We start from the raw sequence: 72,089 nt of genomic DNA, 5'->3' as shown, positions 1-72,089 counted from the left end.
ACGCTAGCCTTTGGGCGCTGTAGCGCTAGGCCAAGTTTGCTGATGGGGTTTTGCTGCTGTTTGTAGCGCTGTAGCGCCCTCCCATGAGCGCTGTAGCGCTACCCTGTCTTCTGAAGGGGATTTTAGGGTTGTTTGCAAGGGTTTTTGACCTAGGGTTTGGGGTTTGATTCCACCACCTTGTTTAGTGGAATAGGACTTCCCGGGGGCTCGGGATTGGCCCCGAGGCTAAGTTTTGAACTTGAGGATTGATTATGACTTTGGCCCATGATTGTGTTTAGGTGAGCGCTAGGGCTCGAGGGGGATCGTGCTCAAGGAGTCGAGGGATTGAAGCTAGTGAATTGAAAGGTAAGAAAACTACACCCGGTTACATGTTTGTGATGGGACTAAGTGCTCCCGATACTTGTATCGTGTCAATGATGGTATTACGCCATGGGACATGTAAAAGCGGCCTAAGAGTGTCGTACATCATATTTGCGCACAGGGCGCGGCTTGGCCACTGGTAGCCAAGGACAGCTTAACATTCACTAAGCTCGGTTTAAGCGGGCCGGAGTCAGTGGGATAACGGAGGGAGCAGCCTGAGAGCGCTAGCCCTAGTTATCATTTGTGCAGTAGTGTATGACATGAGTTGATATGTTTAGCATGTTGAATACTTGATTATACTGAATGACTATATGGTTGAGATTATGTGATGCAATGTGAGACATTGATTTGTCAGTTGATTGCTTATGCTCTGTTGTTGTGTTTTCTTGCTGGGCCTTGGCTCACGGGTGCTACGTGGTGCAGGTAAAGGCAAAGGCAAGCTGGACCAACCCTGAGATGGAGGGCCACGGTGTGGAATGTACATAGCCATCTGTTCGATCGCCATGGTCGAGGAGTGGGTCAGGACAGTGATTGCCTAACTGTCTGTTTTGCCTTAGCATGGCTTGATATTATATATAAACCTTGTGTCTTTTGTAAACGGTCTTTAAACTTAATATTTTTGGGATCCCGTGTAATAGATGATGCTTCTTAATGAAAATGTGGCTTTTGAGACCAAACCATTTTAAACCCTAGTTCCTCTATAGTTTCAGTAACACGATTTTAATTAAATGACTTGATTAGCACTTTATAAACACACAGTGTAACGGTCTTGGCTATCCAGGGCGTTACATTAATGCTGGACCGACCCTAAGGTCGATGAAACTTATAAGCGCTTGGCTAGTCTAAGACTAGTTACTTAGAGTCAGGGCCAAAGGCCTAGGTGACAACTTGTCACATGGCTAGGCAGCGGAATCCCATGGTTACGACTCTATGGGCATGGGTTAGGTTATGTTGGTGACTAGTCATCATGCACCTATCATGTTTAAGCTAGTGAAAGTTCACTTATTTGTAAAGCCCCGATGACCCTAACGTCACATGGCTAAAGGGAACAGAACCCACCTTAGTGACTTTTGCGACTGTCACTCATCTGTTTGGAATGAAAGTCCTGAATGATTATTATAGTCATTGTTGATATTATATTCATGATATAATGTGTTTTCTTGATGGGCCTTGGCTCATGGGTGCTATGTGGTGCAGGTAAAGGGAAAGAAAAGCTCACCCAACCTTGAGTGGAGAGCTTAGGTAGTGCTGTGTACATATGTGGCCGCTTGACCACTACGGCCAAGGAGTTCTCAGAGGAACTAGGGGGTTTACCCTATTTTTGCCGCTTAGGTCGGCGGGTTTGTAAATTTGAAATAGTAATGACAATTTTGAGTTGTAAATAACTTGTAAATGTCTTTGATGGGCTCGTGAACAATTTTATATATTAAATAAAATATATCATTTCCTTTTGATTGGTTTTCCACCTTAGCCTATTAATAACACTAGAAGCACGTTTTTAACCAAAGGACTTGGGTAGCGAGTTAAATTTCTGGTTCACCGTTCACCGTAACTGTTCTGGGGTAACCAGGGCGTTACACGAGGTTTCAATCCTTAAGGCCCGGGATCGAATCTACTCACCGTGTGGGCACGTTTTGAGGTCTCGAGATTGGGGTTTAGGTCAAGACCCTTTCATTGTTGATTTTCATTAATGGAGGTTATAATTGGTTATGATTAGGTAACCGCTAAGAAATCAAAAGGTCGATTGTTCTCAGGAGTCGTTATTGTTTTATTTCTCACTCGAACCAGAGGTAAGAATTGCACCCTGTGTATATGACATGCATGATTGTTGTTGAGGCATGTTGGTTGTTAAATGTGGACATGGATTGCATATTTAATGCTAGCAGAGCTTGCATACTTGTGTATGGCACTGATTAGTCAGGGACGACACTGGTCACGTATTACTGACCTAAGAGTCAGAAACGGCATAAGCATCCTGAACACAGGGCCGATAAAAGATTAGATCTAATAGATATTAGCATTGAATGACTCTAGGAGCATTAATGCTGGATCGACCCTAAGGTCGATGAAACTTATAAGCGCTTGACTAGTCTAGAACTAGTTACTCGGAGCCAGGGGCAAAGGCCGAGGTGGCTGCTTGTCACATGGCTAGGGAGTGGAATCCCACGGTTATGACTCTCTGGTCATGCGATAGGTTATATTGGTGACCAGTTCATCAGACACCTATCTTGATAAGCTAGTGAAAGGATCACTTATTTGTAAAGCTCCGGTGACCCTATCGTCACATGGCTAAAGGGAACTGAACCCACTTTAGTGACTTTTCCAATTGTCCCTCCTCTATATTTTGAACTGAAAGTCCTGAATGATTATTATGATCATTGTTGATATTATATTCATGTGTTATTGTGTTTTCTTGTTGGGCTTTGGCTCATGGGTGCTATGTGGTGCAGGTAAAGGGAAAGAAAAGCTCACTCAGCCTTGAGTGGAGAGCTTAGGTAGTGCTGTGTACATATGCGGCCGCTTGACCACCACGGCCAAGGAGTTCTCAGAGGAACTAGGGGGTTTACCCTATTTTTGCCACTTAGGTCAGCAAGTTTGTAAATTTGAAACAATAATGACCATTTTGAGCTGTAAATATTTTTATGGGCCCATGAACAGTTTTATGTTTTAAATTAAATGTATCATTTCCTTTTGATTGGTTTTCCACCTTAGCCTGTTAATAACACTTAGAAGCACGTTTTGAACCAAAGGACTTGGGTAGCGAGTTAAATTTCTGGTTCACCGTAACTGTTCTGGGGTAACCAGGGCGTTACAAGAAACATTCGTACTTCTCTGGGGAACAGGAAGAACCCTAGCTGATTCTACGATTGGAGAAATCTATCAGCTAGTTCTAAAGGCATTAGAAAATATGTATTCTCAGCACAAATTTATCCAAGAATTCATGAAACAATTCAAGAAGCTCGGAAAGGTTTGCAGCCAAAAGGACCTACGAATCAAATGTCCATCAGAATCAACATGTTCTTGTCTTCTTAGAGAAAATAAACATAACAAAAGGTTTAAAATCTTTAAGACCTTTAAATCCTCAAAGGAAGCTCATTCAAATTCCTAAGCAGGAAGCGCTCTTTCAAGAAGAAGTACAACAACATGTTTTATCTATGGAAACAAAGGACATTATGCCAAACAATGCCCCAAAGGGAAAACTTCCAAACTGATCTCCCATATTCAACAAACAATTGGCGTATCTCTCGAAGAAAATGACCTAGAATCCATCTTCTTTACTGATGACGAAATGATTCTAGAGTCCCTCTGTGCATTCAAAATACTGAAGACTTCAGATGAATTCTACCACATGGAAGCTATCAATACAATACATTTATCACCAGTCATCTCCATGCAGATCCTCTCTACAAAATATGCTCGGCCAGTCAAAGTAGCAGCCTTCTTTGATACTAGAGCATCATACACCATGATGAACCCTGATGTCTCCCTCTAGAATATTTGAGAAAAGAAAAACAATTCTTCCACGCTGCAAACAGAAGCATTTTCCATACAGAGCTCATCAGTAAACTAATTAAATTATGGTTCTTCTCAGGGTGCTCTATCATTCATAGAGTAATTGGCTGGAAATTACCAGGGAAAGATCTAATTATTGGTTTTTATGTCTACACCAAGAAAAAAGATTTACGAATCCTTTCTGGTGGCCTTGGCTACAAAAAAAAATTTTCTCCATGGGAATCCATACCAAAATATTTTCTAATGCCTCCTGATCCACTCTCCAATGTCAAACAAAGGCTCATAGAAAATTCCTGTGCTACAAGTCATGCCGAGTTCCTAAAAAAATTGTATGTCCTATATGGAAAAATCAACAATTCTTCCTTAGTTTACCATTCAAGCTCAATGAAGACATTAACCCTACCAAGGCAAGTCACCCAAGCATGAACCCAGAGCATCAGCAAATGGCAACCGAGGAATGTAAAGAACTACAACAACAAAGATTGATTGAACCAACCACCTCTTCATGGGCATGCCATGCTTTCTACGTCAATAAGAGATCAAAACAGGCTCGGGGGAAACAAAGATTGGTCATCAATTACAAGCCCTAGAATGAATTTTTGACAGATAATAAATTCCCCCTACCAAACAAAAATTCCTTATTTGCAAGCCTGTCAAAGGCTCAAATATTTTCGAAATTCGATCTAAAGGCGGGATTTTGGCAATTGGGTATCAAACAAGAAGATAGGTCCAAAACGGCCTTCTGCATTCCAAATCACCACTATTAGTGGAGTGTCCTTCCTTTTGGGTCTCAAAACAGCCCCATCACTGTTCCAAAAGGCCATGACCAGAATCTATGGGCCCATTCTAGATAAAGCCCTGATCTACATTGATGATATATTGTTCTTCTCACAAGATGAACAAGCCCATCACAATCTACTAGTCCAATTCATCTCTCTCACAGTCATGTTATCCGAATAGAAGATGCTCATTAGACAAGCCTAAATTAACTTTCTGGGAATGAAGCTTTTTAAAGGCCAATATGAGGCCTAACCTTACATACCCCAAGAATTACTTAAGTTTTCCAAAAAGGACTTCACAAAGGTCCAAATCCAACAGTTCTTAAGAATTGTAAACTATTTACGAGATTTTTTCTCACGGCTTTCGAAAATGACAAGACCACTCAACGACATGCTTAAAAAGCAAACTCCACCATGGTCACAAGAGCAAACTGTAGCAGTCAAAAAACTAAAGGATATGATGTAAACACTACCACCTTTGCAGATTCCTTCTGGTGGAAAAAGAATCTTGCAGACAAACGCTAGTGATCGGTATTGGGGAGCTATCCTACTTGAACAGGACAAGACAGGGAAAAGAAAAATATGTGGATACAAGAGTGGCCACTTCAAAGATTCTCAGCTCCACTATCATTCTACCCTGAAATAATTATTGGCGATAAAGATGGGTATTACAAAATTCGAATTCCATCTAATAGGTCATCATTTCTTGGTAGATTCGGACTTTGCCACGTCAAAAGGAATGATTAGTCGAAAGAAAAGCAAGACGAAAAATGTCCAACTTTTGAGATTGGCAGTCTGGTTTGACAACTACTCTTTTGATATTAAGCACATCCAAGGCAAAGACAATACTGTGGCTGATTTCTTATCCAGATCACCCATTGCTATAAATATAGCCTCAGGATACGCACCAAGAACCATCCCCATTGTCTCCCAAAAATCATCACATACCATCCCATTCATACTCATAATGGATTCTTCCTCTTCTGTTAAACACAATCAATCTTTCCCTCGGGATGCAAAAAATATCCTTTCGAAGGCGTCCCACAAATCAGCCAAAGAAAGAGCAACTCACAGAGCAATCTTTCTTCAGAATTTTATGATTTCCAAATTTGAACCTTCTATACAAAATGACTTTAGAATCCATCCAAAGTATCCATTTTCTCACATCCTACCTCTTCGAGACATGATCTTCACACCAAAACCAGTAGCTCATTTTTTCTGGTATTTGACCAGTGTTTTTACCATAGCTGTCGAGGTACAAACTATGGCTTTGCACACATTCACAAAATTATTCTTGGACCAAGAAAGACTCAAACCGACTTACCAATTCCAAATGGAGATTCTGTCCTGGTTCGCTCCATTGGAAAAATGGAAAAAAATCCTATCAACTGAATGGAAAAAGGTCAAGAATGACAGGCCCACTTTTATCTACCCACCAGGCCCAAATGTTGCCAGTCTAATGAACTGTGATATTATTCTCTTTCTTAATCTTAATGCCAAACTTGATGCAGAACATAATATAGTTATCAATCCAACATTCGAAGTCTACGAGTCAAAAGAAGAGCCACTATGTGGTCTTGGGGGCCAAGAATACATGGACATCCAAAAAAGTCTGTTTGAGAAAAATTAGACTATACCTCCTGAGTTATGGCCCAAGCTAGAAGAAGACGCTCCTTGGGAAACGTTCCCTTCTGACTATACTTGCAAAATAATGAAGGCCCTTGAAGCCTTCCTTATTGCAGAAAATGAAACAAATCAGGCCGCCGAACTCAAAGAAACTTTAGAGCAAAAATATCAGTCACAGATTGACCGACATTGAAGGGGCAATTTTGCGAAAAAAGTAATTATTTTGAAGATTCTCAAGACCCACATGCCGGCACTCCAGATATCCAAGATCCTGATCTCTTCTAGTACACAAGAAAAGAATGGGCTATGACATAATACAGACTACGACGCTTGCCCTGCAACTGGCAGTGATCAGGATGAAGAAGAACCGATAGGATGGAACCCACTTCACGAGGACCCAACATATGATTCTGACTACAAGGCCAGCCATGAAATACTGAGTAGAATGTACCTTGGGTTAAGGTAAGGCTATCGAAATACTGAAGTCAGGAAATGACTTAAGAAAATTTATATCCAGTAAGTGGAACTTCGGTTCCGAGTTGTTAAGTAAATTTCGAGGACGAAATTTCTGTAAGGAGGGGATAGTTGTAATGCCCCAAATTTCCTAATATGGTTTAGGACCTTGATTAGGAGGCCGGGAGGGCCATAATTGATTTATTATAATATTTAATGATTATATGCATACTTACGTGAATTATATTATTATATGATGGTGAATGCATGCTTATGGGAGAATTTAATATTGTGAGGGTATTTTGGTAATTTGGCCACTGTGGGCGTAATTTTATATTTTGGGTGCATGATTGTGATTAATTAATATAGCCACATTATAAGGTGGATTGGTTCGAGCTATTCGACATGAGACGATCATGAGATGTAAGTGTTCGGTCTAGTCATAACGAGTTTAAGTTCGAGGCTCGGGGTGAGTCTCGGGGTGAATTTAATGATTAGAGCATTACCGGGAATTAAAGGGTAATGGGATATGATTTATTGGTATTTGGGAATATTGAGATTAGCGGGAATTGGGAAGCGTTAATTATGATTAATGGGATTAGTGGAATGTGTCAAAATTACCCTTGAAGTGGCTTTAGAAGCTTTAGAAGACCAAGGGGTATTTTAGTCTTTTGGCTTGGATATATGTTAAGCTTGGAAGGCTGTAGATTAAACAGAGTAAAACAGAGGCAATTCCCTTCTTCTTCCCGTACCTTCTCTTTCCCTCATCTTCCTTGTGAGATTTTGTGAACTTGTTGAGGATTTGAGCTTGGGAGCTAAGCCTTGATACTTTGGGAGAGTGTTCCACTGTTGAAGAGCACCATAACCTGAACTTACGGTAAGCTTTTAGCCACTGGTTTTTTATATATGCTCTGTTTTGGTTGTTAGTTTCAGCCTTAGAATTTTGATGTGGAAAGTGTGAATCAAAGGGAGTTTAGGTGTTGATTTGTTTGGGATTTGATGAGGGTGAGCTAAGGGTGTTATTTGGGGGTTTAATTGTATGTTAGAAAGAGGTTTTATGAAGCTTTGAAGGACTGGTTTGAGAGGAAATCGCACAGGGGAAAAACTGGTTCGTTAAGGGCGTTCTAGCTGGTTTGGGCTGGGCGCTGCGGCGCAGCAGGGGTGCGCCGCGGCCCTTGGTGTCTGTCAGGAGGGAGCCCTTCTGTCTGAAGGGTGCGCCGCGGCGCAGCAGGGGAGGGCCGCGGCCCTTAGGGCCATTTTGACCAAAAACAAGTTTTTAGCTTGGGGATTCAAGCCATAGGCCTCGGGGTTGAACCTAGTACCCGGTTAAGTGGGGATTGGTGTTCCGGAGGCTAGATATTGATTGGGGAACTTAAGTTGATCATTTTTATTGATTATACCTTATATTTGGTTATGACTAGGTGACCGCTAAAGGAATAAAAGTTGATCGTTCTCAAGGGTCGTTCTTTTAATCGTTCTAGCTCAACTTTGAGGTAAGAAAACTGCACCCTGTGTATATGGGACATGCATGGCTTTTCTTGATGCATGTTGGTTGATTATTATGTATGACATGCATGGCTATTATTGATGCATATTGGTTGGTTATTGAGTATGACATGCGTGGTGATTATTGATGCATGTCAGTTGATTATTATGTATGACATGCATGGCTATTCTTGATGCATGTTGGTTGACTATTAAATGTGACATGCATGGCTATTATTGGTGCATGTTGGATTGCTGGATATATTGCATATGATTCATGAGAAACATGTGATTGGGACATGCTTTATATACTGAGTATGATATTGTTCAGAGCTTGAGCCTCTGTGTTTATGCATGGCCCTAATAGCACTTATACATGTTTAGTAAGCATGCTAAATGCCTCGTTTATGGATATGGAACATGTGATATATGATTGGTGGCATGTCTTACTTGTGAATGACACTGACTAGTCAGGGACCGACTCTAAAGTCGAGAATCATGCATTGAATGGCTCTATGGCATTAATGCCAGACCGACCCTAAGGTCGAAGAACTTATAAGCGCTTGCCTGGTCTATGACCAGATGTTTATGGCCAAGGTATATGACCCCGGTGACTGTTTGTCACACGGCCAAGGGACGCTGTCCATGGCACGACTCTAGAGTCGGGAGGAAGGTTATGTTGGTGACCATTCACCATGCACCTGTCCTAATCAAACTTATGAAAGGATCACTTATCAGTTAAGCCCTGGTGACCCTATCGTCACATGGCTAGAAGGAGCGATGCTCATTATTGTGACTTTTGGCTATTGTCACCTATTTGCTTGGACCGATAGTCCTGAATGGTTATTATGATCGTTGTTGATATTATATCATGCTTTATTGTGTTTTCTTGCTGGGCTTTGGCTCACGGGTGCTACGTGGTCAGGTAAAGGCAAGAGGAAGCTGGACCATCCTTGAGTTGGAGAGCTTAGGTGATGACGTGTACATATGCAGCTGCTCGTTCGCCACGGCCGAGGTTTAAAGTGGAACTAGGGTTAAACCTTGTTTTGCCGCTTAGAACGGCCTGTTGTAAATATTTTCTGTAATAAAATCTGAAACTTTATTTTCGGGATCCCAATGTATATATTAAAAGTACTTGTGAAACGTTACATCTTAACCAAAATGTTTAAACCCTAAACCACTAATCATACTTAGTTACACGTTTTGGCCAAATGACTCGGTTAGCAAGTTTAGCACTGTTTACAAGGCACATCGTAACGGTCCCTGGAGTTTGGGGCGTTACAATTTGGCCCGTTGAGGGCATATTTGTATATTTTGGTGCATGTTAGTGATTTATGGATGAGATTCCATCATTATGTTGATATATTCGAGCTATTCGACATGAGACGATCTTAGGTTACAAGTTAGCGGTTTTGTGATAACGGGGTCAATTATTAGGATATTGGATAATGAGAATGATTATTTGATGATATATTGGGAGTTAGTGAGATCAGGAAGAAATTCTGGGAGTTTTGACTATTTTTTCCCCGGAGTTGTTTTTGGGACCCCGAGTATTATGATTTATTTGAGGTTACTTAAGCTTGAAGTAGTCTATCAAAAAGAAAACTATGTTCAAACACTTTGACTCTCTCTCCCGCTATTCCTTTTTACCGTTCGTTGCAATTTCGAAGAAAACTTGGGTTTCATGAGTCGGAATCAAGCGAGGATTGAGGCATAGTGATCCTAGGAAAGATTAGAAGCTTCTTAACTAAAGGATTGGAGATGTTTAGGTAGGTTTTTGGAAGGATTAAAAGGTGGAAAGTCGGGGTTATGGCTGATTTCCCAAGTGGGGCTGCAGCCCTATTCTTGGGTGTCACGGCCCGAGTAGGTTGCAGATGGGCAGTGGAGTTGTGAGGTCTGGGGGCCGCGACTTTGGGGAAGGTGGGTCGCGATGCTTGCTTCAGGTGCCCCTGTCTTGGCTGGGGGCCGCGGCTCAGAGTGATGGGGGTCGCGGCGCTTGAAGGTTTTGAGGCCAAAATAGTGTTTTGATCATGGGAACTCAAACCTTAGGCCTCGGAATCGTTCCTACTACCCGGTTTAGTAGGATTCGATGTCCCGGAGGCTAGGTCTTGGTTCGGGAACCTTTGTTATTCATTTTATTGATGAAATCCCGTAATTGGCTATGACCATGTAATTGCTAAGGAACTAAAAGACAGATCGTTCTCAAGGGTCGTTCTTTTACTAATTCTCGCTTGAATCAGAGGTAAGAAAACTGCACCCCAGATGTGACATGTATGGTTATTCATGAGGCATGTTGGAATTTTAAATGTGGACATTGACTGAATACCGAATGCTTAGAAAATCTTGCTCACTTGTGTATGGCACTGACTAAATAGTCAGAATTGGCAATAGTGTCAGTATCAACTGAGAAGCTGTGACTCATTAGTCAAGTTCGACAGTAGTACTGAGCACTGGTCACATGGTATTGACTCATAAGTAGAGAACGGTCTTAGCGTGTTAACACAAGCCGATAAAGATTAGATCTAATCGACATCTGCATTGAATGACTCAAATGAGCATTAATGCCAGACCGACCTCAAGTTCGATGAAAACTAAAAGTGATTGTCTAGCCAAAGGCTAGTCATTTAGAGCCATGGCCAGCGAACCCCAGTGACTGTTTAGTCACATGGCTATGGGTGCCGAGCCCTGTAGTGACTTACCCATGAGTCACTCATCTGTTCAAGCTAGTGACTTACCCATCAGTCACTCATATGTTTAAGCTATTGACTTATCAATCAGTCACTCATTTGTTTAAGTTAGTAACTTGCTTAACAGTCACTCATTATGGTTCACCAGAACCTCAAGTGTTAAATCACTCATCTGATTAGAGCTATAATCTCCTTCATGGTTAACGTAACCACAAAGTGATATTCACTCATCTTTTCAGGGCTATGGGCTCTATATGATTATCATGATCATCATTTGATATTATATACATGCGTTATTGAGTTTTCTTGCTGGGCTTTGGCTCATGGATGCTATGTGGTGCAGGTAAAGGGAAAGAAAAGCTCACCCAGCCTTGAGTGGAGAGCTTAGGTGGTGATGTGTACATATGCGGCCGCTTGACCACCATGGCCAAGGAGTTCTCAAGGGGACTAGGGGGTTTACCTTATTTTTGCCTCTTAGATCGGCGGGTTGTAAATTTTATACTGTAATGACCATTTTGTATCATAAATAACTTGTGAACGTTTTTATGGGCCTATGAACAGTTTTATGTTTTAAATAAAATGTATCATTTCATTTTGATTGGTTTTCCACCTTAACCTATTAATAACACCTAGAAGCACATTTTTAACCAAAGAACTCGGTTAGCAAGTTATATTCATTGTTCAAAGTTCACCGTAACTATCCTGGAGTAACCAGGGCGTTACAATTATACAAGGAAATAACATGAAATATTCTTAAATTACAACACCATTAATTGTTCTATAAATTCTAATCATTAAATTAATCCAATCACTACTTTTATGTTTTCACCGTCTCCTAAGGAGAATCTATTCTTCACTCTTTTTTCCACTTTTTCTTTAATTTTATGACAAGTATTATATTTTAACTAAAACTAATTTGTAGTTAATAATTAGCCATGATATTATAATTTTATTACACTTTTGCCACTTTAACTAGAGAATAAAAATTAGATTTTTTTTTATAAAACACAATACATATTGAAGTTTTTTTTTCTATTGAATGATATACTCAGGTGAGGTGTGGTATGACACTTTTTGCTTTGTTTTGTAATGAAAAAAAAACTTCTAAATATATATTTTTTAGAAAAACACAATACATATTTAAAAAAAAAATTTCTCAATTTTATACAACAAGCATTCAATATAAAAAAAGCTTCTAAATATATATGTATGTATTTTTTTTTTTAAATGACTACTTTTATTTCTAATTTTTATTATTTAGTAAGTGAAAAAAATTAGTGTAATAAGTTAGTTAAAGTGGGATAAGTGTAATAAAATTATAATATCATGCCTAATTATTAAGAACAAATTAGTATTACTTAAAATATGACACTTGTCATGAAATCAAAGAAAGAGTGCAAAAGAGATTGGAGAATAGAGTCTTCTTAGCAATTTGCAATTATCCTTTAATTCCACTCTTTTAATTAATTATAATATAGCCAGTACTTTGAGATACTTATTGTTTATCTTAGAATATTGATAAAATAATACTCTACTTTAGGAGGGGAAATTTTATGTTATATGCATGATAACTTAGTGAAACTTTTTAATATACCAACATAAGTTATTATCCCATATATATGACAATTTTAATTTTTTAGACAAAAATACCCCTAACATTCAAGCACCCATTTTCTTTCTCAATCCAAACTCTCTCTCTCTCTAACATATCTCATTATCTCACTTTCTCAAACTCTCTCTCATTCTTATCTTGTAGATCTTGAAAAAATACCAAAATTAAAAAAAAAAAATCATCTAAAACAGATATTTGAGTGAAAAAATATGAACTTCCAAAGTTTTCGTCAAATTTCAGTACAGAACATCAATTTTGCATCGAAATTGCATCAAAAAGACATAACTTTGGCCAAAAATCAAGTTTTCATGATTGCATCGCAACAGCATCGAAATACCATCAATTTTGCATCGAAATACCATCGATTTTGCATCGAAAAAACATCTTTATGGCAAAAAAAAAAACAAGTTTTTATTATTGCATCGAAAGAGCATCGAAACACCATTGATTTTGCATGGAAAATGCATCGTTTTGGCCAAAAATCAAGTTTTTATGATTGCATCGTAACAACATCAATGCACCATCGATTTTGCATCGAAACCCCATCGATTTTGCATCGAAAAAGCATCGTTTTGGCAAAAAACAAGTTTTCATGTTTGCATCGCAAGAACATCGAAACAACATCGATTTTGCATCGAAATTGCATCAAAAAACATTGTTTTTGCCAAAAATAAGTTGCATGATTGCATCGCAAGAGCATCGAAACTGCATCGATTTTGCATCGAAAAGACATTGTTTTGATGCAATTTAGATGCTTTTTTTGATGGTGTTTCGATGCAATTTTGATGCAAAATCGATGGTGTTTCGATGCAACATCGATGGTGTTTCGATACTCTTGTGATGCAATCATAAAAACTTGTTTTTTGGCCAAAATGATGACTTTTCGATGCAAAATCGATCGTGTTCGATGCCAAATGGATGGTATTTCGATGCAAAATCGATAGTGCATCGATGATGTTTCAATGAAATCATGAAAACTTGATTTTTGTCAAAAACGATGCTTTTTCGATGCAATTTCGATGCTCTAGACTGAAATTTGACGAAAGCTTTGGAGGTTCATATTTTTTCACTCAAATGTCGGTTTCAAATGATTATTTTTAATTTTGGTATTTTTTCGAGATCTACAAGATTAGAATGTTAGAGAGAGTGAGCGAATAAGAGATAATAGAGAGAGAAAGTTTGGATTGAGAGAGAAAATGAGTGTTTGAATGTTAGAGTTATTTTTGTCTAAAAAATTTAAATTGTCATATATTTGGGATAGTAACTTATGTTGAAATATTAAAAAATTTCACTAAGTTATTATGCATATAACATGAAATTTCTCCGGAGTCCGTTGGTTATATTGAATTGAATTATATTAAATTGGTATTAGTTGAGATAAATTTAATGCTAACATGTTAATATGTTATTGAATTTGTTAAATATAACATATAATTTTAAGGCATAAAGTTATTTAAATATTAATATTTTAATTAATTTATAAAGGGAAATTTGAGTTTTAATGCAATTAGTGACACTACATTAAAAAAATACCCTATCCCTATATAACTCTCATTTTGGTACTAATGACGTTACTACCCAAAATACCCCTAGCATAATTTTCCCTCTCTTTTTCTCATAGTCTTCACTCTCTATCTCTTATGTTTTCCCTCTCTATCTCTCAAACTCTCGTACACACAAAAAAAGCTAGCCACCATTAATTTGCATTTCGGATCTAGGGGCAAGTTGTGAGTCCTTTCAAGTCAAGAAACTTCATTTTGGATTTCGGATCTAGGGGAAAAATTCGTATGGGTAAGTATATATTTGTTATATGTAGTGAGGAAACTTGTCTGGTTACATTACTTGTCTTATTTTGAACAGATATGTGTATGCCTTCATGTTTTGTTGCAATTTTTCACTGTCGGAATGAATTTTGGATACTTCGTGCATTTTTTTCTGTATTTTTTTCCTGCCTTGATGAGTTTCGATGAAACTCGATAGGTCTCGATGTGTTGCATGCATGCTGGCTTGATGGTCCTCAATGGACCTCGACATGCCTCGATAGTGTTAGGATGTTAATACCTCGATGGTCCTCTATTGTACTCGATAAAACTCGATAGGTGTATAAGAGTTTAATTGGATTTAATAACTCGATTGTACTCGATAAAACTCGATAGGTGTATAAGAGTTTAATTGGATTGTTTGTCTCGATTATACTCGATAAAACTCGATAGCTGTCTAAGAATTTTATTGGATTGTTTGCCTCAATAGTCCTCGACTGTACTCGATAAAACTTGATATGTGTGACCTCGATAGGACTCAACATATATCGATAGAAATCGATATTTTCTGTTTTATGTTGTAGTTTAACTTTTTGACCTTTTTTTTTGTTTTTTTTGTTGCAGATTTGACTGTTTCCATATTTGTTGCATTCAATGGTGTTTGGGAACTCGAAAATAGGGATTGGATTTTCAAAGATGCTGAAAATCAAGTTTTTCCCGTAGAGAAGAGTGTGACATATGAGCAACTGCTTGACATTCTGTACGATGAGCTTGAAGTGGATAAATGTGTGCATGACTTGAAAATTGAGGTCCCGTACACATGCCTATCACAATCCGTCAAACCTACCGTTATAAAAAATGAAAGGCATGTGCGTGCATTCATTGGGTTAGCATCGAAATTTGTAGAGAAGCTCATTCCTCTATGTGTGACATTGATTAAGAAGGAAGGTGTAAGAAATGCATCGGCTTCTGCCAGCGTTAATAAAGAAGTTCGATTTGAAGAGAACATTTCTCCTCCATGTCATGGTTTTAAAGGAACTCAAGGAGACGTTGGAACATGTGTTCCCGAGACAAATCCAGATGTCATAGTCCAAGATGATATCCCGATTAGAGATCCATAATATGTGCATGACACGGCGGAGTACGAACCCTATGGTTACGATCCTTATGTCGACGATGATCCTGTTGTTGATGCAACAGATCTTGGTGTGCCAGATGTTAGGGCAGATTTTCCAACACAGAGTTGAGATGTTATGGTAGATGAGGAGCGCAGAATAGAAGATCGGCAAACACCTGGGGCCAGTAGTAGTCATCCAGGTCCAAGTAGAACCGATGATAGATTTAGATGGAGTTCTCCATTGGACTTAGGTGAAGATCGTAGAACATGGAGTGCTCCCATGTTCACCAAAGAGGATATAGAGGCCTCACATCAACATCATTCCTCAACCAGTAAAGCTTCAGGAGAATTGCACCTTGGGAAGTTCTTTCAGAACAAGCTTGAATTGAAAACCAAAGCATCCATATTTGCGATGAAGAATAATTTTGCGTTTATGGTGAAGAAATCTGGGACTGATGTGTGGTACATTACCTACAAGGATATTGATTGTGGTTGGAGATTGAGGGGTAAGAAAAAAATGCGATCTGAAATGTTAAAGATTACTGTATACAACGAAGTACACACTTTCTCACAAGAAATTCGAGATAGGGACCACTGTCAAGCATCACCGTGGGTTGTTGGGCACCTAATCAAGAGGAAATTTGCTACCGATGGTACTCGGTACAGGGCAAACAACATAAGGGAGGAGATGAAGCACCATTTTGGGGTCGAAATGAGCTATGAGAAGGCGTGGAGATGCAGAGAAAAGGCTCTTATGTATGTCAGAGGGACACCTGAGGAATCATACTCCAAGTTACCTGGATACCTGTGTCAGTTGGAGCATAAGAACCCAGGTACAATTACTGATTTTGTAGCAGAAGATGGTCGTTTCTTGTATTGCTTCTTTTCCCTCGGTGTTTCTAGGCGTGGTTTCCAGTACTATCGTCCTGTAATTTGTGTGGATGGTACATTCTTGAAGAATAAGTATGGTGGCCACATGCTCTATGCTGTTGCGTTGGATGTAAACAACCAATTGTTTCCAATTGCGTTTGCATTGGTGGACAGTGAGAACCATAACTCTTTGACTTATTTCATGAGAAAATTGAAGGAAGCCATAGGGGATGTTGAGAACCTTGCTTTTGTATCGGACAGGCATAAAATCATTAATCATGCTTTGGAGCTTGTGTTCCCATATGCGTATCACGGTGCATGTTACCATCATATTTGTATGAATGTTGTGGCAAAATTCAAAACTGACCACGTGCAAGACATCATGGGGTGTGCAGCGTACGCATTTCAAAGAATGGAATTTCACAAGTTCTTTGACAAGATTAAGGTAATTGATCCGCCCATTGCTTAATATCTAGAGGGAATTGGCTTTGAAAGGTCGAGTAGCGCTTATTTTCCTGGTAACTGATACAATATCATGACGAGTAACTATGCAGAAAGCTTTAACAATAAGACCAAGGAGGCAAGGAGCTTTCCAGTCGCCACTTTTCTTGAATTCATAAGATTCACTCTTTAGTCTTGGTTTTCAGATAGACGTGAAAGAGCTGCAAAAGCAACAACTGTGTTATCACCTGAGATGGAAAAGGATTTGAAGCAAATAGGTGATAAAACAATTTTTTTAGATGTCCAAATCCTTGGTCATCATGAATTTCTTGTGGTCGATGGTAATGGTGATGGTGAGGTGAACTTGGCCAAAAAATCATGCTCTTGTGGTATGTTCCAAACCATTGGGATACCCTATGTACATGATTTTGCTCCATTTGTTATATGGAGTACTTCTTCTAATACTTTGTTGGTTTGGATGTCGAGGCACATACATTATGTGAATTTAGTACTTTTTTATTTAATAACTTTTTCAAAAAATATTATTTGATAAAAAATAATATACAAAACTAACTATATGTTATACTATATAGGATGTGTAAGACAAAAATGTAAAGAGCATCACGGGGGCAAATTCTGATAGAATAGGTCCACACACCACTTGGTCCTGAAATGCTGGATGTTCTCATCGATAACGGTATCGAGTGGAAGCCTGGCAACCAGATGCTCGATATGTTTGATGGCAAACATACCACAATCCCCACTACATATAATCAATTTTGTGTCAATAGAAGATAAAAATAACTTTAATTTTTAGATTTCAAAAAACACTAATTAAATAGGGGAATACCTTGTCTTAGTCTGAGGACACTCATCTGGAGGAATACGACAATAAGAAAAAGGCTTTGCATTCTGCTCAGGATATACTTGGAGGTCCTCATGGTCTTCAAACATGCTAGAACACCATAACAACGAAGGCAACAATAAGCACCAAGGCTTGATCGCTCCCTCCATCAGAGTGGGACTGAGTACACTATGGTTGGAATCATAAATGTTGATGCACCACGTTGGAATGGAGACTTCAATGGCGATCCAATGTGTGGCTTTCTCGACGTGCAAGGCAAAATATACTTCACTCACATTTTACCATGATACAAGGAATTGATTATCATCGCCCTTCAACATTCTCAGCACATCGTCGTCCCATGTAGACTTAGTGCCGGTCTCTCTGAAATGATTCCAACGACCTAGGCACACCTGGGGGAAGGTGGTGTTCATGATCGCAGCATCCTGCCGAAATGCAGCATGGTAAAAGTGGCATCGGCGGCGTAGCATGTGCAAAGCGGCATCAATATGCTAAAAAAATATGAAAATTCGTTAGTACCATCAATATATTTTAAGATTGAATTGAAAACATGAATGTAATTTACATACCGAATCCCAAAGCCAAGTCTGGATTGTGTGCAACTGCAAGAACCATGCCACACCATGCGTCCCAGTATAGACATTCCGGTCTCTCTTGTTGTCGATCTTCCCGATGATCCATTTATGGAAGCTTTTCTCCTGCTGTGGGTCACACTTCCTCAGTGGTTCAGCAACTATCCCCTGTTTATCTAGTCTGATCTTCTTTGTTGGGTTGGTGAAGTCATCAAAACGCTTGGGCATGCATTTCTTCCTGACAACTTCAAGGCCAGCCGCCTCCTCAGGCTGCAGTACTCGTACACTGGGACTGTCATCATCACTGGAAACTACAGATGTATGGGATTGTGGAGTGGAGGGTAGATCACCGCGCTCGTAGTCTGCAGGCAAGATATCAGACTTTGTATCTGATTTTACGTCGGTGGATTGACCTGAGACCAGTAAAAGCAGCTGCGCCAACTGAGCCATGATCGTGGTCTTATTCTGTAGTAAGGTTGCATGGCCCTCCTCAACCCTCTTGAGCCTCTGCATCAATTTCTCATAATCAGGCTGGGCAACATCATTAGATGAAGCTGCACAGGCATGTGAAGTGCTCTCCTCAACCCTCGGGACATCCTCATAAAAAATGGAGGCTTCCTTTGCAACTTTTGCCAGCTTCTCTGCCTCCTTCTCAGGTACCACTACTTCCTCCGTTGCAGTCCCAGCCTCCCCCACAGTTGATTCCAACTCAGGGAATAACCTGGAATTAACTTCTGGGAGGCTATTGTAGTAGACTACCTCACCGGGACGTGGCTTCAGCATGGGAAATACCACTAACTGCATGGTTGAATATCATGTGTCAGGAAAACTTTAATAAAATAAATCGTTAATCAATTAATCTGTGACATTTAACAAGATAAAATGGAACTTACTCGACGGTTGGCGAATATAGGAACCAACAGAGCTATCAAAATAGTGATATCAGTCTTTGTAGCCCAGCTAAGCATCCTCAGAATCTGATTCCCACTGTTCTCGCCGAACTTACTCCTGAGAGAAGGCATGGCTTCAAAAACCCAGTAAAGAAGCGCGGGTGCATAGCAATTGAAACTATACTTCACCTCCTTCTGTTTTTTGCTTGACCCCTATTTCTTCTTCTCCTCATAGTGTTTCAATTGCTTCTTCATGTCCTTCTGAAATCCTTTCCTAACCTTCTTAAATGACAACTTCCCCCATGGATACTTGAAAAAGTAATCAATATCCTTAACCATCCTCAGGGAATCTCCCCATATCATCGTTGTCTTGTCTGGGGCATTCAGTACCCCCTATATCAAATAGCACAAACCCAGCTTAAATGCATCTTTTAGGTTTGTGGAGGCCTTCAATGCATCTTCTAACTGACCAAAACTAACCTTCGAATCACCATTAAAATATTCATGGATGATCCGATCACTTGAAAGATGCTCTTTCAACTCATCTCGGGATGGTGATTTCCCAAAATTTAGCCCGGTAACTATGGCAAACTCTGCAATACCTAATCTACACAGAGTGTTGCCCAGGTAGAACTGACCCTCTTCAGGCTTCTTGCTTTCTACCTTACGCAACGGGCATGGCTGTGCTCTTTCAATAAGACCATGCCTCTGAAACTGCTCTATAAGGGTATCCAAGTAGGCACTACCCCTATAAGTGACATGGCCAGGAAAGTGCTTCTCCAATGGCACAATAAGGTCAGGCATCTGGAAAAAAAAAACAAAAAAAATGTTAAAAATGTAAAACAATCTGGTCACTATCGAGGCAGTTACTATCGAGGCCTATCGAGTCCCATCGAGGTGGGTTCTAAAAATCACAAATAATAATATCATCGGGTTACTATCGAGTCTTATCGAGGCCTATCGAGGTAAGGCCTAAAAATCCCAAAGTCTCGTAGTATCGAGTCCTATCGAGGCCTATCGAGGTAGGCCCTAAAAATCCCAAAGCCCCGTATCATCGAGTCTTATCGATTCCTATCGAGGTAGGCCCTAAAAATCCCAAAGCCCCGTATCATCGAGTCCTATCGATTCCTATTGAGGTAGGCCCTAAAAATCCCAAAGCCCCGTATCATCGAGTCCTGTCGATTCCTATCGAGATATATGCTAAAATTTCTATAAGCCTAAAATTTCATCGAGTCTTATCGAGTCCCATCGAGGCATAGTCAAATCCAGTCCCTATCATGTACTATCGAGTCCTATCGATTTCTATCGAGTTGCATGAAAAATATCGAAAAAACCCCAGATTTCTTCATTCCCCAGCCCCGATCTATTCTATGAACAAAAATCAACAAAAAAAAAACAGGCACATACACATATTTCAGATTAAAAACGAAATCCCTCACCTTCACTTTCTTTAGGGTTTTTCCCAAAAGTTTGGTCGGCTTGCTCGACGTTTTCTCTTCCACTTCTCCGATCGTCAACTCCGACCCTTTGGGAGCCCTTGTTCGTGGTCGTGGAAGACAATGAAGGTTGGGTTCTACGGATTCAATCGAGGTTTATCGATTTCAAAGTTTGCTTGGTTCGGGAATTTGGGAGAGAATACGGAGAGTTTGAGAAAATTATGCCAGGGGTATTTTGGGTAGTAACATTATTGACCCTTGTTTTGGTCAACTGACACGGAGTCAAATGCTTAATGTGATAGAAGGTATTGAAATAGATCTAATGGAAAGAACAATAAACGACACAACAAATTATAGTGGTTCGGCCCCATGAATTGGTAATGACCTACGTCCACTTAAGCTATTATTGATATTGATTCTCAAAGGAGTGATCAAAGAACTAGGGTTCTCCAAGTTTCACAAGCCTTAGAGGGATAAACAATACAATCAGAAGATAATAGCTATAATTCTCTTGTAAAGCATAAACTCAGAATTAGCCAAAAGGTCCAAAGTCCCTCCCTTGAGCTATTTCTTCTATATTTATAGGCTCAAGGAGGGTTACATAAATTTGTTACAGATATTCTTTCCTAAATAATCGGATACTTAGGAATTATGGGAGATAATCTCGGATATGATTACAATCGCATAAGATCTTCTCAAAATATACGGAGTATACGACCAAGCTGGTCGTATATGAAATCCACATGTTATGTCAGGGGAATCTCCCTGGTCGATAGTCGAACAGGACCTCCGCCAGGTGTCAGCCATGTGTTAAAAATGTCTGCCACGTCATCCACGCCTATTTTTTGGATAACATTTGTCCCCCAAGTTTATTTATTGCGACCAGCAATAAGTAAACTTAGGAAAACAACCTTTCATATGCCCCACGAAATCTGTCAGAGCCCTCGTGCGTTTTTTAAAATTGTGACCTAATCACATCTAATCAAGCCTTTTTAGTTTTCAAGAAACCACTCCGATGGCTGTTACACTCCCCCATGCTTCAAAATAGGGAATTCATGATTACTACTTTTTGTCACACCTCGGTTTCTATAAGTAACCCCCTCATTCACCTTTTAATCTTTTACTCGCCATTTCCAGCCAAGAACTCTCAAGAACTCCATCCCAGAACTCAGAACTTCGAAGGTCTCCCGTCATTTTTCTTAAGGGTTCTTTGTTTGCAAACCCAAAGTCGTCTCGCTTCAGAATCTCCAACCTTCGTCCAGGTAAATTTCTTCGTCTTTTAAACTCTTTGAGATGCCATGCATACTGCTTTTGAGTTCTGAAACTTTTTGCGTTCCTGAGTAGAAATTTGTGAGGATTCTGTATATGCCATTGATGCTTGATAGGGTAGTGTACTTTTGCTCTATATAAGTTAGGAATCAATTTGATACTCAGGATCATAGGTTTATGGCGTAAAATCGACATAAAATTTTGATTTTTAGGCTAGTTGAAAAATTGAGTTTTTCCCGCCCCTTTGGAGTTGAAAAAGCTTCTTTGCAGAAAACTTTTTACTTTCACTTTTTGATCTGTTCTTCAAACTGCTAGCATAAAACTTAGTGTTCCGGTTAGAATGCTGCTGGTCGATAGACGCGAGCAACGTTATTCCAACTTTCAACATAAGCTCCCAGATTGTGCGTCTTATCTCCTCCTTTGTCTGTTTGCAATTCATATGCAAGACTTGTGGGGAGGAGAAAGACCCATCGACGACGATCTCTTAGTTCAACTGCTTGAAGACGAAGAACACCCTTCGACCTTGATATCAGATATTCCTTTTTCTCGCGTTAACCTAAACACTTCCCCAGTTTTGACTCAAAATATGGCTCGTACCAAAACCAGAGCTCGAAAAAGAAAAACTCTCAACACTTCTCATCAGCCCACTGCTGATGCTCCCTCGACCAGTGGTCGAGATGAAAATGCCCCTGATCCAAATGTGCAAAGGCATGCCCGCCCTCGGTACGCTACTCAGCCGAACGTCGAATGGCATGTAGTCTCTGAAAGTAGGGTGACGATTAGAATGATCGCCAACTACTTAAACAAATACAATCTGACAGGGGTGACCCTAGTCAAACCTAACCCAGATAAAAGGGCTAATATGCTTGGAGGTGCTTATAGCGCCTGGTTGCAGTTTCATGTTGAGGCAGGAGCTATTTTGCCTCTTCATGCATTCTTTCAGGGGGTGGCCAACTATTTTGGAGTTGCCCCCTTCCAAATTACCCCAAATGGATATAGAATGCTCGCTGCACTCTATATCTTGTATAGCCAGAAAAAATGGCCTGTGCCGTCGCCACATGAGGTCAACTACCTGTTCGACCTCAAGTCTAACCCCAACCAAGAAGGCACGGGGTTCTTCCATTTTTGTCATCAGGAAACCGGGCGCAATTTCCTGACCGACACAACCCACATCTCGAACGTAGGGAGGTACCACCAGGAGTACTTCCTTACGCCCGACCTGGTCGCGGACAATCTGGCCTTCGCTCGTGGAGGTAAAACTTTTTTATCACTAGCTGAATTCTTCTCTTGGTGTTTTCCTCCGCAATATCTTAAACTCTTGATGTATCTCAGGCCCGTGGTTGCGACCAGACCCAACTCCGGGAATGGTGTCGAGGGCAGCACTCTGAGCTGGCATGCCAGATGCTGAAAAGAGTGTCAAGGCTCTGGTTATTGAGGCTAACCTTAGGTTGGTCGGCCTTTGGGCCCCCCAATCAGAGACGAGGGGGCCTTCGACAGGGAGTGCTCGCGCCGATGAGGAACCCGAGCAGCAACCTCAGGCGTCTCCTCCGCAGAGGAGACCAACTGAGGTTACAATCAGGGAACTTGCTAGTACTCCTCGAGCAGAGAGGCCCTCGGCTCCCAAAGGAAAAGGAAGCAGAAGGCCCCCGAGCCTACCGAACTCTCTGACGACTCGTCGGATGATAATGGTATAGTAATTTCGCTTTAAAACAATATGCCGATTCCTTGTCATCTGTTCGACGAGGATGGCAACTTCAAGAATGCTCCAATCTTAAATTCAGATCTCTTCCAGGCAGTAAGTAGTTTAGTAAATAATGTAGCGACCAATAGTTGTAGCGCGGGTACTTTACTTGTAATCTTTTCTCTTTCATTTTTTGGGCCTGTGTGATCATCTTGTCTTACTGCTCACGATGTTTCCTTTGTGCAGATATGGACTCTGAGGACGTGTTCGAGCACTACATGGCTGATGCCGCCTCATCTGGCCAGAAGAAGAGCAGCATGAGGGCTAGGGGGGAGAGTAGTAAAACTGCCCCGAAGAAGGCCCGAACTGACGACCCTTCGGCTACCGCCCCTTCGACGGAGAACTCACCTCCTCCATCGCCGCTCGAACAGCCGTCCTCAACTCCTTCGGTCGGCCAAGCTTCCAATTCTGCCACACCCGCCGACCAGCAGCCTTCTCCTAAGGATCCTAGCAGCCATACATTGCGCACTCTGCCCGAAGGCTCCCTGCCCAGCCTCGTAGTCAGCTCTGCCAGGGAGAGAATGTACAAGCTCTCCAAGCATAGACGCAGTCAGGCAGCCATTACTGAAACTACCTCTATAGAGGATTGAACGAGATAGTTAGCGTAAGTCAACTCCTGCCGATGTAACATTTATTTTCAATTCCCTGCCTTTACTTTATCTTTTTCTATTTGGCTCGGGGTAGGAACTTCAATGCAAGGCTTGTCGAGGCCAAGAAAGCACTTGAAGCTACAAACAACGAGCTTACCAAATAGAATGGCGAGTTGCTTGTGGAGAAGACGGAGCTGTCTAAGCAGAACAAAGAACTGCTCGAGGAAAAAGCTACTCTGACCGAGGAGCTGCTGGAAACCCGGAACACCCTGAAGAAAGCCAACGAGGCCAGGGAAAAATTCAGGGAAAGCGCCACACTCAACTATCAATAGGCTACTCAGCTCGAGCTTGATCTGATCGCAAGCAGGCAGGAGGCGGAGGAACTCAGAAAATGAGTGACAGAGCTTGAGGAAGCTGGAGCTAAGAACTTGGAGAGGTACAAGGAAGCCACTCATCTTTGCTTCTACGAGTTCTGGAAGCACAACCGGGAGGCCAACTTCAAATATCTGTCTGAACGCTTGATGATAACTCTACAAATTAGAGTTATTTTACCATATTTTATATGCTAATTGTTGCTTAGTTCTTGAGTTTTTAATTGATTTATTAAGCTTTTAAGTAATTTTGAATTTATTAAGTTTCTTTTGATTTTATATATTTTTGTGTGTTTTTATAGTTATTTTGTTGTAAATTATTGTAGTTAATTATTTAAGTTGTTGTGTTTAGGGAAGTAAAAAAATTGTGTGTTTTATTGAAACTAAATGTTAAATTAAATTAAGTTGTAATTAATATTTTCAAATAATTAATTTGGTTTATTTTATAAATTGAAAATATTTTATCATGACTTAATTTATATTATTTTGTGTAGGTAATTTGTTGCATTTTAATGCTCTTGAAAAGAGAAGAAAAAAATGTTAGTTTTGTAAGAAAAGAAAGAAAAAGTGATGTTTTTGAAGACCCCAAGCCTGGCCCAAGGCCCAAGCCCACACTAGAATCTCACCACCACCTCCAAGCAAGCCATCAGCCTCCTCCAACGCCAGCTGTCCATGTGTCCCCAAGCCTCTCCTTCACAAGCAGCTGCCACCAAAGTCATCTCCTCATCACTCAGCATCAGCTCCAACGCAGCAAAGCACCAACCAACAACTTTTGGCTTCAGCAACCACTTGGCTCATCAAGCTCCACGCCTCCAGCCCTCTCAAGTCTCCCACAGCCCAGGCCCGCCTGGCCAGTCCCCAGCCCAAACGTGGGCCTCCTGCTGCCTTCACTTCTCCCCAACATGGGCTAGCCTCCACAGGCCTGCCCAGCCATTCAGCCCAAGCTCCAGGCCCACGAAGCTTTCAGCTGCCAAAACAGCCTCCAACTCTCTGCCGTACAGTCTCTTGAGCCCATAAAATTGCATTTTGTCCCCTATGACAAAAATGCCACCTTTTTACCCATTTTCTACACACTTTTCACCCCAAAATCATCATCACTCCTACAATTTACCCCTATTTACCATATTATTATTAATTTAATCAATTTACTTAATTTAAATTGATTATTTTAATAATCTCATTTTGGCTATAAATAAGGGTTTTGAAGACCATTTTGGGGGTGCTTAATGTTTTTGGTTACCATCTTTTTCTCTCATTTTCTCTCTACCATTCTCTCTTCCATTTGGGTTTTTCAAGAGCATTTTGCAAGTATGTATGTCATTTATTTTGTAATTTCTACTCTAGTTATGTGCTTCTAATCTTTTTCATAAGATTATTAAGATCATGATGAAGCAACTTGTAACTAGGTAATATTTATGTTGTATGTTGATTTCCCTTGTAATACAACAAAGTTTATGGATTTTTCTTCTACATATATTTCTTTCATCTTAAATATCTTGTATTTTAGATTGTTAGAACATGTTTACACTTTGTTCTTCATTAGTGCATAAACATAATATTCTTTGTGTAAGATGTGTCATTAAATTGTACACATCCATGCTTAGAACAAAAATATTATGTTTTGCCTTATAAATAATGTTCATTGATTTATTTGTTATTTCATTAGATTGATTTACACTAAATGCTTTGAAATTATAATTTTGAAAAGTGAAGAAAAATCCTATCTTTTTATAAGAAATTTGTGCTTAAAATTATAAATCTTCTTGGAAAATGATAGTTTAAATTATTTTAACTATCACTAAAACTTGGGAATCAATATACTAATAAATATTATTAAACTTACATTTTGTGGATTCTAGTATCTTAATAATCTTTTCTTTTAACACTTATTGTCAACTCATTATTGCTTTATTTTTATTCTCTTAAATAGCTTTATTTTTCAATATTTCATTTTATGTTCATACTATTAAAACTCATCAATCTTTGGAGCTAGGTTAGAATTTATTACTTTTGATTTAAAATAGTTTTCTTTTTTATTTTAGACAACTCCTTTGGGTTCGATCTCGTGCTTACACGAAAACTATTCTATAAATACGATTCGTGCGCTTGCGAGTATAAATTTTAAACATACACGTTTTGGGTCCATCACTTGAGGAGGACTTTAATGACGCACTGTGCCCTTCGCCTGGAAGAAGAAGAGAGGGCTGAAGTGCCTGCCTCCCCAGAAATTTCCGTGGCAACAGGGATAGATGGTGCAGACATTGAAGCTGGCACAACCGTTGACCAAGACGTTCCTCAAGACCCTCCAGCTCCTTAATTCTTTTTTTCTTTTGTTATCTCAACTACGGGTCGTGGTGTAAAGACAATATTTTTCATTGCTGCAAGGACAGTTATTTAACTTTTATTTGAACAGTTACATTTGAGCAGTACTGCTCGCAGTGTAAAAGGATTCCTTTGACATTATAATATTTCTGCTTTATTATAATATTTGTTTGCATGACCGAACCTAGCATAGCACTTTGGCTTGATTTAATAAAATATAAATTTTGAAAAATACTCTAAGTACCGTAGTATGCTTTCACTTATTTTGTTCATGTGTTTACATACCTCTTGGTATGCTTTTCTCTCTATGTGCCTTATATGCCCCCCAAGTGATCGAGGAGCTTTAGGTCCTTAGTCACTTGCCTTGACCACAACCTGTACGAACATTACTACTCAGTATAAAATGGAAAACTTATAATACAGCAAAACAACACACGTAATGAACAAATACTTATAAAAAATTACAAAGTTTGGCAAGAAAGACTGGCTGCGCACAGTCCCTTATAATTCTCGTATTTAAATGGACTAAACATGTCTTTATGAGTGATCTTTGAAAGCTCTTACACTTATAAGCGATCAGCCATATAACATGACTAACCCTTTTTCAAAACTTGTAAAAAGTAAAAATTAATACAAGCCAGTCCTTTAAGAAGGACTATTTATTGATAATACTTGCGCAGGTGTTCTCCATTCCAATAACGTGGAACGAGATCTCCATTTAAGCGTGCAAGTTTATAGGTGCCTGGATGAAGGACTTCTTCAATCTGGTAAGGTCCTTCCCAGTTTGGTCCGAGTACTCCAGCAGCTGGGTTGTGGGTGTTTAAGAAAACTCTTCGAAGCACTAAGTCTCCGACGCTGAAATTTCTTTCTTTTACTTTGGAGTTAAAATATCGAGCGACTTTTTGCTGGTACGCAGCTACTCTGAGTTGGGCTCTTTCTCGTTTCTCCTCGATCAGGTCTAGGGACTCCATCAACAGTTGGTTATTTTGGCCTTGGTCGTACGTGATTCTGCGATGCGAGGGTGGATCTAACTCGACAGGCAACATAGCTTCATAGCCATATGCCAAGGAAAATGGGGTATGACCTGTTACTGTTTGGTGAGAAGTTCTATACGACCAGAGTACTTCAGGCAGCTGTTCTGGCCATGCTCCTTTAGCTTCTTCGAGCCTTTTCTTCAGGGTATCCTTCAATGTCTTATTTACTGCTTTGACTTGCCCATTTGCTTGCGGATGAGCAACTGAAGAAAAGCTTTTGATTATGCCATGCCTTTCGCAGAAGTCTGTGAACATGTCACTATCAAACTTGGTGCCATTGTCCGAGACAATCTTTCTTGGAAATCCATATCGACAAACAATGTTCTTGATGACAAAATCAAGTACCTTCTTTGTCGTTATGGTTGCGAGTGGCTCGGCCTCGGCCCATTTGGTGAAGTAGTCGACCGCCACAACTGCGTATTTCACTCCACCTTTTCCTGTGGGCAAGGACCTGATTAAATCAATACCCCATACTGCGAAGGGCCATGGACTTTGCATTTGATTTAACTCATTAGGAGCCGCCCGAGGGATCTTGGAAAACCTTTAACACTTGTCACATTTTCACACAAATTCCATCGAGTCTTCATTCATGGTCGGCCAGAAATAACCCTGCCTTAGGATCTTCTTTGATAAGCTCTGCCCCCCAGCGTGGTCTCCACAGAAGCCTTCATGTACTTCCTTCATCAATTCTTTAGCCTTTTCTGGTGTAACACACCTGAGCAGTGGCATTGAGTATCATCTTCGGTATAGAACACCATCGACCAGTATATACCTAGCAGCCTGTCTCTGAAGGGTTCTGGCTTTGTTTCTATCTGCTGGTAGTATACCGCTCGTGAGATACTCCAGGTATGGTGCCATCCACGTATCTGCTAACCGGACCTCCATATTAGTTTCGTCTGCTCGTATGCTTGGCTCACGCAGCCGTTCAACTGGCACTATATTTAAAGTGTCAGCATCCTTTGCACTTGCGAGCTTGGCTAAGGCATCTGCGTTGAATTCTAATCTCGAGGTATTTGCTGGAGGGTATATTTTTCAAATTGCGCCAACAGATCTTTGGTTTTGTTCAGATAGGCCACCATTTTCAGACCTCGCCCTTGATACTCCCCTAAGACCGGATTCACTACCAGCTGTGAATCACTGTAAATATCCAACACTTTAATGTTCATGTCTTTGGCTAACCTTAACCCAGCGAGTAGGGCTTCATACTCAGCTTCGTTGTTTGAAGCAGTGAAATCAAACCTAATTGCGCAGTGAAATCGATGCCCTTCCGGCATTATCAATATCACTCATGCTCCTGCGTGAGATTCGTTGGATGATCCATTCGTGAATAGCTTCCACGATGGAGCTTCAACTTGAGGCTCAGGCGCACTAAGCTTTTCACCCTGCTCGCTGTCTGGGAGTTCAGTAAATTTGACAATGAAATCAGCCAAGACTTGTCCTTTTATTGCTGCTCGTGATGAGTAAGTGATATTGAGCTGCCCGAGTTCGACTGCCCATTTCAACAAACGACCAGCAGCCTCTGGGTTTTGCAAAACTTGCCAAAGGGGCTGATCAGTCAAGACTGTGATTGGATGGGCTTGGAAGTAAGGACGTAACTTCCTTGAGGCCAAAATTAGGCAATAGGCTAATCTTTCAATGGGAGGATATCTCAATTCGACTCCGATTAACCTCTTGCTCACGTAATACACTGACTTTTGTATGCCTTCTTCTTCTCTTACTAACACCGCACTAGCAGCATATTCGGTGATCGCCAGGTATATGAACAAAGTTTCCCCATCTATAGGCTTTGATAAGACGGGAGGCTGCGCCATGTGGGCTAAAAGTCTTGGAAAGCCTGTTCGTAGTCTTCAGTTCACTCGAACTTCTTGTTGCCCCTAAGTAGATTAGAGAAAGCGACGCACTTATCCGTCGATTTTGAAATAAATCTACTGAGCGCGGCAATTCTTCCAGTCAAACTTTGCACATCTTTGATGTTTTCTGGCGATTTCATATCGATCAGGGCCTTGATCTTTTCGGGATTAGCCTTGATTCCTCTCGAATTAACGATGAACCCCAAGAACTTCCCTGATCCTACTCCGAAGGAACAGTTGAGAGGATTTAGCTTCATTTGATATTTATTCAGAACATTGAACACTCTTGTAAATCCTTCACATGTCCTTCTGCCTTTTTTGACTTTACCAGCATGTCATCAACGCACACCTCCATGTTTACTCCGATTAACTCCTTAAACATGTGGTTAACTAGTCGTTGGTAAGTCGCACCAGCGTTTTTCAGTCCGAAGGGCATTACTTTGTAATAGTATAGCCCTGTATCGGTCCAAAAGCTAGTGTGATCCTCGTCAGGGGGATGCATACTAATCTGATTGTATCCTGAGTATGCATCCATGAAAGAGAGGATCTCATGGCCTTCAGTTGCATCGACCAGCTGGTCGATCCTTGGGAGTGGGAAGCAATCTTTAGGGCAGGCTTTATTAAGGTTTGTGAAATCCACACAGGTTCGCCATTTGCCATTCGGCTTGGGAACCAGTACTGGATTAGAGACCCACGATATTTAAAACACCACCCTGATGAACCCATTCTCCTTTAGTTTTTCAACTTCTTCTTTCAAGGCTTTCGATCTGTCTTTATCGAGCAACATTCATTTCTGTTGCACGGATGGAAAGCTTTTGTCGACGTTCCGGACATGGCTAATTACTGCAGGATCTATCCCAGCCATGTCTTTATGTGACCAGGCGAAAACTTCCTGGTTCTTCCTCAAAAATTCCACCAGTGCGCGTTTGGTTGTTGCTTCTAAATTTTTGCCGACCTTTACTACTCTAGTCGGAAACTCTTCGTCGAGCTGGACCTCCTCAAGGTCCTCGACGGGTCCTACATCTTCTTCAAAATCCCCAAAGAGAGGATCTAACTCTTTATCCTCACTTTGGGCAACACCCTATTTGGTGACTTCATCACCTGATTGGGCTTGTACATCAATGGCCATCTGCAACTTTTCTGGGGGAGCACTCCTCGACATACCCTTCTTGGCCTTAGTGAATGAGGCATTGTAGCACTCCCTTGCTTCCCTCTGGTTTCCCAACACGCGTCCTACCCCTGCGTCTGTTGGGAATTTCATGGCCTGGTGCCATATAGAGGTGACGGCCCGAAGGTCAACTGGTATGGGTCTTCCAATTACAGCATTGTAGGCTGAAGGACAATCGACTACTATGAAAGTAGTGAGTAATGTCCTGGTAGCGGACATTGTACCTGTTGTTACTGGAAGCCTGATTGACCCTATTGGAGCGAGTCCCTCGCCAGAGAAACCATAAATTGTTTGGTTGTAGGGCTCCAAGTCCTTGACAGACAACTTCATTTGTTCAAGCGAAGATTTATACATGATGTTAACTGAACTTCCTGCATCGACCAGTACTCTTTTCACCATCATGTTGGAAATTTGAACATCCACGACCAGCAGATCAAAATGTGGGAACCGGACATGCTGGACATCGCAATCAGAGAAGGTTATTTCACCGTCCTCTGTCCGAGCCTTCTTTGATGCCCGATCCTCTACAGTCATCATCTCGATGCCCTGGTCGTGGCGTAGGGTCCGAGCATATCGTTCCCTTGCCTTTCCGCTGTTTCCCTCAAGGTGCGGGCCTCCGCAGATGGTGAGTAAAGTGTCAGCCACGGGGTCAGGCTGTAAAGGTGGCGAGCGTTGGTGCGTAGGCGCCTGCTCATTGCCACCTGGAGCCTCTAGTTGGGAAGTTCCCGAGGCTCACACGTATCTCCTCAAGTGTCCTTGTCTAATAAGAAACTCGATTTCATCCTTCAGCTGGTTACACTCATTCGTATCATGTCCGTAGTCATTGTAAAAACGGCAGAACTTGGTGGTATCCCTTTTCGAAATATCCTTTCGAATGGCAGCGGGTCTTTTGTAAGGCACAGTGGAACTTGTGGCCTGATACACCTCTGCTCGAGACTCGATAAGGGCAGTGTATTTGGTGAACCGTGGCTCATAACGGTTGCCCTTAGCGCGCTTACTCTCAGAAGTAGAGGGTTCGTTATGGGGCCTCTTCCCCCCATTCTTTCCATTACCATTCCCATGGATTTTACCATTGCCGTTGCTGTTGGGCTTTGACCCATTGGCGGATTTGGCAGGGTCTTCAGTCCCCTTATGTTTATTTGGGGTCTTTCCCTCGCAGGCAATTTCATCTTCGAGCTTGATGTATCGATAAGCTCGATCAAAAAATTCTTGGGTAGTTTTAACCCCATGCTTCCTGAGGCTACTCCAAGGAGGGGTACAGCGCCTAACTCCTATAGTTAGGGCCATCATTTTGCCTTCGTCTCCCACTGTTTTGGCCCCAGCCACGGCTCGCATAAAACGGTAGATGTAGTCTTTCAGTGGTTCTCCTTCTTGCTGGCGTATCTCGACCAGCTGGTTTGCCTCAGTTGGGTGCACACGACCCGCATAGAATTGTCTGTAAAACTCTTTTACGAACATCTCCCAAGATACAATACTTGCAGAAGGGAACTTAAAGAACCACTCCTGTGCAGCATCAGAAAGTGTTGCAGGAAAGATCCTGCACCGAGCGTCTTCGGACACTTTCTGAATGTCCATTTGTATCTCAAACTTGTTGACATGAGATACCGGGTCACCATACCCGTCAAAGTTCAGAAGTGTGGGCATCTTAAACTTACTGGGAGTCTCCGCCACAGCAATCCTTTGGATGAAAGGAGTGCCCCTTCTTCTGTCGTACTCGTTGTGAGACGTTCTTCCCCCGACCAGCTGTTGTACTGCTTGGTTCAGGGCATCTATTTGGGCCTGAACGGCTTCAGGAATTGCTGGGGCCTCTGGTGCTGGGGGAATGTACTCGTCGTGCAGTTCCTGGCGGTCGTTGAGTACATCCCTTAAATTGTCATCTCTTCGTCGTTGCTCGTTGACTCCGAGCTGGCTAAAGACGTTGTTCTGTCTGTACTGCCCCCCAGCATTACGTCTCGCTTGTTGGTCTTCTCTAGGTGGTGGGCTTCTGCCTCCACCTCTCTCCTCGTTCCTTCGACCGACATTCCCTCTGCCTGAGTCGGCCTCATTGTAGCCACGGCCATCTTTGAACCTCGATTGGCTATGGTGGGACCGACTGTCTCCTCAGTTGCCTCCTCGGGCAGGAACTTTCGAGCGTTAGGGGGAGGCCTGCGCTGGTCGGTAGGTCCCCGTGCATTATCATGCCGTGGGGGGCCCCTGACTGCAGAGCCTGTCTCTGAGTTCCTTCTGTTGCCAGAAGGATGCTGTCCCCTGCTCGGTGGGTGCGACTCTTCACCCCCTTGGCGTCTAGGGCTGCGGGGCTGCTGCCCGACCCTATTGTGCCTTTGCTGTGGGGGATTGCCTCGACCAGCAAGGGATGGAGGTCGCATCTCAGGGTCCCTAGATGGGACATCATCCTAAGGCATTGGTGGCTGCTCCGGCCTTTGAGGGCTCGTTGGCTGGATTGGAGGGCTAGGATTGGGATCCATTTAAGGTGGCTCATTTGAGGGTTGATTAGGCTGCCATGGCCTCCCTTTAACGATGGTCCATCTCTGCCTGTCTTTCACTCAGTTCTTGGTGCTGACGCTCTATTTCTTGCTGCTGTCGCGCCATGGTCTCCGCAGCACTTTCTTGACTGGCCCTCAGATTGGCCAATTCATCTTGCAATACTCCCAGAGTATTTCTCAGCGTTTCGGAGTCCATTTCCTCCTCATCAAACTCCAAGTGTGGCTCATCCTCAGCCATGTTCAGAGGAGGAGGTTGAGATGGTGCAGCGCCAGCCGCCTGCCCAGTCTTCCTGGTTGTCTTTGCCATTAGTACTTCAACCGATTCGTCTCGAGCTCTCAATGAAAGCACCAGAATGTTGACCCTTGTTTTGGTCAACTGACACGGAGTCAAATCCTTGATGTGATAGAAGGTATTGAAATAGATCTAATGGAAAGAACAATAAACAACACAACAAATTATAGTGGTTTGGCCCCACGAATTGGTAATAACCTACGTCCACTTAAGCTATTATTGATATTGATTCTCAAAGGAGTGATCAAAGAACTAGGGTTCTTTGAGTTTCACAAGCTTTAGAGGGATAAACAATACAATCAGAAGATAATAGCTATAATTCTCTTGTAAAGCATAAACTCAGAATTAGCCAAAAGGTCCAAAGTCCCTCCCTTGAGCTATTTCTTCTCTATTTATAGGCTCAAGGAGGGTTACATAAATTTGTTACAGATATTCATTCCTAAATAATCGGATACTCAGGAATTATGGGAGATAATCTCGGATATGATTACAATCGCATAAGATCTTCTCAAAATATATGGAGTATACAACCAAGCTGGTCGTATATAAAATCCACATGTTATGTCAGGGGAATCTCCCTGGTCGATAGTCGAACAGGACCACCGCCAGGTGTTAGCCACGTGTTAAAAATGTCTGCCACGTCATCCACGCCTATTTTTTGGATAACAAACGTCATTAGTAGCACCAAAACAAGAGTCATATAGGGATAGGATATTTTTTAAATGTAGTGGCACTTATTACATTAAAAATCAAATTTTCCTTTATAAATAATTTAATATAAAAAAAATATGAATCCACTTGTATTCGAATGTATAATTGAAGTGAGATAAATTATTTCATATCCTTTTGTTATGATAATTTATTTTGAAAGTGTGTATAATTAATCATAATACTAAGTTGGCAACAAATTAACACGCATAAAAATAAATAATCATTATTCCAATCTTAGTTTTTTTTTTAAAAATAATTCTAGTTCCATATAGCAAAGAGCTTTTACAGCATGTTTGGTAGATTGTATGGAATGAAAAGTTTTATTCCATTTGTAATTGTAATTTCATCATATGTCATAATTCTCATTCCACTAGAAAACCCATGTAAAGGGATTTCAATTACAATGAAATATTAAAGTAAAATTAAAATGCCTCTTTTGCCCTTTCTTTTTATTATTTCTAGAGGCAATTACGTTATAATTTAATTCCCTTGCTTTGGATGCATTAATCTGTATTGTTTAATGCTATATATATTATCTTTCAATAAAATTACCATCTAACAAATAGGGATGAATATCTTTCCAATATAAAAATAATATATTATTATGGGAAAATATCAGTTTGGCCCATGTGTTTTACCCGAATATTCGATTGGTCCATGTCTGTGAAATAACAAATTGAATCCTATGTTTTATAAAATTGAACAAAATGATACTCTGAGCCCAATTTTAGTCAAACAATTTTTTCATATGACTAAAATACCCCAACTTTTACAAATTAGCTAATTATATAAAAATAAATATCAAATAAAATCTCTAATAAGAATAAAAATAAATACTTTAACTATGAAAACAAGTCATTTTAATAAACAATAATTTAAAACTATTTTTTTTCTCTCTCTCTTCTCCTTCTCATCTTCCTTTTCTTCTCTTCAGCAATAATGAGTCGGCCCTAGGCAGCTCCATCAATTTGTGTCTCTGCGTAGGACAGTTGATGACATCGAACAACTAAGGCGAGGAAGGCAAGAGCCACATAAGCTTGGGCCACATTTGGAGTGAGCACAAGGTTCGCTAAATGGGTGCTGGGGAGGCGGATACAACATTAGCAGAGAACAAGCAAAATTTTAGGATGATGAGGAGAGGTGTGGGTTGGTCGACGAGATCTATGCACTGGGTAAAAAGAATGGGCTCCTACACATGAGTTAGCTTCAAATCTATCAGTGTTTTGTGTTTTCACTATCGGTTGGCAGGGCTTTTTATTTTCTTTGCTTAGTTGGCTGGAAAAATCTGGGTTGCTGGCTTAGTTAGCTTTAAATTTGTGATTTTATTTATTTTTTTCAAGATTTTAATATGCTTCAATGACAATGGAGCTTAAGATTTTGACTTAAATCTATTGACAACTTTGTAATACTTTGAGCCTAATCCAATCAATTTTTTTTTTTTGTTCTGTTGAGATTGACATAGTAGTTTTGTTTTGTTAAGATTTGCATAGCAAAAGAGGAATAGTAGTTTACGATTATTGTTTGATTCTAGGAGACTTTGATTTTAATTTGAGTTATGAAGTTTTGGATGTTAATTTTTGTATTTATTTTTCTGATTTCTTTTGAGAATATGAAGAACACGAGAGAGACGAAGGGAGGAAGAAAGCGAGACAAAGATAGGAGAGAGGAGAGAGAAGATAAATCTTCATTTGTATTAATATTTTTATTTTTTTAATATTTTATTTATAGTTTTAAAATTAATTTTCAAAATTTGTCTTAAATAAATTAATTTTTTTTAAAATTTATAAGTTGGACTATTGAAAGTGTAACACATGGCATTGTATTTTATTTTAAATTGAAATTAATTTAAAATTCAAATGCGTCTGGGTCATATTGAAAAATTATTTGACCAAAATCGAGCTCAGGGTATGATTTTGTTCAATTTTACAAATCACAAGGTTTGATTTGTCATTTAACAAAACACATGGGCCAAATTGGTATTTTCCCTATTATTTTTATTATAATAAACATTGATAATAATTTGTGTTATCCAAAAAATTAGCATTGATGACGTGGCAAGTGGTCCCTGGACACGTGGCTGACACCTGTGAAAGTTTTGCTAGAGTATCGACCAGAAGACGCGTTCGGAGCAGTAAGCAGCCTAGTCTTACCTGGGACCAGTCTGGTCGATAGTTCCGCATACAAAGCAACATTAATGAGAAGATCTTTGTAAATCCCGAATTTAGCTCACACAATCTCCTGAGTATCCGATTATTCAGGAAAGAATATCTGTAACGATTTTATGTAATCACCCTTGAGCCTATAAATAGCGAAAGATAGCTCAAGGAAGGGACTTTTGGCTTTTGAATCATTTGAGATTATATTAATTCTCCTAGTAATATTGTATTGTTCTTGAGAGGTTAGTGAAACTCATTGAACCCTTGTTCTTTGATCACTCATTTGGTTCTCATATCAATAACAATCTAAGTGGACGTAGGTTATTACCAGATCCTGGGGCTGAACCACTATAAAAATATCGTCTTGTTACTACTTTTTGTCATTACGTTCTTCTCTACATATTCATTCATATCAAGCATATTTTGACTCCGTGTCAGTTGGCCAAATCTTGGGTCAACAATTTGTAATTAAAAAAATTAATTAAAAGTATTTAAAATAATGATATTATTTTATATTGTCACTACTAAAAATAAGAGATTTAGTGTCAGTGGAGAACCGAAACTACTGCCAATGTGTCGATTTCCAAATCAACGTTGTAGAAGGTGTCGCGATTGATACATTCAGAAGCATCGATTTAGAATCGACGCTATTGATATACATAACGTTGGTTTTAAACTGTCGCTTCTAAAAAAAATATCAGATTCTTTTTTAGCTGGCATCAACATTGATACCAAATACAAATCAAAGCAGAAAACTCAATCACAATGCCATTACATTTAAATAGAGACCGAGTGAGAGATAGAGAAAGCTTACAAATGGATGTCAAGCCCACTGAACCCCGAACCATCACTATCGCCACCACGCGAGCACCACCACCTGGAAAACCGAAAAAAAGAACACCTAAACCCACTAGTCACTGATTCCCGTCGCCCTGCAGAAACCTACATACCACCCCCACCATGTGAGCACCACCATGAGGCATTGATGCCGAGACCCACGAACATCCAAACCCACCATCGCCTCAAACCACCACAACTGCCCTGAACAACCATCTACTAAAAAAGAAAAAAAATATATAGAAAGTGAGAGTGAAAGATATATGGAGAACGAGGGAAATTGAGAAAAGATAGAAAGAATGAAAGAGAGGCGGCTGGTAGTAGAGAATGAAAGGGTTAGAGATAGATCTTAGGGTTTTGAGGGATAATGAGCTTTGGCCCATCTTTTGACCTTTTTTTCTTAGTACATTAGTGTCGGTTTAGAACCGACACTGATGCCTTTTTTAATGTCTTTTTTTATAAAATTTTTGATATCAGAACTGTTGCGATTGATATTAGAAGTGTCAGATTTAAACTGTCGTGATTCATATCAGAAGCGTCAATTCTAAACTAACACTAATGGTCTTTACTAACAACATCGGTTAAAGTACCGACGCTATTAACAAAAATTAGCATCAGTTTAAAATCGACAATACTGAGCTGATTTGATCAATTGCGATGGTGAGTGTGCAAAACCAACGCAAAAAAGCGCACTAAAAGACATTTTATAGTGTTTTTTCAAATTTTGAATATTTAAAAAAAATTAAATTAGTGATAATTTTGTTAATACATTACTTATTTTATTATATTCTTTTGCTCAATCAAACAATATAATTATGATTTCAATGTTTATTTCATAAATGAACCAATAAAATTATAACATCATTCTCATTACTATTCCAATTTCATTATATTGCCATTTCTATTATGATTATAATTCCATTATAGTGAAGCAAACACCATCGTACATCTATGACCAACTTTCTTATAGTTTTTCGTTTAAATTATTTGATGCTTTTACATCTTCGTGACATAGTTTTGTCTATATACCAAACAAAACATTTTATATAAAGTATTTACATAATATCTTTATATAATATAATATTTATATAATATACATAGCATATCTTTATATAATATAATATTTATATAATATACATTATTTATTATTTTCTAACACCGTTAAATATAAAGTTATCTAACTAAGGTAAGTAAATTAAAAAAAGCAATAAAATCATCTAAATAAGATAAATAAATTAGAAAAAAAGTAATGAATGAGCCATAATAATATATTATCACATATTTTAAAATTTCATATTAAAGTAATTAAATTATTCTATCAATTATGTTTTCAAAACTATAACAAAAAAATATTTATATGCTTAATTTTTTTTATTAACTATTTATTTTGTTTATCCAAACTTGTAATATAGTAAAATGAGACATAAATATATATGTTTTCTTATTTTGTCCATTTTCTTTTTTCAATGAAAAATTATTTATTTTAATGGATAGCCATTAATTAAATAATATATATTTAGTTAATTTTTTGTTTGCTTTGAACATTTTTAAATTAAATAAATAAAATTTGATCAAATAAACTTTTTAAATTCATATTTTTAATTTAAAATTTTTTAATATTTATTATTTTGAATTTTTTTAAACTATAGACAATACTTTAGTTTAATTTTATTTTTAATATGTTCACATTAATTTTTTGTAATATATAATATTGTTTACTTATTTAAAATTGTTACTACAATAAAAAATATCTATTCTATATAATAAGTGTGTAGATAACGGAAATTATTAGTTTTAACAGTTTTTATTCTTTTAATGTTAATTTTAACGAAATATTCTTATATTTAACATAATATTCTTATGCTTAACGGTAGTTTGTAAACACTTAAACATAAATAAAATAAAATAAATAATTAAAAAAATTAAAATATGATATTTTTGAGATATTTTACAATGATAATGATTTAAAAATAATAAATAATTAAACAACTTAGAATATGATATTTTTAAGATATTTTACAATGATAATTATTTAAAAATAATCAATAATTAAACAAATTAAAATATGATATTCTTGAGATATTTTACGATAATAATTATTTAAAAATAATAAAATCATACGTTTAATAACTTAAATAAAATTTAATTAAACTTAAACTTACTTATTAGAATAATATCATATTAAACATATAATATAATCTACTGTCAATTAGCAACAAATTACTTTTAAAAAAAACTAGCAAGAAACTTAAATTTAAAATTCACGTATAATATTTAGTATTACATTAAACATATAATATATAATATCTTGTTGTCACTCCCAAATTCAAAAACTAGAACAAACATAAACTTAAACAAAAGTAAATAAATTATTTAATTAAAATAGGATATTTATTTTAAATTTATATGACATTATTATAAATTTAATAAAAATAATTAATAAATTCTATAAATAAAACTAAGCAAACGTGTATATTGCACGTTGCTTGTATCTAGTCTCTTTTATATAAGTAATTAGATAACCAAAATTTTTAGTTTTAACTATTTTTTTTAGTTAGTTTTAACTTAATATTCTTATATTTAACATAATATTTTTATATTTAACATTACTTAAATTTAAATAAATAAATAATTAACAAATTAAAATATAATATTTTTTAGATATTTTACAATAATAATTATTTAAAAATAATAAAATTATATATTTTATAACTTAAATAAAATTTAATTAAACTTAAACTTCACATATTAGAATAATATCATATTAAACATATAATATAATATAATCTACTATCAACCAACAACAAACTTTTTTTTTAAAAAAAATAACAGCAAACTTAAATTTAAAATCACATATAATATTAATATTATATTAAACATATAATATATAATCTCTTGTTGTTAGTGTCAAATTATGTTGACCCTGATTTTGGTCAACGACACGGAGTCTAGGAAACGACAAGAAAACGATATAGAGCTTGAAAATAATCTAATAGAAAGATGAAGAACACAGAGATTTATAGTGGTTCGACCCCAGTAATTGGTAATGACCTACGTCCACTTGATACTATTATTGATGTTAAACTCCCAAGGTGTGATCAAAGAACGATGGTTCCTGAGTTTCACGGACCTTAGAAGAAGAAAACAATACAATGATGGATAATAGTAATGTAATTCTCTAAGCAAAAAGATCGTTCCCTTCCTTGAGCTATCTCTTGTATATTTATAGGCTCAGGAAGAGTTACATGAATTAGGAAATAATATCTATCCTTAATGATCAGATCTGCAGGTCATAATGAAGAGATATTCTTGGATAACCTCACAACTGTACAGATCTTTACATAAATAAGCGAACATACAACCAGGCTGGTCATATATAGATTTTGATCTCTTTGTGTAAAAATAATGCTGGTCGATAGGCGAGCCGTATCTCTGCTATGTGTCCGCCACGTGTCAAAAATCATTTCCACGTCATCAGCAACTGATTTATGGATAAACATTTGCCCCCCAAGTTTATTTATTGCGACCAACAATAAGTAAACTTAGGAAAATAACTTTTCGTATACCCCACGAAATCTGTCAGAACTCTCGTGTGTTCTTGAAAATAGTGACCTAATCACGTCCAATCATGCCTTTTCAGTTTTCAAGAAATCATTCCGACGGCTGTTACACTCCCCCATGCCTTGAAAAAGGTAACCCACGATTACCCCATTTCGGCACACATCAGCTCTATAAATAATCCCCACAATCTTCTTTTAACTCTTTACACGCCATCTTTTTGCCAAGAACTCTCAAGAAATACATTTCAGAACCCCGGACTTCAAGGTTTTTAGACGCTTTGCCGAGGATCTCTCGCCTGCAAACTCAAAGCTCTTCCTTCTCAGAATCTCCAATCTCCACTTAGGTAAACTTTCTTCGACGTTTAACCCTTTGAGATGCCATGCATGATGCTTCTGTGCTCTGAAACTTTTTGTGTTATTGGGTAGAAATTTGTGAAGATTTTACATATACCGTTTGATGCTTGATAGGGTACTGTACTTTTTCTTTATATAAGTTAGGGATCAGTTTGATAGTCAGGATCATGGATTTAGGGCGTAAAATCGAAGAAAAAATTCGATTTTTAGGCTAGCTGAAAAACTGGGTTTTCCCCACCCCTTTGGAGTTGAAAAAGCTTTTTTCAGAAAAAAAATTTTGATCCGTTTTTCAAACTGCTCGCATAAAACTTAGTATTTCAGTTAGAATGTTGTTGGTCGATAGACGCGAGCAACGTTATTCCAACTTTCAACATAAGCTCCCAGGTTGTGCGTCTTATCTCCCCCTTTGTATGTTTGCAGTTTATATGCAAAACCGTGGGGAGGAGAAAGACCCATCGACAACGATCTGCTGGCTCAACTGCTCGAGGATGAAGAATAACCCTCGACATTGATACCCGATATTCCTTTTTCTCGTATTAATCCAAACACTTCCCTAGTTTTGACCCGAAATATGGCTCGCACCAAAACTAAGGCCCAGAAAAGAAAAACCTCCAAGACTTCTCATCAGCCTGCTGCTGATGCTCCCTCAACCAGTGGTCGAGAGGAAAATGTCCCTGACCCAAATATCCAAGGACACGCCTGCCCTCGACACGCAACTCAGCCGGATGTCGAGTGGCATGTAGTCTCTGAAAGTAGGGTGATGGTGAGAATAATCGCCAACTGCTTAAGAAAATATAGTCTGACAGGGGTGATCCTAGTCAAGCTCAACCCAGACCAAAGGGCTAATATGCTTGGAGGCGCCTACAGCGCCTGGTCGCGGTTCCATGTTGAGGCAGGGGCCACCTTGCCTCTTCATCCATTCTTTCAGGGGGTGGCCAACTATTTTGGAGTTGCCCCCTTCCAAATTACCCCAAATGGATATAGGATGCTCGCTGCACTCTATATCCTGTACAGCCAGAAAAAATGGCTCGTGCCATCGCCACATGAGGTCAACTATCTGTTCAACCTCAATTCTAACCCCAACCATGAAGGCACGAGGTTCTTCCATCTTTGTCATCAGGAAAACGGACGTACTTTCCTGACTGACACGACCCACATCTCAAACGTGGGGAGGTACTACCAAGAGTACTTCCTTACGCCTGATCTGGTCGCAGACAACTTGGCTTTCGCACGAGGAGGTAAAACTTTCGTATTGCTGGCTAACTTCTTCACTTAGTGTTTTCCTCCACAATGTCTTACACTTTTGATGTCTTCCAGGCCCGTGGCAGCGACCAAACCCAACTCCGGAATGGAGTCAAGATCGGCACTCTTAGCCAGCATGCCAGATGCTGAGAAAAGTGTCAAGAATCTAGTTACAGAGGCTAACCTTAGGTTGGCTGGCCTCTGGGCCCCTCAATCAAACACGAGGGGGGCATCGGCAGGGAGTGTTCGCACCGAAGAGGAACCCGAGCAGCAACCCCGAGCGTCTCCTCCGCGGAGGAGACCGACTGGGGTCACGATCAAGGAACCTGCTAGCACTCCTCGAGCAGAGAGGCCCTTGGCCCCCTCGGGGAAATGAAAGCAGAAGGCCACCGAGCCTGCCGATTTCGCTTTTAAACAATTTTCCAATTCTGTGTCATCTATTCGACGGGGACGACAATTTTAAATATGCTCCACACTTAGGGCCAGACTTCTTCGTGTCAAAGAATGAGTGTAAGACTAGTAGAGTCTGTAGTGTAGCGACCAGTAATAATAGCTCGGGTATTGGACTTTGCAATCCTTTTTTGTTTCTTTTTCTGATGTAATGTGTTTGGCTATTCATGCTATCGCATGGTTTGACTTTGTTCATGCTTTTCAAATATGGACTCCACCAATGTATTCGACCTTTACAGCACCCCAGAGGCTGCTGCTACCCCTCAGAGCAAAAAGAAAGCCAGCAAGAGATATGATGGGGAGTGCAGCAAGGCGCCTCAGCCGAAGAAGGTCTGGAATGCAGGCCCTTCGGAGGACAGGCCCTCTGCCACTGCGACTCTGGCTTCCCCCCACGAGCAGCAGACTCCATCTGTTGCGGTCGAGTTAACTCCTTCTTCTGCTGCCCCATCTGACCAAACCCAGCAGGAAGCTCCTGCCTCAACCGCGAATCTGATGGTTGGCCGCTCCTTTAAACTGATCAAGGAGAGGCTTTCCAAAATCGCCAAGCACGACCGCTGCCGGGCAGAAATGGCGGCTACGGAGACGATGGGCGTCGACCCAATTCTGAACCAAGCCCTGAACCAGTTTAAGTTGTCTCTTTTGTGACATTAGGCTTTTGGTAATTTTACTGTTTATCTAATTTTTGTTCTGCATGCAGGCCATGCTAACTCTTACCGCTGGTCGCATCCGCCTGGGTGCCATCACCGAGTAGGCCAGGACCTCGGATCAACGGCACGAGGACGAACTCAAAGCTGTCGAGGCCAGGCACGCTGATCAGCTGGCGGTGGTGACTGCAAAAAAGGCCCAACTGGCCAAGGAGTTGTTGGAGAAGCTGAAGTCTCTGGAGAAAGTCTGCGAGCTGAGGGACCAATACAAGGAGTCCAACCACTCTAATTATAAGGTGGCTAAGAAGCTCGAGCTGGACTTGATCGCGAGCAGGCTAGAAACCAGAGACATGGAGGATCAAGTTAAGGACTTGGAGAAGACCAATGCTGCCAACTTAGAAAGGTACAAAAATGCCACCCTGAGGTGCTTCTATGACTTCTGGAAGCATAATCAGGGTGCCAATTTTGATTATCTTCCTGAGAACGCGAGGGAAGCTGAGCTGGCTCGCTGCGCAGCTCAACTTGCTGAAGAAGAAGGGTCAAGGGTCCCTGCCTCCCCCGAAATCTCGCTAGCTGCCGGGATGGAGGGTGCGGACAATGAAGCCGTCGACCAGAACCCTCCCCAGGATCCTCCAGCGCCTCAAGCTCCTTAATTTTTTACTTTTATATTTCTTTTTTTTTATTACACGACCTACGGGTCATGATGTAAAGACAATATAATTTTTTGGTTTGCTGCACGGGCAGCTTTTACTTTTATTTTAAACAATTACATCCAAGAAGTTACTGCTTGCGGTGTAAAAGGATCGCTTTGATATTACAATATATTTGCATATTATTATAATATCTAATTGTTCGCATGACCGAACTTAGCATAGAACTTTGGTTTGATTTAACAAAATATCAAAAATTTTGAAAAATACTCTAAGTGCCCTAGCATGCTTTCACTTATTTTGCTCATGTGTTCACATACCTTTTAACTATATGTTTTGCTTACTTGTACCTTGTATGCCCAACAAGTGATCGGGGGGAGCTTTAGGTCCTTGGTCACTTGCCTTGACTAGAGCCTGCCCGAACGTTACTGCTCGTAGCAATGCGATTAGAATTATAATACAACAAAACAACACATGTAATGAGAAAATACTTGTAATAAATACAATAGTTGGCAATAAATGACTGTCTGAGCACAGTCCCTTTTATTCTCGTAGTAAATGGACTAAACATGTCTTTATGAGTGATCAATAAGATCTTACACAAAACTTGTAAAAAGTAAAATTTATACAAGCCAATTCTTTAAGAAGAATTGTTCATTGATAATATTTGCGCAGGTGTTCTCCATTCCAATATCGAGGAACGAGATCTCCATTTAAGCGGGCAAGTTTATAAGTGCCTGGGTGAAGGACTTCATCAGTCTGGTAAGGCCCTTCCCAATTTGGCCCGAGGACTCCAGCAGCTTGGTCGCGTGTGTTAAGAAAAACTCTTCGGAGCACAAGGTCTCCAACATTGAACTTTCTTTCTTGAACTTTAGAGTTGAAATATCGGGCAACCTTTTGCTGGTATGCAGCTACTCGGAGCTGGGCTTGTTCTCGTCTTTCATCAATCGAGTCCAAGGATTCCATGAGGAGTTGGCTGTTAGAATCCTGGTCGTATGTTAATCTACGGTGAGAGGGCGGATCCAACTCAACAGGCAACATGGCTTCATATCCGTATGCCAAGGAAAACGGGGTATGACCTGTTGCTGTTCGGTGGGAAGTTCTATACAACCAAAGGACTTCAGGAAACTGTTCTGGCCATGCTCCCTTAGCTTCTTCAAGTATTTTCTTTAGTGTATCCTTCAGCGTTTTGTTGACTGCCTCGACTTGTCCATTTTCCTGGGGATGAGCAACTGAAGAAAAGCTTTTAATAATGTTGTGGCGTTTGCAGAAGTCTATGAATAGATCACTATCGAACTGGGTGCCATTATCTGAGACTATCTTTTTTGGCAATCCATAGCGACAGATGATGTTTTTAACCACGAAGTCAAGCACTTTCTTCATTGTTATGGTCGCGAGTGGCTCAGCCTCGGCCCATTTGGTGAAGTAGTCGATGGCAACCACTGCATACTTTACACCTCCTTTCCCTGTAGGCAAAGATCCGATTAAATCTATTCCCCAAACTGCAAAGGGCCATGGACTCTGCATCTGCTTTAACTCATTGGGAGCTGCTCGCGAGATCTTAGAAAACCTTTGACACTTGTCACATTTTTGCACGAACTCCATGGAGTCTTCATTCATTGCTAGCCAGAAATATCCTTGCCTTAGGATCTTTTTCGACAAGCTTTGCCCCCCAGCGTGGTCCCTGTATAAACCTTCGTGTACCTCCTTCATCAACTCTTTGGCTTTTTCCTTTGTAATACACCTGAGAAGTGGCAGTGAGTATCCCCTTCGGTACAAAATTCCATCGACCAAGATATACCTAGCAGCCTGCCGCTGAAGGGTCCTAGCTTTGTTTCTGTCCGCTGGTAGCATGCCGCTTGATAGAAATTCTACATATGGCGCCATCCATGTATCCGCCATTAGGATGACTAGAGAGGTTTCTGTTGCTTGGATGCTAGGTGCGGTCAAACGCTCGACTGGCACTATGTTCAGAGTATCAGCATCTTTTGCACTTGCTAACTTTGCCAAAGCATCTGCATTGGAATTCTGATCATGAGGCACTTGCTGTAGAGTGTATCAGCTGAACTGGGCTAACAAATCTTTTGCCTTGTTCAGATAGGTGACCATTTTTAATCCTTGCGCTTGATACTCTCCCAAGATCTGATTCACGACTAGCTGAGAATCACTATAAATGTCAAGCGCTTTAATGTTCATGTCCTTGGCTAATCGCAGTCCAGCGAGCAGTGCTTCATATTCATCCTCATTGTTAGAGGCAGTGAAGTCAAATCTTATTGCACAGTGAAATCGATGCCCTTCCGGCGTTATCAATATCACTCCTGCTCCTGCGTGGGATTCATTAGATATTTCGTCGGTGAATAATTTCCACGAGGGTGCTTATGTTTGACATTTAGGTTCGCTAGGCTCCTTGATCTGCTCGTCACCCACGGGCTCTGTAAACTCGGCGATGAAGTCAGCTAAGGCTTGTCCCTTTATTGCTGCTCACGGCAGGTAAGATATGTCGAACTGTCCGAGCTCGACTACCCACTTTAGTAATCTTCCGGCAGCCTCTGACTTTTGCAGAACTTGCCGGAGAGGTTGGTCGGTTGATACCGTAATCGTATGGTCTTGGAAATAAGGTCGCAGCTTCCTAGAGGCCAATACTAAGCAATAGGCTAACCTTTCAATGGGGTGATATCTTAATTCTGCTCCGATCAGCCTTTTGCTTATGTAATAGACGACCTTCTGCACACCTTCTTCTTCTCTCACCAGAACAGCACTAGCAGTGTAATCTGTGATTGCCAGGTAGACGAACAAAGTCTCTTTATCTACTGGCTTCAACATGATGGGCGGCTGCGCCATATGCGCTTTCAATGCTTGAAAGGCCTGTTCGCACTCATCTGTCCATTCAAATTTCTTGCTGCCTCTGAGTAGATTGAAAAATGGGACACACTTGTCCGTTGATTTTGAAATAAATCTACTAAGGGCGGTAATTCTCCCAGTCAGACTTTGGACATCCTTAATCTTTATTGGCGACTTCATCTCGATCAGGGCTTTTATCTTCTCGGGATTAGCTTCAATTCCTCTTGAGTTAACTATGAATCCCAAGAACTTCCTTGATCCAACTCCGAAGGAACATTTGAAGGGATTCAGCTTCATCCTATATTTATTAAGGACGTTGAAGCATTCCTGCAAATCCCTTACATGTCCTTCTACCTTCTTCGACTTAACCAGCATGTCGTCGATGTAGACCTCCATGTTTGCCCCGATCAGCTCCTTAAACATGTGGTTGACGAGTCTCTGGTAAGTCGCACCAGCATTTTTCAAACCAAAGGGCATTACCTTGTAACAGTAGAGCCCTGTATCAGTTCGGAAGCTAGTGTGATCCTCATCAGGGGGATGCACACTAATTTGGTTATACCTAGAGTATGCATCCATAAATGAGAGGATCTCGTGTCTTGCAGTGGCATCGACCAGCTGGTCGATCCTCGGGAGTGAGAAATAGTTATTAGGGCAGGATTTATTAAGGTCTGTAAAATCTACGCACGTACGCCACTTGCCATTCGGCTTGGGCACGAGTACGGGATTGGAGACCCACGATGAATAAAACGCCACCCTGATGAACCCATTCTCCTTCAGCTTCTCGACTTCTTCCTTCAAAGCTTTCGATCGGTCCTTGTCGAGCAGCCTTCTTTTCTGCTGCACAAGTGGGAAGTTTTTGTCAATGTTCAGGACATGGTTGATGATCGCAGGATCTATCCCAACCATGTCTTTATGCGACCAGGCAAAGACGTCTTGGTTCCTCTTTAAGAACTCCCCCAGTGCTTGTTTTGTCGTTGTCTCTAAAGTTTTTACCGACTTTCACAACTCTGGTCGGATTCCCCTCATCGAGTTGGACTTCTTCAAGGTCCTCGATGGGGTCTACTTCTTCTTCGAAATCCCCAAAGCGAGGATCTAAGTCTCTATACTCACACTACAAGAAAAAATGCTTTTAATAACATCGTAGGTCAGGGTACTTTACATAACACTTTATCAGTGTTATACAGATGTGTTATTGTACTGTCAACGATAACACAATTTCTGTGTTATTTTAATATATAGATAAGTGTTGAATTATGTTATTTATAGTCGATTATATAACACTTTTTTTGTGTTATACTACACTTTAGCATAACCCTTTTTTTGTGTTATACTACACTTTAGTATAACACTTTTTTTGTGTTATACTACACTTTAGTATAACACTTTTTTTGTGTTATACTACACTTTAGTATAACACATTTTTTGTGTTATACTATACTTTAGTATAACACATTTTTTGTATTATGCTAGACTTTAATATAACACATTATTTGTGTTATATTACACTTTAGTATAACACATGTGTTATATTAGCTTAGAGAAACATAATCTTTTTTTTACTTACACAAAACTAGGAAAACAAATATGAAAGTTGAAGCCAAATAAAGTAACATAAATAGATTTTTATTAATTACTCAAAATGTAATTACAATATTTAGTCTACTAGTCTAGGCTTAAGAAATCATATTACAACATAATTTATGCCCAATTTAGATTCCTTTATCACTAAATACAAAACAAGAAATGTACACAAAAATTAGTGAAATACATTCTTCCATTCTAAAGGCCTCAACTACAAATGTTGTCAAGAATTGCTCCAAAGAAATCATCTCAATATACCTGCACAATGTAAAAAAAAAGTCCTTTTATTATTAATATGAAGAAACAATTCATACATTTTGTACTAACTTCTATCCCCATTTATTTCTTCTCTAAAGACATAGCAAGATTAATTCCTTTCTGTAAAGTTCAATACAAACATAGCATTGATGTGTAAATAGCTTTGGCAAAATTCTCTCTGTGATAGGTAACCAATAGGGCATCAAGTATGGCATCCAAATTAACAAGTAGAATGTGAATATGGCTGTTAGAGGTCCTTTATGAAGCCCATGCTATTCCTCTTATTCTCCCAAAGTTTCTATTTCTTTCTAAGTTCAAAGTGGGAAATGTGTTTAGAGTTAGGTTATGGGAAACAAGACAAACAAAAACTGGGAAAAAAAAACAAACGTTATTTTTTTGTATTAATAAACTAAAATCTGTTTCTTGTCAAGAAAGCGAAAAGCACTAGCTTTCCAACTTAGATTTCACGAGAACTTCTAAGATTTCTAGTTGCATAAATTTTTAAGTTTTTTAGCCTAACTAAATAACCATACACACACACCATACCTGAATCATGTGCCATACACACCGCCAAGCTTTTCGAGAAAAGACAGGAGCCATAATTTCCACAAACCTGAAACATATTCAGAAGGTACTGTTAAACTTTACACCGTTCAAAATATCTTTCCATAAAACAGAAACATATTCATATGAGAATCACTTCCAGGTGGGCTCTATCTCATGCAAGTGGCTCTTGTGACTCAATTCATAAAAGCTCAAACCATCCAAACACGACTTTAATTCATTTTATAAGTAAAAATCAAATATTGAAAATCAAATGGATTTGTTGCAGAAACATTGGGTAAAGGCCAATTTGATATATTATTATTTAGATAATTACTATGTCTTGTATAAGACAAACTAAAGTATCAAACAAAAACTCTGGAAATTGTCATGTTTTAAGTTCATATATGGGAATATGACATTATAAAAAAGGAAACCTCATCAAAATTCTGTCAGGAAGAGATGCTTTCATAATACTATGTGGTAATTCATTTCAAGAGGGAAAAGAAACTCTATACCTAATAAACTTACAATAGAAACTTGAACAAAACTAAAAGAACAGCTCCCAACAGCAAAGAAACAGAGCCAAATGACTCTGTTTATTTAGTTAGCAAACTATGGAATTGATTTTTATTTTGTTTTTCTTTCTCATATCAGAAAAATAAAGTTACAATTATGCCTAGCATCTCTGATTTAACAAATAAGTAAAGCAAGAAAGAAGGAAATAAAAAAGAAAAGAATAGCAGAAAAACCACAAGGGTAAAAAATTTTTTGCCTAACATACACTACATCCAACCAATAAGAGAAAAAGAAAAATCTAAAACGCAACTATAATGGAGGCTATCTAATTGCCAGAATAAAGAACTATACAAAAGGAGCACCCAGCAGCATAAATAGAAAGTAATTAGACAAAAGGGTTGCAGATGTGGTAACTTCTCTACAGGCTGTTGTACAAATTTATAATAAGAAAATAATACATGATGTGTAAATGTGACAAAATTACCATATTCATTTCATACACCAAGAAACACTACTTGTGCAAGGAAACCTCTAAGAGCCAGACCAATGACTAATGATATTCCCAGAACAATAGAAGAAAAGCTTCAGACAAGACATAGTATGGAACTAAAGAAGTTCTACATGTTAGCATTCAGAGTGAAGAAAAGAAAAAATCAAAGAGAAACAACAAACTACGTGGTTCATACCAGTAACTGTTGTAGGGCATCATGACAATCTGAGAGATATTTCACTGCAAGAGTCAAATGAACAGGAACTAAATCCTCTCCTGGGATCATCATATCTACAATGTTATCAGCTATTAGATCATCTGTTAATTGACCACTTGTGTCATTTAGAAGAACATCTATTACATCTCTTGGAGCCTCTTTGGTGATCATCCCACTACTACTTTTCCTGGCTTCTAAAATTTTCTATACTTGCTTCACCATTTTTTTCTTTGCCTGAAAAGAGAAGAGGAAAAATATTTTGTACCAACATAATTAGTAATCATGAAATAAGGCAAGATGTGAGTAGTAATAGATTAATAATAACTAACTTACCTGTAATGATTTGTGAAGCCTAGTTCCAGGAATGTTTATTGGTAATGACATGAGGCCTGGAATGAATTCTTGAAATTGTTTTCTTAGAGACTCCATTTCCTCTCCAGGATCCTAATTAATCAATGCCTTAACTAGTACTTGAAATGCAATCTCAGAGAGAGACCAAAAGGGGGTTTAGTCTTATATGTGTTATTAACTTTTAAAAAGTACCATTAAACATAATAATTGTGAATCTGTTTTGACAGACAATTATTCAAACAAACTTATACACAATAAATTGTTGAAATTTGAGATCATTAGCGATATTTTGATGTTCCACAACTTCCCCCCTAAGTATTATTCTGAAACTTGCTGGTAGAAATAGTTAAGAAATGCAAAAAAGAGATGAGTGATAGAGAGAGAGAGAGGGAGCCGAGAGAGACAATGAGAGCAGAAATAAAAATGTAGAAAAAAAAAATACAAACTTGAAAAATGGGACAGATCTTGAGCTGAAATGGTCCTGCTCACAACATTGTAAATATTTTCCTTTATGAGTTATTGAAAAAAAAAAATACCAAACTGAATTGACAATGTTTTGCACCAAGTGACAATGTAGAAGAAGAATAAAATTTACCAGTCTTAGAATATCTCCATGTTTCTTATCCTCTGCTTCAACAGCTCTGTCTAGAATACCCCCTGATGTGGCACTAAATGTGGAGAAAAAGAAAATTTTACAAAATTAATTAAGTGAAAATCTGTCAAAAGAACAACTAAATTGAAGAAAAGATGAATTTTGCATAGGTGTTTCATTAAATTGCAGAGTGGGAACTCAAAGGGCTGTCCACAAGGAAATAGAACAAATCCATATAAAGTCAGAACAGATCAAACTCATATGACTTTATTTGATTAGTTATTATAATACTTTTCTAATAGTCTAAACTTCTATGGTGTATAATGTTGATAAACTTCTTCATCAACAGAAGTTTAATGAAATTATACACCATAGAAGAATTCTACTATCATTACAACTGGTTCCTAAATAATCTGAATTAGAAATTTAGTACTATAGTTCTGAGAGATGGAAATTAAGAGCTAGAGAGACTAAAACCAAAATTCAGGAACAGGTTAAAACTGGGGAATGCAATCTTCAATCTGAGAATCAATCCAATTTAAATTCAGTAGTTATCAAATGTTTTCACTGCCATAATCATAGCTGCCACTAAAGCAGAAGATCATATTGACATAAGTAAGTTCATACAACAGATATTTATGCTGAAAAATCTCCAACTCTCTCAAAGTTCAAGCATTACTTGGACATTGTAATTTTCAGCAGGAAGAATTAAATAAATCTTCTATTAATGGCATGATAAAGTAGCAACTGTGAAGATTGTTTAAAGAGAGTTCAAGAGTTAGTTCTGTAAGCTAATTCAGTGAGTGACAAAGAACTAGTGCAATAACAAAGTTTTATCGTGACACACAACTACTTATAACAAGACAGATGATAAGAATATTAGGCCTTCTTTGAGGTTTAATTATTCCATAAAAAATAAAAAGAACTAGTTACTAATTAGGCCTATTATTATTGGCTGAATATATGTCCAATAAGATTATAAGAAATGTACTAGGCATACTAAGTGATTATTATATATATTGCCTAGTGTTCTAGGGGAAGAGGTATAAAAAAAAAAGTTGATTATAAACAAGAGATGCAAGAGAGTAACTTTAATAAAAAGAGAAAATCGTATACAAAGTAATAACATGTTATGCAAACTCCAACAAACAGTTATAAGAATTCAATATTTAGGTTTTCTCTAAGTGGATCAAAATTGAAAACAGCAGCTAAAAAATTCATCTTTTTTTTTTCCAAATAAATTTCATTAAAGTTACAGTTGAGAACTCTAAGTATTGATTTAATCCTGCATAAGACTCCCCATTTCGTATATAACAGTCAACATGACTAGAGTGCAAATATTTAATCAAATATACTTTTTACTTTTCACACTTGTGTTTATTTAGACATCACACGAACAAAGACAGCCAGAAATTTATAGAACATACCAGCACATGAAAATAATGGGTTCAGCGAGGTTTTCCTGCTTTTCAAGTATTGATCCATGACCTCTCCGTGAGACTGAGCCATCCACGACCCTCCGCAAGCCCGAGCCCTCCAACCCCGTCCATAGCCCTATCTGTAAGCTGCATTTGGAGTCTTGATCAAGGTCCTAAAATATGCAAACATAGAAAAACAGTATCTTCATGCACAATTTTCAATAGAAATGAAAGAATATATATTGTACAATTTTCAATAGAAAGGAAGGTCAAAAAAATTTCAATATATATTGTAAAAGCCTTAGATATGCAAGTCATATTTGTTAGCTCAGTTTCACAAATTCATTTAATCATCCCTGGAACAGGCATGTAACGTTTTTTTAGCTAAAACAAAATGTTATAATGGAATTTCAAACTTCATAGTTACAAGTCTTGGCCAAGTCGCTCACAATATAAACCACCAGAATCAGGCAAGATAACTATTAACAACTGTAGTTGTTTGTTGATAAGTATCTTCTTGCATTGCTCATGAACAGATCTCAAAGCCCTCTCAATTTGGTTAGCTGGCCAAGCGCTGCAAGGAATTACTGGCCTAGTTTGGAAGGCCTTCCAAGTATCCAAAATGATAAAAAATGTCAATTATAAACAGTCAACGCAATGTCACAGTAAAAGAGATGAGACAGAATGATCCGGTAACCATACCATTCCCCTATTGAGCCAAGTACTAACCAATTCTAAACAAAAGCGATCATGAATATCTGAATTGATATGCGAGAAGTTCACACATGTCCAAAACTCAACTTGGCCTCCATTGATCATTTTTTATCATAACCCAAAATAAAAAAAAATAAGTCAATGAATCATACCTCTTCTCATACATCATAACAAAATGGAGTTATAAAGATCATTTACTTACTTTATTGGACATATTCCATTGCCCAAATCGAGGATGCTCAGTAGCCTCCCTCCCAGTACCTCTGTATAAAAGCTTCATGAAGAAATATAATAGAATTAGTTCCAATTGAAAGAGTAGAACTCACTCATCAAACGCAAAAGCAAGCACATATTAGAAAAATACCACCGGTGGAGGCAAAACTCGAGCATCAACCATTGTCAAATTGTTTGCAACACTAATTCCAAAATCCTGGACAAGTTCCTGATCATTGTATTTGTTCTGCTTAACAATTCGCCAAATGCTTTCTTCCCTGTCGTTTGGTCTTTGACAGGTTGCCCTCAATAGATTGGTTACTTGCCTTTCATTGAGTTTCTTAGAGTATCTTTGCCCCTCAGCAATTGTAGAAACCTATAACAGATACAACATTTAGAAATATAATCATGAAAATAACTGTTGTCCAATAGAACCTAGCACGCAAAAAAAAATGTTATTGAAACTATGATGGGAACCTCCATGGGTAAGTAAATAGGCTTTGCTGCATTTCCTGCTTGCAGAGCAGGCCATGTCACATATCTGAGTTTGATTTTGTACTTGTCTTGAAAGTAAGTAGCAACTGAAATCTGTGTCATCTTATCATCAAGAGTAAACCTAAAATAAAATATAAACATGTTAGTAAAACAATTTGAAAGTACAGGTAGAGAAGTTTAAATACCACCAAGAAAAATCTTCCCAAATTATTAAAATCAAATAGCAGCACAAAGCACATACCAACATGGAATAGTTAAGGTCATGACATATGCACACTCACTTTAATTTGTTCAGTGGCTCTGTCGATATCCCAGTTGTTATCCAGATTTCCGGATAGCGTTTAGATGGATAGCCTCGGGGAAGCAGAATTATCAAAGTCTTTCACGAAAGGTGACCAGAGCTCGCGAATGGACAGAAAGGCTTCCCCTCTCCCGTTTAGTGACAAGCTTACTCTTTCAAGCAATCGCGACACGGAAGCTCGTCAATTCTCCCGGACTCCCGAAGGGATATCCTTCGGGGAAGGTTCTTCCAGGAGAAGCTCTTCAGGTTACCTTCGCGGATACAGTCCCGTGCCTCGCACGAAAGAAGACCAAGCGGCCGAGTCATGGAGGAGGCATAGTTGGAATGATATCCACCTGACACGCCTGACAGGTCGAGGCCGTACACATCCCAGCACGCCTAAAAGTACCATTTCGCCTACTGTTCCGCTGACAGCCTGGAAAAGACAGCTGCCTTTGTGCATTCCCCATACTTTCATGTAAATATACCCACATAGAGCCTGGTAGCCAGGCGACTACGGTAATTGTATCCCCTATTTATGGCTGGTGTAATTAAGGCTCAGGGGGGCAGAGTGAAACCCTAATCCAAAACCCTAGCTATAAAGACCTCCTCATTTTACGATAGGAGGGGGTCAAGAAATTAGAGAGCAGGAACTCTGCCAAAAATCTCTCTAGCTTCATCTTCTTCAAGAGAACCCGAGAGAAACATTGTGAGTTTGTGAGGGTCTTATACACCAGCCATTTCACTGTAATTCACTACAAGTATAATAACATCGACTCGTGGACTAGGGCTCGTTAACGCCTGAACCACGTAAAAAACTTGTTTGTTTATTTATATTTCTGCACTTCTACAGTTCTTATCTTTTTATTATTTTGTTTGTATTCATTTCCGAAAAACTCGGTAAACATTTTGGTGCTTTCATTGAGAGCTGTAGAGAGTTGTTAGTCAGCTCTTTTTCTGTGTACGATTTTTGTATTCACTCCGTACTGAAAAGATGGTGACTACGAGAAAATCTTCGGTACAGAACGAACCCCCGGTAGCCCAGACCGAAGGAGAAAGTACCCAAGACTCGGACTACCATGGTGAAGACCCGACATCCCGCCAGGATCGGGTCAGCACTGAAGATACGACATACTTAGAAAACGAAGAAGAGTATGTCCGAGACGGTTACTACAAAGACGGCTACTACTACGAGAAGGATCCAGAACTGGTCCAAGTAGCCGAGGAACTGGTGGCCACTAAGGCCAAGCTTGCTGAGCAGGAGCGCGTCTCCAAAAAAATGCAGCGCATGATGGAGCGCCTCCGAGGCAAGCTTGGAGATCTAGGCGACTCGGACGAGGACGCCTCTGTTTTAGGTGGTGCTGATGCTACCATGCCGGATCCAGCCGTTGCTGGACCATCCAAAGCCGCCCCTAACAAGGGCAAAGAAAAAGTTGGGGAGCCTGTGCGCACTAACGCCCCTGCACCTCCTAAAGGCGCGAATCACCAGGCCAACTGCCCCCCCCCCCCCCCCGCGCGTAGAAGGTCTCTGGCGCTCCTAAGCCCAGACGTCCTTCAGCCCCAAGGGGGCACTCTGTGCCTGAAGGGCCCGGTGCTAAGGCACCCAGGCCTAGGGGAAGGAACAACCACCCCAGTGATTCCATCAACCAGGACGGTCGAGCTGCGGACACGCACTCCGAGGATAGCTGGTCCACGGTGGACCTAAGAAGAAGGTTGGAGGCCAAGTATGAAAAGCCCAAAGGAGAAAAGGCCCGGCCTCGCGGAGATGACCTGCAAAATCATCTCAACGACAAGATCCGGGGACGTGACCTCCCGGAGAGTGATACAAAGAGGCTCGAGGAACAGATAGCTGCCTTGACCAAGCTGGTCCGGAAGCAAAGTGGGGCCCTGTCAGACTCTGAGGAGGAAGACCCGGAACCATGTATTCGGAGAATTGCGGAAACTCCCCTCCCGGAGAACTTCAAAATGCCTCATATAGAATTATATGAGGGGAGGACAGACCCGCGCACCCATCTAGCTAAATACAACTAGATGATGCAAGTGGCGCGCGTCAGTGAGGATGCCAAATGCATGTGCTTCTCACTCACCCTTACCAAGTCCGCGGAGGACTGGTGGAAAAGATTAGCTCCCGGATCCATCCACAGTTGGAAGGAGCTACAGTCCGCGTTCAGGAGGCAGTTCATTGCTGCCCGGGACCACGACATGGAGGTTGGTTCCTTAACCAACATCAAGCAACTACCCAATGAGAGCCTCAAAGCTTTCATTCAAAGAATGATGGAAGCTGCTGCTAAGACCAAGGTCAGCGATGATATGAAGCTGATCGCCCTTCAATCGGGGCTTACCGTCGGTTCCCTGCTATGGGGGGAAATGCAAAGGAGACGGGCAGAAACTCTGTCCGAATTCATGTCGAAAGCTCAGGGAATCATCAACCTTGAAGATGCCTACCAACAGGCCTTTGGAGTTCCCCCAGCTCCGACGCCCTCCGTGACTGCGCCGAGCTTTGCTTCGCAAGCTCCCGCACCAGCCCTCACGTTTCCAGGAGCCCAGTTCACTCCAATCGTGTATGGGCCTTCCGCGTCTGCTCAGACGCCGAGTCAAACCCATTTTTCTGGGTACGGAGCCGTACAAACCGGATGTAGTATCGCTCCCGGCCGGTCGCAACCGCAAGCGAAAGGCCCAGAACAAAATCTGAGCCAATCGCGGAATAAATGAGGAGGAAGAAACTCCAACCGGGGGGACCATTCAAAGAAACCCCGGAAGGACTATGAGCCCAAGTTCACGGAGTACACCAGTTTGATAGACTCATGAGAGAATGTCTATCGAGCGACCTGTAATATGGTCAACTACAGGAAGCCCCCGAAAGTGTCTCACGGAGGAAGGCGTCCGCGAGACTCCAATAAAAGGTGTGAGTTCCACGGAGACGTGGGGCACACCACAAACGAGTGCCTTCAACTGAAGGATGAGATCGAGTCCCTGGCAAGAGCGGGACACCTCGGTCAATGGGTGAGGATACCCATAATCTATCCCGGACAGGGAGTAGTTCACGGAGCTGCATTCTCTCCGGGACAGAGGGGGACCGATAGCGCTCCTGGAGCCAGTCACCCCCAAGCTCCTGGATCCCAGTTCTCAGCGCTTCCTGCTCCGACCTCTCCGGCACCCATTGCCATGTTGGCTCCCGGACCCGGAAATCCATATCCGCCTGGCCTTGCTCCGCCATCTGTTGACGGACACGTAGCCACCATTTCCGGAGGACCACACCTTGCCGGAAGTACCCGCAACTCCCAAAAAAGGTACTTGAGGGAGTTAGAACACACCGGGGAGATGTGCGCCTTGGTTCAGTCACCTGCTCAGCGTCCCCGAATGATGGATCTTCCCATCACCTTCACGGAAGATGACGCCCGACATGTGCACTTCCCCCACAACGATCCCCTCGTCGTGGAAGCCCAGATTGCCAATAAGAAGGTGTCACGGATCCTCGTCGATAATGGAAGCTCCGTAAACATCCTCTTCAAAGCTGCCTTCCACGCGATCGGATTGACCGAGACTGATCTGACCCCATGCCCCATCCAGCTTCAGGGGTTCAATGGGGATGCACTCATGCCCTTAGGCAAAATTCAACTTCCAGTCACCCTCAGAGGAGACAGCGACGCTTGTGCCTTCAGGCACTGCACATTCGTGGTGGTCGACTGCCCCACGGCGTATAATGCCATCCTAGGCCGACCGGTCCTAATCGATTTTGGGGCAGTAACCTCGATACGCCACTTATGTTTAAAGTTTCCATGTGACAACGGGCGTATCGGCACCCTCAGAGGGGACCAACGAAGTGCACGAAGCTGTTATAACGTCTCCGTCCGATCCGTCTACACGGTCCAGGAGGCGACTGTTGCCGCTCCTTTGGCGGAGAATCTGCCAGAAAATTGGGGTGCCCAAGGGGCATATGTTGACGAACTCGACCCTAGATTGGGGGTCGAGAGGGCGATAGAGCCGATGGAGGAAGTCGAGGAGGTGATCCTCAACTCGGAAGATCCCACCAAAGTCATTCAGGTGGGGAAAAACCTTCCATCGGCCATTCGAGAAAAGATCGTGGCCACTGTGAAGAATAATCAGGATATCCTGGCATGGTGCCACGCCGATATGACGGGGATTAATCCTAATGTTGCGTGCCACGCACTCAACATCGACCCATCTGCAACTTCCGTTCGCCAAAAGAGGAGGCCGTTAGACCCAGTGAGGGCCGAAGCAGTCAAAGCTGAAGTGGACAAGCTGATGTCCATAGGCTTTCTCCAGGAGTCACACTATCCCGTGTGGTTGGCCAACCCGGTTCTGGTCCCGAAACCCAATGGGTCCTGGAGAATGTGTATTGACTTCATGGACCTAAACAAAGCCTGCCCAAAAGACTGTTTCCCTCTTCCGCGAATCGATCAAATGGTAGACGCTACTTCCGGGTATGAACTCTTATCCTTCATGGATGCATACTCCGGGTACAACCAGATCAAGATGCATGTCGCGGACCGAGAACACACCAGCTTCCTCACGGACAAGGGTGTCTACTGTTACGTGGTCATGCCTTTCGGTTTGAAGAATGCTGGGGCGACATACCAGCGCCTAGTAAACAGGATGTTCAAGGACCAGCTGGGGAGGAATATGGAGGTGTATGTAGACGACATGTTGGTAAAATCCAAGACCTCCGGGGACCACAGTGACGACCTTGAGGAAGCTTTCGCCGTGATCCGAAAGTACGGAATGAAACTGAATCCGAAGAAATGTACTTTCGGGGTCTCGTCGGGGAAGTTCCTCGGTTTCATTGTCAGCTCCCGTGGAGTGGAGGCCAACCCTGAGAAAATTCAGGCGTTCATAGATATGCCTTCTCCCCGAAAGCATAAGGATGTCCAAAGCGTTACGGGAAGGATATCTGCTCTCAGCCGCTTCGTATCTAAGGCCACTGAAAAATGTGTCCCCTTCTTCAATGTTTTGCGAGGAAACAAGAGGTTCGAGTGGACCCCCGAATGCGAAGCAGCCTTCCAACACCTCAAGGAACATCTAACTCAAGCTCCCATAATGTCCAAACTTATCGAAGGAGAGGCGTTGTTCTTGTACTTAGCTGTGACCAAGCATGCCGTAAGTGCCACTCTCGTCCGGGAAGACGGCCGTCTCCAGCTCCCTGTGTATTACGTGAGCAAGAGGTTACTGGACGCCGAGTCCAGATATTCAATGATCGAGAAACTCTCCCTCTACTTACTAATCGCTTCGCGGAAGCTAAGGCCCTATTTCCAGGCACACACCATCAGAGTACTCACCAACCACCCTCTCCGACAAGTCTTGCAGAAGCCCGAGTCTTCTGGCAGATTACTTAAATGGGCCATGGAGCTGAGCCAGTTTGACATCCACTACCAGCCACGTGTTTCCATAAAAGGTCAAGCTCTCGCGGACTTTATGGTGGAATGCTCAGGAATGAATGACCTCCCGGAAGATCCTGTCCCGGAACTTCCCACCTGGAAGGTCTATGTAGACGGAGCCTCAAATGAAAAAGGAGCTGGAGCAGGGGTTATCCTAATTTCTCCCCAAGGACATCAGCTCCAAAGCGCCATCCGTTTCGCGTTCCCAGCATCCAACAACGAGGCAGAACACGAAGCCATGCTAGCTGGATTACAACTGGCCAGGGAAGTCGGAGCCCAAAAAATCGAAGTATACAGCGACTCCCAACTTGTGGTAAACCAAATATCCAGAGAATACCAGACGAAAGGCGAAAAAATGTCTACCTACGCGTCTCTCTCCCGCGGCCTCCTGCAGCATTTCAAAGGCCACCAAATCCGCCAGGTCCCCCGGGACCAGAATTCACTTGCGGACACACTGGCCAAGCTTGCAACAGACCCAGAAATTGAACAATACGGCCTAGTGCCCATCGGGCACTTAGAAGCGCCTAGTACCGAGACACGGAGGGTAAATGCCATCATCGACCATTCCCATTCCTGGATAGGACCCATCCTCAGATTTCTCACCACCGGAGAGCTCCCCACTGATAAAGCTGACGCAAGAAAGCTCCAATATCAAGCTCCCCGATACGTGGTTATGGATGGAAAGCTTTACCGCAGGGGGTTGTCCATACCCTTCCTTAGGTGTGTTGCCAGAACCGAAATCAGCACCATCATCCATGAGATTCACGGGGGCTTCTGTGGCGACCATACCTCCGGGCTGAGCCTCTCCAAAAAGATCCTTCGTCAAGGATACTTCTGGCCCACCATGAAGAAGGATTGTGTGGATTATGTCAGAAAATGTAAGCAGTGCCAGAGGTACGCCAAGGTTCCGCGTGCGCCGCCTACAGAAATTACCTTAATGACCAGCCCTTGGCCGTTCGCCGTTTGGGGCATTGACCTAGTAGGTTCCCTCCCAACTGGAAAGGGTGGAGTGAAGTATGCCATAGTCGCGGTAGACTACTTCACCAAATGGGCTGAAGCTGAACCTATGAACACGGTCACCTCTAAGAAAGCACTGGACTTTGTCATCAAGAATATAGTGTGTCGTTTCGGGCTTCCGCGAAAAATTGTGTCCGACAACGGAAAGCAATTTGACAGTGAGCATTTCACGGACTTCTGTGCTTCGCATGGAATCATCAAAAGCTTTTCCGCAGTCGCCAGACCTCGAGCCAATGGGCAAGTGGAAGCAGTGAACAAAATCTTAAAGACCACGTTGAAGAAAAAACTCCAAGCATGCAAGGCTCACTGGCCGAAAGAGCTTCCGCGAGTACTTTGGGCCTATCGCACAACAGAGAGAACTTCGACGGGGCACACACCTTATTCCATGACCTTCGGTTGCGAGGCCGTCATCCCAGTAGAAACTATGATCCCCTCTCACAGGCAGGACACCTACGACCTTACCCGGAACCACGCCCTTCTCCAGGAGTCCCTGGACATGATCGAAGAGCTCCGGGAGCAGTCGCAGGTCCAACTAAAAATGTACCAAGGCAAGATAGCCCGACACTTCAACACAAGAGTCCAGAGCCGTACATTCGAAGTTGGGGACCTTGTCCTACGGAGAGTATTTCCTGCTACGCAGGATCCGGGAGTGGGAGTCCTCGGACCCAACTGGGAAGGCCCCTATGAAGTCCAAGAAAAAGTGGGCCATGAGACGTATCATTTAAAGAGACTCGACGGATCTAAAGTCCCTCGCGCCTGGAACGCGGAGCACCTCCGCCGTTACTATCAGTAGGCCCCGGACTATCTAGTCCGAAGTCCTTGGTAGACGTAGCCAAAATGTAAAATATGGAGATAATCCTCCCAGCTGTAAAACGCATGCCTAACAGGCTAATTTAATAAAACACGGAGAAATTCACTCCGCTTTTACTGCATTTTTATCCCTTTGTTCCAAGCTGCGTTTTAACAAGTGACCACGCGGTCCGGAGACGTCTGGACCCCACGCTCACTTGGGGGGGTATACATGGCTAAGGCATAGCCATACGCCCCTTGAACAAAACATACAGAGAACACCACTTATGTGTTAGCATTGTGTTTGAAATTTTTAAATTGTTAAGCTTAAGTTGATTTGTTGCCATGAACATAAATGCATTACGTGTCATATGTGCCTTATGTGGTTATGTGAAAATTGCCATGCAAATGTCTGCCATTATGCATCATGAAAATGATCTCCTGTGTAGCCCAGCGATGAATAGGACTGGGGATTGAGGCACATTCAGAGAGCTACGCCTAAACACCCCCAACTCCCTGACAAGTCCTTCGCAGAATACTCCGCGACCACTGTAAAGATTTGCTTCGCAAGTTTCAGCTCCAGGTCTCATAAAGTAATGAATAGCGAGATCCGCGACCGCTGTAAGCTTTGCTTCGCAAGCTCCAGCTCCGGGTCCCGCAAGGCGAAAGATGGCAAGATTCGCGACCGTTGTAAGCTTTGCTTCGCAGGCTTCAGCTCCGGATCTCACAAAATAATGCATGGTGAGCTCCTCGACCACTGCAAGCTTCGCTTCGCAAGCTTCAGCTCCAGGAGCAGATATGATCGATCCCCCAATTACAGCAGGCCTTGCTTCGCAAAGCCCCTGCTCCGGGATCGCACATGGTAGGCGTGGCAATTTCCCCGACCGCAACGAACCTTGCCTCGCAGGGCTTCATGCCAGGTCCCTGAAGTTGGCCACCATGAGGTTCGCAACGACAGTTAGTTTTGCTTCGCAAAGATCTAACCCTAAGTCTAACGACGCTCACCAAAAGAACTCCCGTTCCGGCACCATGGAACGGCTCACCTTAGCAATCCCAGCAAACAGTATAACTACAAGTCCCGGGATTGGCTATTTGCCTTAGGAAAGCTGAAATACGGTGAAAGGAGTCTGGCCGTTGGAACCAAGAAACCTTCGTAACCTAGAAACTATGTGGGAAAAGACATTAGCCGTTGGAGCTTCAAGTTGGAAATGCATAGGTTCTGGCCGTTGGAACCAAAACCTCATACGCCCCTACAGCAGTTTCTACCGTATAAAAGTCTACCCTAAATGCAAAGTTAAACAAAGAGCTCGGCAGAAAAGGAAAGAAGAATGCTATAATTATGGCAAATATGTCTGCAATGAGAAAAGAGTACAGGGAGCTTCGCCCCAAAGAAAAATACAAATGAAAAATAATAATCAGTAAAGAATATTTTTTACAAAAGATAAGACCCCTTCAAGCACTGGGGGTGGCAGCGGCATCCACGACCGGGGTCTCGGAGACAGCGGTTTTAACTGGGGCTGGCGGAGTCAGTTCATTGGAAGATGGAACGTCATCAATGGCAAGTTCAGAGGTCCCCGCCTCTTCGGGATCTTCTGCCTCAGGGACTCCAGCAGGCTCGTCGATGTTATAAGTCTGGACGTACACCTCTGGGCTTTGCTCCCACGCCTGTATCTTTTCCCTCATGGCGGCGGCGTCCTCTCCCAGGTAGCCTACTACCTCCGGGTTTATTTTCCAAAGTTGGTGCATGAGGACCACGTGGGATAGATTAATCGTTCTATTTAGCACCACCTCGGCATTTTCCTTCTACTTCAAGCGCTCCGCCTCAGAGGTCGCCAGCTTTGCTTCCGCGACAACCAATTGAGCCCTCAGTTTTTCCCGCTCGGCCTTGGATGCATCCCGCTCTCCCTTAAGGGAATCAATCTCCTTGCGCTGCACCCTATTTTGATCCAGCAAGGATTGCTTCTCGGTCAAATGCCCCCTGACAGTAAATTGCAAGGCTCCAATCTGTTTATCCTTCTCAGCAAGCCCCAACTCCAGCATAGACGCGAGATCCTTGCTCGTCTTGTGATCTTGCTCCTCCTCGTGCAGCTTATTCTGAAGAATGGCGTATTCCTCGTTCTGCTTAAGGAGGAGATCGTTTTTCGATTGCAAGCGGGCATCCAGGGTGTCCTTCTCCCCCCTGGCCTGGGATAGCTCTTCCTGGAGCTTGGAGTTCTGGGCCTTCAAGTCATCCAACCGCTGCTTGAACTCATTCTCCACGCTGGCCCGGTACTCTTGATATTTGGCAAGATATTTCTTATCCGCCTCTTCCTCGGCCGTGCGCCGGGCCTGGCTAATCTTCTCCATAGCCTCCCCCTTCATGCCCTCGACCTGTTGGGTCAGTTTCTACTTCTCCGCCTCCAAGGCCTGGCGACCCGCCTGGCTCTCCTCCAGCTGAACCAGAATTGCACCCACCTCCCGGAACGAGCGTTCCGCGATAAGAGAGGCCTGCAAGGAAAAACAGCAGAATAAGTTAAGCAGAACCAAATGTACTAAGACCAACGACCCCAGAACACAGTAACTGATAGCTCACCCCAGTAAGTTGCTGCTTTACGGCATGTGTCAGCAACAGCGGGTCCTTACTGCTACTGATGGCCCATTTCTCATAATTGAGCTCGCACAAGCTCAAGGCCATGTATTCCATCATCTCCGCCCCGAACGGCGCCAAAGCACGCCCGAGTCTAGGCACCAGCCTCTTCTCCAAGGCTGGGCCATCCAGAACCGCTCCAGCCGGGTGAAGGGATCTCACCCCTTCTGCAAGCTCAGCTCTCTTCACGGCAGACAGGTTGTCTGCCCTTCCCTGAGTAACAGCCTTCTCGGCCTCCAACTGCCTCTTCAAAAAATTATCAGCCCGTCTTACACCCTCCAGGAGGGCAGCGGAGAAACGGGTTGGTTTCTGAGGGAATTGGAACTTCAGGCCAGGCTGAGGAAGGCTTGTTTGTTGAGAAAGTGGAAGAGAAGGAGAAGAAGGAGACCCCGGAAGGGTGGACTCCCTTTGGACTGGAGGAGGAGGTAAACGGGGTATTAGGGACGGTAGGGAAGACACTACCGCCCCGGTTTGTTGTTGCTGCTGGTGTTGCTGTTGTTTTTGCTGCTGCGGTGGCGGAGGTGATTGCCTTTGTTGTTGCTGCTGTTGTTGCTGTTGCTTTTGCTGCTGCGGTGGCAGAGGTAATTGCCTTTGTTGTTGCTGCTGATTTTGCTGTTGTTTTTGCTGCTGCTGCGACGATGGTGGTTGTCTTTGCTGTTGCTATTGTTTTTGTTGTTGTGGTTTCTGCTGGGTGACAGTAGTCTGGCAAGGACTGCGCGTAGCCCGGAGGTCTCTATCACCTCTGGGAGAAGAATGTCTGAGGCGTTTCTTCTTGTCGCCCTCAGCCTCTCCTCCGGGGCACTTGCTCGTCCCGGTCGTCTTTGCGGGGAACACAAGCCCTTCCCCGTCGCTGCTACTACTCGAGGCCACCATGGTCTCAGAAGGCCCCTTGGCAGGAGACCTATCCACCACCGAAGACACTTGCGCCTCGCCACCTGTCTTCTTGGATGTGGCAGCTTTACCTCCCCTACCAGCTCTGGCTTTTCGTCCTTTCCCCTTGGACGAGTCTTGGCTGGTGGCGGCCTTCTTGATAAGTGAGGTGACTCTCCCCAACATCTTTGCTTCGGGATGTTCTGCAAGCAATGCACGAAGCAAAGTTAACCAACCAGCAAACGATGTGAAGAAAGATAAGCAGAAAACAAAACATGCAACAACATAAAAGCGCAAACAAGTCCACCAGCGGGGAACAAGAAACAAGCAGGAGAAAAGTTTGAAAGGGACGACCATGCACGAGAAACGTGGATGGCCTTCCCTGAGCAAAACAAGACCTCGCTTCCTGCTCCAGGAAACTCCCGTGCTCCTCGAAGTCCGGGAATAACATGCTGAGGGAAGAAGGGTCAACCATGGTGACACCTTCTGGCAAACTATCTTCACTCAAACACCCGAGGAGCTCATCTACCCTATCGCAATATCTGTCAAAGGGTATCCTACGCGGATCTAGCCTAAGGAAGCGGGGATCGAACCCTATCTGAGAAGTCCGGGAAACCTTAGGCAGGCTGGGGGTGTGGATCAATCGAAAGCCAGTCTTACCTTTCCCGGAAGTACCAGCTCCCGGAGTCCCTTCATTGGGGTAAGCTGCAGCATAGCGAGCCTCAATTTCTTCTCCCTCTGACTGAGGGTCGGGGAACCTCTCCACCCAACTGGGGGATAAATTATTCTCGTCCTGGGCCGCCTGACAGATCACCTTGGACAGCTTCAGGGCAATCTGCTCCCGGACGTCAGCTGACACCTGACTTTGCCCCCTGCCACTCACTGGCTCAATATTTTGGAACGAGGCGAGTAGCCCATACTCCCTCAAAGATTCGGAGGTCACAAGTCCTTCCACCTTCAGCTCTTCCTCCGAGAGCCCCTCGTAGAAGTTTGACCTCCTTATCATTTCCGCACAGCGAGGTGTCCGCGGGACGGCTTCTGCAGAATCCAAACATGGGTGTTAGAGATCCTCCCGGAAGGCAAACCAAGCGTGAAGAAACAAAGCTAGAAAAGAAAGGAAGGAGCACTTACCAGGAACTTTGAAGTCCAAAGACAGAGCTGGCACCCTCTTCAATGGGAAGCCAGTCGTCAGGAACCAGTACTCCCGGAGATCTGGAACCCTCGCGGTATGACAGGTGGGACACATCACGTCCGGATACCTCTCCAGCCTATAAAACCCCACCTTGTCTGCATGACCTCTCATGGGTTGAGACTTCAGCCCATAGAAGTATAGCACCTCCTCCGGGGTAGGGGCCTCCAGGTCCCGGGACTTGCAGAAGATATACCACCCCGCTAGAAGCTTGTAGCTGGGGGGAATCAACTGGAAGGGGGCAATCCCCGCCTTCACGCAGAAGTTGGCAAAATAACTTCTTAGGGGCAAATGTGCCCCACACACTATGTGTGCCCAGCTCCAGGCACCAAAACCCTCGTGACTCTGGCTGGCAGATTCACCCAGCACCGACAGACGGTGCCACATCAGGCCCGGGATGTTCTTCAGGCCCGCTTCTGAGGAATACAGCTCCAGCATGCCGTAGTTCCTGAACAGGTTCGGCTTCTGGTCCATCTCCCAGATGGAACTGTTGATAATCGGTGGGCTAGCCGTGGCCACCTTAGCTTTTGTTTTCTCCTTTGCGCCGGCAACAGGGGAACCCTGCTCCTGGGCAGATTCAGCCTCTACCGCAGCAATGACTTGTTCCTTTGAGGTGTTCGTCACTAAGCAAAAGAAACAAAGAAGAAAACACTCCAAGCAGTCCGCACCCTTGTCATACCCTAACGACATTACAGGCGTCGGGGAGACCCTCCCCGAAAACTGCTTGGAGAGGCTCCCACCGAGCTTGCCGAGGGGTTGGCATCATGCCACCCGGATGACAGCAAGGAACCAGATTCAAACTTCGAGCCTAAGCCCGCCGAGAGAAATGTTTTCCCAGGGAAAGACACCCTAAAGGCGTTCACGCTTATGCCCTAAAATAATAAACCAGGACAGCACAAGCAGACGAAAAACACCTTTCCAAGAGCAAATCGGCAAAGCATGCAAAGAAATGACTTATCGACTCACATCAATCGCATGTCTATCAAAGCCCTATTCACGCATGCATATAGACGACACCGGCAGAAAACTCAACCCTAACAACTACCAACAATCTAAGGTTTGGAAGGAAAGAGCAAAGTAGAAATACTTACTGGTGTTCGGGTAGTTGAAGATTGAAGGAGTAACCGGGTCACTGCACCGCACGATCACGTGAAGTAAAGGCTGCAAAGACAAATGACGATTCAAACCCTGAACTTCGGCGAACAAACCCACTGCCAAATCAAAAGAAAAGTTTCTAGATTCCTTACCAAAAGAAGTGGCAAATTCGAAGGAAAGGAAGCTTGGGAGCTTGAGAGTTCGAAGATTTGGGAATCTGAAAATCTGAAAGATCGAGAATTTGAGAGCGTAAAGAGGAAGAAAGGTCCGTTCCCTCGTTTTTATAGCAGGAACGAAGTCCTTTCGAATTCTACAAATGGACGGTCCTGATCTTCCCATACCGCATGCATCAGATCCGACGGCTGGAGATGAAGCGCCAGTCCTATTTATGACTCCTCGGATGGGAATAAAGTATTTATTTCCCATCATTATACCATCTCGGGCCCGGTGTACCATTAAATACCGTCAAATCACTACTCAGATGCCTGACGCACGCATACTCAGCCAGTCGCCTCACGCACACGTCTTGGTCACAGAGCCATTCCCGGCATGACGCGTGGCCCTTGCCACACTTGAGTACTTGAGTTCAAACAGAAGAAATTTCCTTTCTTTTTCATACTAACACTCAGGCGGGAAAAAGGAACCCTTCCAGGAACACAGGAGGTGACCCCTCGCCTAATCTAGAAACCAGAATACCCGGAGGGCTGTACAAGCTCCCGGACCTCTCAAAGCTCCGTGACCTTGGGGGGTAAATGTTATCCAGATTTCCGGATAGCGTTTAGATGGATAGCCTCAGGGAAGCAGAATTATCAAAGTCTTTCACGAAAGGTGACCAGAGCTCGCGGATGGACAGAAAGGCTTCGCCTCTCCCGTTTAGTGTCAAGCTTACTCTTTCAAGCAACCGCGACACGGAAGCTCGTCAATTCTCCCGGACTCCCGAAGGGATATCCTTCGGGGAAGGTTCTTCCAGGAGAAGCTCTTCAGGTTACCTTCGCGGATACAGTCCCGTGCCTCGCACGAAAGAAGACCAAGCGGCCGAGTCATGGAGGAGGCATAGTTGGAATGATATCCACCTGACACGCCTGACAGGTCGAGGCCGCACACATCCCAGCACGCCTAAAAGTACCATTTCGCCTACTGTTCCGCTGACAGCCTGGAAAAGACAGCTGCCTTTGTGCATTCCCCATACTTTCATGTAAATATACCCACATAGAGCCTGGTAGGCAGGCGACTACGGTAATTGTATCCCCTATTTATGACTGGTGTAATTAAGGCTCAGGGGGGCAGAGTGAAACCCTAATCCAAAACCCTAGCTATAAAGACCTCCTCATTTTACGATAGGAGGGGGTCAAGAAATTAGAGAGCAGGAACTCTGCCAAAAATCTCTCTAGCTTCATCTTCTTCAAGAGAACCCGAGAGAAACATTGTGAGTTTGTGAGGGTCTTATACACCAGCCATTTCACTGTAATTCACTACAAGTATAATAACATCGACTCGTGGACTAGGGCTCGTTAACGCCTGAACCACGTAAAAAACCTGTTTGTTTATTTATATTTCTGCACTTCTACAGTTCTTATCTTTTTATTATTTTGTTTGTATTCGTTTCCGAAAAACTCGGTAAACACCAGTAATCTTATAAGTCCTTGTATTCTACAAATGACTGCATGCTACTTTAACCCCTTTCAAATTTTTCTTTAGCTGCAACAGTAAAAATAGATATAAATTTCTTTTAATAATGTTAATAATAGATAAGAAAATCACCAATATCCAACTTAGTAATATGCAAGAACCTGGAGCCGGACTTGATCATGCAATGGCCTTAGATCGTCTCTCACATTAAAGTTTTTGAAAACGAAATCAGATACCCTTATAGTTTCATAAATAGCCCTTGCTGAAACATCTACAACAATTGGATAAGGTAGTTCAGAAAAAGAAACGTCAGTCCACTTGGTGAAAACCATCTAGATAACAAAAATTGTTGTAGGGCATCACATAACATCTTCCATATTAGATTTTAGCATCTTACTAGATTATGTGTGAACCGACATTAAATTGCACAAACGACGACCTTACGCCATCAGGTGGTGCACCATATGGTGCCTTGTAACAATATAAGCATAAAAGAGTAAACTAGCTAAAGGAAATACCAATGTTAAGAGAAAGCCCCAACTGAATTGGCCTCAAACTTTGATAGTACCCTTTCCAATAGATTATGCCATCTGCAAGCTTACCAGGACGCCCCGGTGTGAGGTGAAAAAATGACCTCCCAACAACAGTATACCTACAGTTAAAGATATACATACACTCAAGCCATCAACTAAAAAAAACTCAGCACTTTTAACAACATACAGAGTACATTATTATCAAGTTACATAACATATACAAACCAAAATAAACTACCAGGCACTAAATTTTCAGATGAAAAAAAATAGTAAAGCAGTAAGAAAATTTTATAAAGAATAGCATTTTGTTCTAAAGCCTGAAGGCAATATTGAATTACTGATCCGATGGATCTCCTCTGAGAACAACATCCAGTGCTTGAATTGTCTCTTGAGGAGCATCAAGTTGCTTGCTCTGTAAAAATGGTCGCAGATGATGTAAGTCTGGCTTCGAAGAAAACTTGATGGTCACCTTAAATTCACATTCCCTACGGCTAATTAAGGGAAAAAATATCAAATCAGAACAGAGTACATAAAAATGAAAATAGTATTACTCAAAATGTCAAACTTAATGTAGTATATAATACCTCCTGGTACTAGAGCTTCCAGTTTCTCTATCATTGTCAGACAATTTTATAATAAATTCTTTGGAGGAAAATGGCAACTCCCCAGCAGTGTAGATAGACTTCCCGCCATCATAAGCAACTCTCAGATTAGCCAAATGAGAGGCACGATAGAGAGTATCTAGCTGTTTGATAATGTCACGGTTTACCTTCTTTGATGTTACTTCAGGACTTATCGATACCTGTAAATATATTTAGTAAATATAATTAGCTTTAGGGATCTGAAAACGACAATGTAATAAACGACAAGTTGCCTTCTTTGATGTTACTTCAGGACTTATCATTTTACTCATATATCTCACTGAAGCATTCCATCAAACACTTATTATGCATAGGTTTAGCAAAGCTTATTTTTATATAACAAGACCAATTTAAGCAGTCAAACTAAACAAAATTTACAGATAAATTGACACAAACATCAAATAACACAAATACACTCGATACATACAAGTTTAGCATACATACAAACATTCATTTATATTCCAAAACACACCATATTTAAACATAGAAACAAAGATCACTATTATCATGGTTGTAATAATAAAATTAACAAAGAGAACATTAATGATGAATCATTGATCAGTCATGAAAAAAAAGAAAGAGAAATTGAAAGAAAAATGGTACTTACAGTGAGGATTAGGGTTATAGTTGTAGAAATAGATGAGTGAAGATGGATAAATAAAGATGAAGAACTACATACCCATGCTGATGAGAGCTTGAAATTGAGATAGTGATTGCCAGAAATTGAGGAGCAATGGGAGAAATGTGAGAGAGAGATGGAGATGTCGAGAAATGGGAGATAGATACCAAACGTAAGATTCTCAAATCTACCAACGCCATTGTTGACTGTGTACAGAGCTTTCTCTTACTCTTTCTCTTTTCTCTTCTTAATTGAGACTAAGTATGAATAAAGTTGAGCTTTTTTCTCATATTTTCTCGGCAACCAAACAAATAGAGAAAGAAAGAGATAATTTACTTGAGAACATCGTACGGTCACGAGCGAAGCAGAGACAGGGGTCTTTCAAAAGGCTCATATTCTTGTATAGACTGTCAGCCTCATCTTCGACAAGGGTTTCGCTGAAGTAACCCTTGGTGGTCAATCGGTTGATGAGGGCTGTCCATTCGGGCCAGGGGTGACGAGAGTCTTCGGCGCTGTTTAAGCCGGTGACAGTATCAACGGCAGCAGAGGAACAGTAGCAAGGATTGGGATTTGGATTGTGAAGGAATAAAGGGTTTCGTCGAGTTGATAATGGAAGGGTGTAATAGGGATGGAGCTTCGTGTGAAAAAATATTTAGTGTGAAAAAAAATATAAGTGGCGGGCTCCTAAATAAGTTACCGCCCTTTTTTTTCCCACATATATATATAACTATACCATAACCCTTTTTAAATAGTATTATAATGATGTGTTATGGTAATGGGTGTTTGGTGTAGTGTCACTTTGGGCAACACCTTATTTGGTGAGATTATCACTTGAGCGGGCTTGAACATCAAATGCCATTTGCAACTCTTTTCCAGCGGCATCCCTCGATACACCCTTTTTTGCCTTGGTGATCGAGGCGTTGTAGCATTCTTTCGCCTCTAGCTAGTTTCCCAGTATGCATCCTACTCCTGCGTCTGTTGGG

General features: G+C 41.5%; 1 protein-coding gene and 1 pseudogene across 2 annotated transcripts; both read right to left on the bottom strand.

The window, feature by feature from the left end:
- Positions 1 to 48,638: 48,638 nt before the first annotated feature.
- Positions 48,639 to 50,850, bottom strand: LOC133793772 (cytochrome P450 90D2-like). Of its 2 annotated transcripts, none has more exons than XR_009874943.1 (3): positions 50,417 to 50,474; positions 49,417 to 49,483; positions 48,639 to 48,870 (listed from the first exon to the last, which is right to left on the bottom strand). XR_009874943.1 is itself a non-coding variant. In XM_062231056.1 (3 exons), the coding sequence occupies exons 1-3, from the start codon at positions 50,808 to 50,810 to the stop codon at positions 48,857 to 48,859; spliced, it is 273 nt and encodes a 90-aa protein (XP_062087040.1). In that variant the 5' UTR covers positions 50,811 to 50,850; the 3' UTR covers positions 48,639 to 48,856. The 2 variants fall into 2 exon arrangements, 1 of the variants encoding a protein (XP_062087040.1); XM_062231056.1 differs by lacking the exon at positions 50,417 to 50,474 and adding an exon at positions 50,619 to 50,850.
- A 1,286-nt stretch (positions 50,851 to 52,136) lies between these two features.
- LOC133795362 (protein argonaute MEL1-like) lies at positions 52,137 to 71,306 on the bottom strand (annotated as a pseudogene).
- Between the last annotated feature and the right edge of the window lie 783 nt (positions 71,307 to 72,089).

The sequence above is a fragment of the Humulus lupulus genome, chromosome 8 (assembly GCF_963169125.1).
Source record: "Humulus lupulus chromosome 8, drHumLupu1.1, whole genome shotgun sequence".
NCBI lineage: Eukaryota > Viridiplantae > Streptophyta > Magnoliopsida > Rosales > Cannabaceae > Humulus > Humulus lupulus.
The sequence above is the reverse complement of the archived record's forward strand: the minus strand, read 5'-3'. Positions and strand labels throughout refer to the sequence as shown.

Excerpts from the sequence above, each read along its gene's own strand:
- LOC133793772 (XM_062231056.1), bottom strand. The coding sequence starts at position 50,810 with ATGATCACCAAAGAGGCTCCAAGAGATGTAATAGATGTTCTTCTAAAT. Across the intron at positions 49,484-50,618 it reads ATGCCCTACAACAGTTACTG|GTTTGTGGAAATTATGGCTC; the intron begins GTATGAACCACG and ends AATATGTTTCAG.